This window comes from Aegilops tauschii, chromosome 1 (genome assembly GCF_002575655.3).
Source record: "Aegilops tauschii subsp. strangulata cultivar AL8/78 chromosome 1, Aet v6.0, whole genome shotgun sequence".
Classification (NCBI taxonomy): Eukaryota; Viridiplantae; Streptophyta; class Magnoliopsida; order Poales; family Poaceae; genus Aegilops; species Aegilops tauschii.
In genome coordinates, this window is record NC_053035.3 from 501,177,132 (window position 1) to 501,249,220 (window position 72,089).

Consider the following 72,089-nt stretch of genomic DNA (forward strand, 5'->3'; position numbering starts at 1 on the left):
GCGTACCAAGCAGCACCTCCAAGAAGGGATGCGATGCCGACGACGCTGCTGCCCGGACGAGTCCTCAGGTTTCCCCAGGCACGCGGAGGGAGGCGGGAGGTGGATACCACCGACACCCTCCAGGGAGGAATGGTGGCACCCGCAGGTGTCACCGCGTCGGGGCCGAAGCCGGCAGGGATTTCTCCCGCATTCCAACCCCAACCGCCCAACCGAACGGAACCGACCCGCCAAAACCGTCGCCCATCACCATGCGCCAACGCAGTAGCGCCGCCACCCACGCTGCCTTGCTACGAACACCACCACGAGGCCAAGAGGACCGGAGAGAAGCTCACCATGACGGGAGCAGCAACATCGACGCCGAGCGAGAGGGAACCACCTCCACCGCCGTCATGCGGGGGGCCCTTGCCTCCGGCACCGTCGCGGTAGCCGTCCGGACGCGGCAGCGGGGCATGTCGGGCCACCCCTGGCCCAGCCAGGCCCAAAGCGGGCCCGTTAAGCCCCGCCGGCCGCGATGCAGCAGGCCGGCGTCGTCGCCGCCGGCATCCAGTCACGCGTCGCATCTCCCCCGCCTCCCAGAAGCCACACCGGAGCCATCCCCGCTGCCAGCCCACCCAGGCCCAGATGGGGCCCGAAGGGCCCAGATCTGGGCCGAGCGGACGACGCCAAATCCCGCCGCCGCCCAGTTGCTCGCCTGCATGCGCCACGGAGCCCCGCCGCCTAGATGCACCCCCCGGAGCCGCTCCGCCCGCGCCGGAGAGCGACCGGAAGGGGAAGGGCCAGGAGGCCGCCGCCACCAGCAGCCCCAGGGCCAAGCCGGCGACGGCGGCGAGGAGGAAGAAGGGAGGAGGAAGCCTGGAGGGAGGGGGCCCGACGCGCGGCCGGTCGCCCGCGGGGGGGCGACGCGGTCGCGAGAGAGAAAGAAGGGGGGTGGCGTTTCATGCGGTTCTTTACAAGGGCTAACGCTTTATTGGATGCAGCTGCCCACGTGACAATATTCGTTTTGGTTACTGCTGTTGTGGTTAGAGCCAGGTGCGGCATTGGGGTAAAAGCCCAAACTGTTAATGAGGAAAACCAGGGAAGTCAAGATTGAAAATTTAGAACCAAAGATGGCTCCAGTTTGTTTTCAGTTAAATTATGATGACTTACAGTTTGGCTAGCTAGCACTACGATATGGTTGTGATATTGTGTGACATGATATGTTATCGTATCTCTATCTATCCGAGTAGATTGCATTTATGAATGAAAGCCATAGGTTATTTTTGTTCTGCTGTTTCAAGATGACCCAGAAGCATATTTGCTAGTGACAAATGCGTCCCGAGGCCTTCCCCTGTCGGGCCATTGAATTGTACTAGTAGATAGCAATGAGCAGGTAGTGCTGAGAAACGATCACATAGTTTAGGTACAAAGCCATACTCTTGTGTAAAGATGGATGTTCAAGTTAAAACAGGTAGGTTTAGGGTTTTGCGTGGGGTTACATCCACCTCACGTCTCAATATATAGATGATCAGATTACAATTACATACGTATCCGTATACGTGTACAAATACAATATATGCAAACTAGACCCTATTTTACATGCCCCCTCAATCTGAACTACCTACAAGGTTCAGATTGGTTCTGAAGCGGTCTAGCATCTGACTGGTAGCGGGTTTAGTAAATACATCCGTTAGCTGATCATCTGTTGAAATGAACCTGACTTCCAATGCACCTACAGCTACTCGTTCCCTCACAAAATGGAAATCAATCTCAATGTGTTTGGTCCGAGCATGAAACACTGGATTCGCCGTCAGGTAAGTTGCCCCTAAATTATCACACCACAATATGGGTGTGCACTGCTGTGTAACTCCAAGTTCTGTGAGAACTGAGTCTATCCAAATGGCTTCAGCCGCGCCATTGGCCAATGCTTTATACTCTGTCTCGGTGCTAGATCTCGAGACTGTAGGCTGCTTCTTTGAACTCCAAGATATAAGATTGGGTCCAACAAACGCAGCAAAGCCACCAATGGAACGCCTGTCATCAACACAGCCTGCCCAGTCTGCATCGGTGAATATACTGACTCCAGTAAATCGGGACTTACGAATCCGTAGTCCTGTGTCAAGCGTACCTTTGACATACCTCAGAATATGCTTGACTGCTTCCCAATGAATCTCCGTAGGCTGAGACACAAACTGACACACTTTGTTCACAGCAAAGGAGATATCGGGACGAGTGAGTGTCAAATACTGAAGTGCTCCAACTACACTGCGATACCTGAAAGAGTCATCAGTACCCAGTAGTGCACCACCGTGACGTGAGAGGCGCTCGGATGTAGCAAGTGGAGTGGAAGTGGACTTGCAGTTCTCCATGTTGACGCGGTGAAGAAGATCAAGCGCATACTTTTTATGTGTCAATGCTATGCCCCCTGAATGAAAGGACGCTTCCAATCCAAGGAAGTACTCCAGCCGACCCAAGTCTTTGATGGGAAAACTAGCAGACAAGGACTGCACAAGGCGATCAACCACAACGGGTGTAGAGCCAGCAATCACAATATCATCAACATACACCAACATGTATATCTGAATAGCACCGTGTGAAAAGATGAACAAGGACGTGTATGCTTTGGAGGCAACAAAACCAAGCTGTGAGAGGCGCTTACTCAACCGAGCATACCAGGCACGAGGCGACTGCTTGAGCCCGTAGATGGACCTCTAAAGTTTGCAGACATGAAAGAGATAAAGAGCATCCTCAAATCCGGGGGGCTGCTGCATGTAGACATCTTCGGCCAAGTAACCGTGTAGAAAAGCATTACTCACATCAATCTGTCGAAGGCTCCACCCACGAGACACAGCAAGAGAGAGAACCAGGCGAACCGTGGCAGGCTTCACCACTGGGCTGAAAGTACCTCCATAGTCTATCCCTTGCTGTTGAGTAAAACCGCGAGCAACAAGGCGAGCTTTGTGCTTGTCGACAGAACCATCCGGACGATGCTTGGTTTTGAAAATCCACTTGCAACACACAACATTAACACCGGGAGGCCGAGGCACCAACACCCAGGTGTTCATGTGACGAAGAGCAGCAAATTCCTCAGACATGGCGGCACGCCACGCGGATTCACCAAGAGCATCATGATGAGAAACCGGCGCGGCGAAAAATGCACGTCGACGGGAGTCATACCGAACCGTGCCATCGGTGTAAGTCTTGTCCTTGCGCGTATGATCACGGTGATGCGTGACCATGGCATGCCCTGGAGCTACATCGCCGGTAGAAGGTGGCGGCTGCGACGGAGACCCGGCCAGTGGTGTCACGACTGAGGACTCAGCGACAGGTGACACGGGCCGGGGCCAAACGGTGGGCTGGGCCGGTCCAGGCGACGCGGGGAGCCGGGCGAGGATGACAGCCCGGGAGACGCGACCGGCGACCCAGACGAGGCCGAAACGGTGGGCTGGGCCGGTCCAGGCGATGCGGGGGAACCGGGCGAGCGTGGCAGCCCGGGAGACGTAGCCGGCAACCGACCCGAGGCCGCGGACTCACCAACTGGCGAGGCGGGTGGATCAGCATCGGCAGGCGTGGCATGCACGTCCGATGCATGCACGTCGATCACAACGTCGGGCGCAGGAGCAGCGACGGTTTCCTGGGAAGAAAACAAAGCAACATCGCCTGCAGGTAACAAGTTAGATGATAAATAGGACATGTCATATTTGCGCACATGGACATCCGAAATTGGTTCATTAGATGGAAAGGTGATGGCATGTTCAAGAGAAGCAATGTCAACCGAAACACCTGGGTTGGAATAAGGAAAAACAGTCTCGTCGAAAACAATGTCACGAGAAATATATATCCTCCCCGAGGTGCGATCAAGACACTTATAGCCCTTATGCAGAGGGCTATAGCCAAGGAATATGCACATCTTGGAACGGAACTCAAGCTTGTGAGCATTGTATTTGCGAAGACTAGGCCAGCCAAGGAATAGTTGGGCTGAACATGAATCAAACGGAACAAAGGTGTGTCCTTGTTGAGAACCGGAGTGGGCATACGGTTGATGAGGTAACATGCCGTAAGAAAAGCCTCATCCCAAAACCGGAGTGGGAGAGACGAGTGCGCAAGTAAAGCAAGGCCGGTCTCTATCAAATGACGGTGTTTGTGCTCGGCAATACCGTTCTGCTGAGATGTATGTGGACAGGACACACGATGAGAGATGCCCGTGCGTTGAAAGTAGCAATGGAGTTTGTGGTATTCACCACCCTAATCGGACTGAACGGCCTTGATTTTACAATCCAAAAGGTGTTCGACATGAGCCTGAAAATTATAGAGAACTTGCTCAACATCAAACTTGTGTTTAAGCAAATAAATCTAAGTGAAAGGCATGTAGTCATCAACAAAGCTAACATAATACTTGTCTGAATGTAACACCAAGAAGCAATAGCTGGACCCCAAACGTTTGAATGTATTAATTCAAGAGGTACCGTAGTGACATGATAAGACGTAGAATAAGGTAGTTGGTGGCTCTTAGCACGCTGACAGGCATCACACACTAACGGTGAATTATTTGAACTAGAACAAGTGAGATCTGTAGGAGATATGCCCTAGAGGCAATAATAAATGATATTATTTATCTCCGAGTTCATAATTATGTTTATGTTCCATGCTATAACTGCTATGGTTCTCGAGTCTGCAATAACCACGAGGCTCGGAGGAAGACTCATATGCACGTGTGGAATAATAAACGGTAAAATGTATTCCTAGTCTGGCCTCTAAGACTAGCTCAAGTGTTGCATGATGGTTATGTTTTCCTGATCATGGGCATGTCTATGTCAGCAACCTTGAGGGCACAATGTTAAGAGAACATTTGTGTTGAATCGACCCGGATTGATGTTATGCTATGAGATTCATTCGTCACAAGTTTATTGGTACATAACACAGAGATGGTTAACGTTTGCATGATTCCTTAGACCATGAGAGTATCGAGTTTCTTCATGCTTGCTTCATGAACTTTGGGGTTTGTTAAACGTCATCCGTAAATGGGTGGCTATTACGGCGGCTTACGGGTTCATGGAAAAGTGTGTCAAGTAACTTGATAGCTCAAGATTGGGATTTGCTCCTCCGACGATGGAGAGATATCTCTGGGCCCTCTCGGTGTTACGGTATCCATCATCGTCTGGCCAGACACTTTGTGATTTGATCACGGGGATGCCGGAACACGATAACGAGAAAAGAGAACAATACCGGTAACGAGGTAACTAGCATAGTGGACAAGTTGTTGATCCACGGGAATGCCAATATGTCTCACCTCGGGTATTTGTAACATATCGCGAAGCAACAGGAATAGCACACGGCAACTGGAGGTTCACTCGAATATTTATTCGTGTGGGTATAGGGGGTCAATGTGGGTGTCCACGGCTCCGATGTTGATCATTGATCGGAAGGGGTTCCGGGTCATGTCTATACTTCACCGAACCTATAGGGTCACACGCTTAAGGGTCATCTATCTGCTGAATACTAGACAGGGAGTCTGAGAGAAAATCACCGGAAAAGTTTCGGACATCGAAAAGTTTCGGACAGCGGAATCGTACCGCAGAGAGAGGTCATCGGATAAGTTTCGATGATACCGAAAAGTTGTTTCGGGATACACCATTAAGTCAAATTGGTTTCGGCACATGCCTGATAATTCTTGGAGGATGCCAGAATCATTCTGGAAGCTTTTTGGAATTTTCTGAGATAAAAACCGGAAATGTTCCGGAGCTGCCGGAGCCACTTCAGATGCGTTTCGCAGATGAAAATCACTAAAACCGGAATTGTTTCGGAACGCGTTGAAAATCATTTTAGTGGGTACTGGAAATGTTCTTAGCCCACATAAATATTTTCAGTTCGATCAGACGCTGAAAAATGTCGTCGTGAATAGTGAAAATCAGCTTTATGGTTACTTTATGGAAAGCCACCTTTTGGGGCTTTGCTCCAAAAGATCTTGGGGATGACATGGATGGATAGGAGCCATTTTTTGGGCCCCTCATGGGGGTGTGGCCGGCCACATGGGGTATCCCCCCTTGGGGACCCTCTTGTTCCTTGGTTTCACTCCTAGGTCCTTGTGGAAGGACTTCATTCATGTGCATTTTGGGTTTTTTGTGAAACTACCCTACCCCCTTGGGATTTCCTATAAATAGAGGTGGAGGGGCAGCCCTCCACACTCATCCCTTGCTCTCATACACATGCCATGCATTATCTGGCTTCTTCTCTCCCTCCCACGAAAAGAGTTCCGTAGAGCCGTAAGGCTGTCTGGGTTCCGGCAGGAACTAGTTCTGGACGGCGAAGCCCTGCCGGATAGATGACACCGTATGTGTGCAACTCTGTAGAGAGATCGTAGTTTCGGTCTTAGTTCGTGAGTGCCTCCCGAAGGGCTGTCCATGTGACCGTCCGAGTTTCGAAGGTCCTCCCGAAGGGCTGTCCGAGTGACCGTTCGAGTTTCGAAGGTCCTCTCGAAGGGCTGTCCGCGACACCGTCCGGGGGGCTGTTCGACCGCCTCCCGGAGGGCTGTCTGAGGAGCAGATAAGGGTATACATCCTCGCGGTTGGGAGGTTGTAAATCCTAGCTGCGGGGATCTGCACCGCCGATCGTCATCGACTCTACTTCCCGCTGCGCTACGAGTCGGTGACGAAAAAGATCAAACCATGTATGTAGTCTCCATAGTGGTCCTGGGCTGGTGCGTAGGTCGAAAATTTTTTGTTTTCTGTTGCGTTCCCCTACAGTGGCATCAAGAGCCGTGCTATGCGTAGATGCAGGTTTCGATCTAGAATACATGGAGATGTATGGGTATTGCATAATATAATTAGGTAGTAGATGAGATCTATTGCTGAAAATTATTTATGCGGGTGACAGATGAAATCTGTTACCCGAGGTTCTTGTTGCTTCCCTAGAATTTGCGTTTTCTCAATCTCAAGACAGCATGGTGGAATTTGACAAAGTTCTGGCAATCCGTGATCCTGATTGATCATGGAAGTGCTATCAGTTCTTTGGGTTCTGCCGTAGTCAAAAGAAAGATGAAATTCGCAGATGAAAGGGCATTGCAGATATGATCTGCACGGGGGTCATGCGTATGACGAAGTTTAGTATGGGGCTCGAGATTTAATTATCCCGTGTTTCATACACCCCGAGATGTTAATGTAGCAACTTGAATAATCATACTTGATGATAAAACGTTGGTAGCTGCGGTTTAAGTCAAAACCTTAGAAGCCACGTAAAATAAAATTTTGCATAAACCTATTAGAGGCGTCTAACTTGGTTTTGCAGGATGTGCATGTGATGTGGTATAGCAGTGCTCATACTAATTCGATTATGTATGAGATGACTATATGATGTAATTTGATTAACATGACCTGCGTGTCATGATTCGGCATGATGGCTGGAGCCATATGATTGCACTTTAATGACCTGCGTGTCAACCTTGTTGTAATGCATTATTTTGTTAGCTATAGAGATAGCAATATTATCTGGTGCATCGACAAGGTGGTGGCAATCTTCGCGAAGGTGAACACCGACGCGAATGCCGAAGACGAAGAAATAAAATACTTCTCCGTCAGAAAGGGCTATACCATATCATGCTATTATGAATTGCCTGAGATGTTTATCCCTTATGATGCACCCTTCTTGATTGCGCGGTAGTCGCTTTTATTAGGGTGATCTCTCACTTAAAATATCAAGTAGTTAGTGTTCTCCCAAGTGTAGCACCGTCACGGCACCTATCTTTTCGGGGTGCGCCATGGATGCATGGGTACGAACGATTAGAGAAGTGTGAGGCGGGTGAGGTCAGACCTCGCAGCAAGATCACTTGGTTGTCTTGACGTTCATGGCAGGATCGTCCTGAGCTCGGAACACACGCATCGAAAGATGAGCAAGAGTCACATAGAGATGTGATCGGCAAGTTGGCCTACCGATTAAAATTCCCGTTATGAGATGATGATTCTATGGCGATGAATTGAAGTCTGGATCTTGTATCACTCAAAATTAATTGTGAGAGATATTGATTTGAGTGGGAGCGCACTGTTGAATTAACATGTTTAATTCTAAGTGCAATTAATTATGAACACTGTCTAAGTGTTTCTTGCATAATAGTTGTAGAATAATGGCTCGCATTTCCACCTTCCCTATTAAAATTGAATAGCTGTTAAATATCTGGTTAAAACTTTACGATTGGTAACGTAATATGAGGATTGTCCTCAAAAGTGCCGAGAAGGACATTGTCCTATCGCATGCTTTCCGTATCCTCCCGCTAATGCTATGGATCATGTGACTCTCGTCCTTCGATCCAAAAGCTAGGATTCTGTTACAGTCAAGTAGAATATGTTTGCTTCCATGAAACCCAAACTTCGAAAGTTGGGATAGTTATATGATATTCATGAAACTGAAAATTATTTTCAGATACAAACAAAGCAATGTTTGTTTGCAAGTATTAGTAAAAGTGTTTACTATGCATTTGACTGTTGGGAAAGGGATCCAGAAGAACGCCTGTCATATAATGAAAGGTGAATAAAACAACAACTTAAAGAGAAAGGAAGTGTCCAAAGGGTGTTAGTATGACTTACACGCCTAGGAAGTCCGGGGCTAATGCCACTCTTAAGTTGGGTGCTTCTTCTGAGAGTAGGAGAAATACTAAAAGTTAAACTGTTAGAAGTATAAAGGCAAAAGGAAAGAAGACTGGAATATCCAGCTCATGTATGAATGTCATACAAGTTTTTGATGTATAGAAGGCTGGTCAAAGATATAGTTCTTGCGAATTATGGTTAAACATGTTAATCACTAATTCTTGGGTATTGTGAGTTCATCACAAAATTGCCCGCTCGATTGCATTCTGTTGCAACTCGATGTAAGAACTACTATGGCCTGAAAGACTAGCTAGAAATGAGGTTAAGGTATACACAGGGAACATAGTAAATGTTACTATACCTTCCATCGGTGTATTGCCGTCTGTATTTATTTTCATAATTCATTTAGAGTTTTACAAACTCTATCCCATTGCATAAGGTATCTTGCAAGAAGGTTGTTCATAAGAGAACTTTTTATGTTCGATGTTATGAATAACACAAGGGCAATACTTTCATTATGAATGAGATGTATGTTATGAATATTGATAATAATACAATACCTCTGGGTTTACTTTCATAATTCATTTTAGAGTTTCATACACTCTAGCCCATTGCACAATGTTTGTTGCAAAAGAGTTGTTCATAAAAACAACAATTGTTGTTAAGTATTATGAATAACATGAAGGGCCATGCTTCCATCCAAGATGGCATGTATGTTATGAATATTGATGGTAATATGATACATCCATAACACTGACGCTAAATGTCGCAAGACTAAAAAAATACCACACAAGTGTGGCACTACATTTGGTCACATTGGAGAAACCGCATGGAAAATTCCATTATGATGGATTTTGAAGTCTTCTTGATTTTGAATCATCTGACACTTGCAACTTTCCTCCGAAAAGTGAAGTGACTAAAATACCGTTCACAGGCCATAAGGAACGAACAACAAACTTATTAGTGATCATACATTTGATGTGTGTAGTCCGATAAGTGTTGTTAGTGGTGGATTTATTTATCTTCAGAAATGACTCAAGTAGATATATGGATATTTACTTGATGAGACGTAAGTCTGGATCTTTTGAAATCATTCGAAAGGTTCTCAAAAATGAAGTAGAAGTTATTGTAACAAGAAAATTATGTTTCTGCAATTTGATTGCACAAAGGAATATTTGAGTTACATGTTTAGCGAATGTCTGATGAGTTGTGAAAGGGGTTTCATAACTTGCACCTCCCGGAACACCACTGCAAGTGGAAAGTCTGTGGAGATGTAATCAAACCATTTATGACATGGTAAGGTGAAAGATGACATAAATAAATTTGCCATTATCCCTTTTAAAGTGATGCTTTAGAGACTGCGGCTTTTACACTGAAAAGAGCTACATCGGGTCTGTTGAAATGAAGCCATGGTATGGTACGCCCAACCATGTTATATCTTTTCTTAACATTTGGAATATGGGGCTTGTGTAAAAGGTTACAAACCTATTCCAAATCAGACAAGTGCTACTTTGTAGGTTATACCAAAATGTTGGGTATTCCTCCCTCACTATACCGAGGCAAATAGTTTTGCCGCGAAACGGTGTGCTTTTAAAGAGAATGGTTCTTTCAAAAAGGTGAGTGGGAGAATAGTGCAACTCGACGAGATAAATAGTATCTACGTCATCAGATCAAAGGAAAGAGACCTTGGAAGTAATTCCAGAGTTTCCTACCGCGACTGATACGGAAGTCTCTACAATAAAATGTATGAACTTCGGTCGAACTTGCAGCTGAACCACGTAGGCAAGGCTCGTGCAAACCTCTCAGGTGCGCAAACGAGATATTGTTGTTAGACAACATTATACCTACGATACACAAGGAAGCGTTGATGGGCCCTGACTCCGGAATTGGCTAAATGCCAATACAACCCGAGTTAGTTTCCATATAAGTGATTCAAGATTAAAACCTTGATACACCTTTCGGAAGACTTAGAGTCTAAAGAATATTTATGGAACTTAAAACTGATACGGATAAAACCATAAAGCTCGACTTGTTGAAATAACAAGTTCAAGAGTTGACTACGATGAGGTTGTTTTCATCGTAGCGATGCTTAAAGTCGGTTCGGGTTGAACTAGCAATTAATACATATTTCAATCATGAGATATGAAACATGGATGATAAAAGGATTTCCATCTGATGGAAATGAAAGCTAGGACTTGTATATGATACAGTCCAAAGTAATTTGTCGATCCAGAGGATGCTAGTAGGTATGCAAACTTCAGAGTTCCAGCAATGGACAGAAGAGAGCAAAATGGAGTTGGAATCTTCGGGTTTTGATGAAATGGTCAAAGGGGTTTTGACTTCATCAATGGGTAACGAAGATGCTTGTAATTCAAGAAAGTAAGTGGGAGCGTAATAATATTTCTAAAAACCTTATGTGTTTGGCACATTGGTAATTGGAAATAAATTTCTTGACACAAATTAGGACTTCATTTGAAAATAGTTTTTCGATGAAGTGCTTAGGCTAAATAGCCTCAATATTAGGCATGATGATCTATGGAGATAGATTTACCTAATGGGGCTAAGCAATGAATACATATTGACAAGATGCTAAAACCTTTTAGCATTTAAAACGCCAAGGAGTGATTCTTGCCAAAGTCACATGGAAAGAGTTTTTGCAAGACTCGGTGTCCCAAAACACTGATGAGTAAAATACATGATGCAGATTCCACACACTTTTGTGTTTGGATTAATCATGTATTCCATGGTATGTAAAACAACCAGATATGTCCGATACTCCCATGGTGTTGCGAGTATGGATACTAAAGTGATCAAAGTACTGATCGTGGGACAACAGTGAAAGATGTCATTGAGTACTAGAGTAAGTACTGATGATATGTTTTCTTGCAAGCGGAGATCATGAAGAGTTCGTTGTAAAATGTTACATCGATAGTCTTCATCTTTTCACCCTGCGATTTTCGATTTAAGTTAAGGGTTTTGTGTAACACACAATGTGGTGGCACAGTTAGTTGGAATTTGTTCAAACTAGTTACTGTGGCGAGTGGGAGTCTGTAGGAGATATGCCCTAGAGGCAATAATAAATGATATTATTTATCTCCGAGTTCATAATTTTGTTTATGTTCCATGCTATAACTGCTATGGTTCTCGAGTCTGCAATAACCACGAGGCTCGGAGGAAGACTCATATGCACGTGTGGAATAATAAACGGTAAAATGTATTCCTAGTCTGGCCTCTAAGACTAGCTCAAGTGTTGCATGATGGTTATGTTTTCCTGATCATGGGCATGTCTATGTCAGCAACCTTGAGGGCACAATGTTAAGAGAACATTTGTGTTGAATCGACCCGGATTGATGTTATGCTATGAGATTCATTCGTCACAAGTTTATTGGTACATAACACAGAGATGGTTAACGTTTGCATGATTCCTTAGACCATGAGAGTATCGAGTTTCTTCATGCTTGCTTCATGAACTTTGGGGTTTGTTAAACGTCATCCGTAAATGGGTGGCTATTACGGCGGCTTACGGGTTCATGGAAAAGTGTGTCAAGTAACTTGATAGCTCAAGATTGGGATTTGCTCCTCCGACGATGGAGAGATATCTCTGGGCCCTTTCGGTGTTACGGTATCCATCATCGTCTGGCCAGACACTTTGTGATTTGATCACGGGGATGCCAGAACACGATAACGAGAAAAGAGAACAATACCGGTAACGAGGTAACGAAGCAACATGCCCGGACCAGCCGGGGCGCACCGGCCACCGCTGCACGCCGAAGAAGGCGGGGCGCACCGGCCACCGCTGCACGCCGAAGAAGGGGAAGGGGAACCAGATCGGCCGTCGCCGCGCCCAAGGGAAGCCGGCAGGGGGGTCTCCCCGTGCTGAGCGCCGCCGTCCCGCCGCAAAGGGCCCGGCTGAATGGGGACGCTCACCGCCATCGCTGCTGCGCCGGCCCCCCTCCCCCACCCGAGCCATAGAGAGAGGGCCGCCCGCGACCCGGTCGAACTCGACCCGCAGCGCCAGAGTCGACGCCGGGGCGCTGCAGGGGAGCAGCCGCCGCCGACACCACCCACCGACCTTGCCGCCTGTCACGCCGCCGCCACGCAACCATCGCAGGCCCACGCCGGAGCGCAGCTGCGCCGCCGCGCCCGGAACGAGCACCGCGTCCCGGCCCGAGAGATCCGGCCCGCGCCGTCCCCCCCCCCCCCCCCCCCCCCCCCCCCGCTAGGAGACAAGAGGACCTCGCCGCCGCCGGCGACGATCCGGCTTCGCCCGCTCGCGCCCCCTGGCGGCGGCGAGGGAGGGGGAGAGGAGGAGGGGTGGGTGGGCGGCGGCGCTAGGTTTAGCCTCCCGAACGCTCGCGGGAGCGTCGCGGGAGGAGGGGAAAAGCTCGCGCGAACCAGACTCGGAAGTCCACACTCCTGATCTTCATTCCCTCTAAAGATTAATGGTACATGAAACTGTACTGCTAAGTCACAAAAATGGAATTATCTTGACACACTGGGGCAGTTAGAGATCAATCATGTCTTACTGTTACAGAACACAGCAGAGTAACCAAATAGTCATCATAGGTTACATTGAAAGGATGCTAAACCCTTTCCACACAAGCACGTTTTCAGCTCTGCATAAGACAAATGAAATACAGTGTGAGCAAATAGCTCCCACATCCTTACACAAATAAACTACTTGCCAAGAGACACCCAAATGACATCAACATAGTACTATACCACTTGAGCCAACATTCTCACTGATAACTCAGTCTTAACATATAAGATAGAACTTTTCACCAAGCATCACAGTTAGTTCAGCCTTACCATAACATTCTCACTGATAACTCAGTCTTAACATATAATTTAGTCTAACAAAGCCGCAGTGTCCAAACAGAGCAATGGCAACTACATAAAGTGCTGGGGTTAGTCGCTATGCAACTAGCTGTCCTCAAAGTTCTACATTGGGCATCAACGCGGCCATCCTCTTGTTAAAATCATCCTTCTCAGCTGGCGTCATCTCCTTCTTGCCATCAGGCACATCACACATAGACATGTAGCCATAAAGGAATGCTGGGCTATACATCATGACTAAATGGTACCACTTTGCCCTGCGATAGAAGCGCCTGCAGGGCAGTACAAGAGATATTAGAGCCGTTGTAAACCAAGACCGTAACAGGCATATAGAACTATACCGGGCTCAAGATCATACCAGACAGGGTCCTCGGGTTTAGGCTCCACATGGGATGAGAGGTGCTTGATCAGGCCCTTCTGGTTTCCTATCTTGTCCCTGTTTTCGGACATCATGTGGTAGAGCTCCTCTTTGACCTGCTGGATCTCAGCTGAATGAGTTGTGGCCGCCTTCTGCATTGTTATTGACAGAGCAAGACAGGGAGAAACCGCATTAACCCAAATCAGGAACAGATCAATATCGAAGTTTATCTCAGAAGTAGAGCAGGTATATATGCTTTATGACAGCAGTAGCACTCAAAAAGATTCCAAGAGGCGTGCAATCAATCAATTGGCAAACAATGTAACGATAATGTCATTCAGCACTTGAGTCTGACAGCATGCACTAGCACACAGCTAAATTCAGCCAAGCATGCAAGTAAATGAAGACCAGCAGCATATCAAGCAAATTCTGAACCCAGGATTATTATGCCCTTCTTTCAGATTCATATTGTAGCATTTGGTAAATGAGAAGGAAGCGCTAGGTTGCTAATTAAACATGCAGAGTACAATGGAATTTACAGAAGAGGTTAGGAAGTCAGGTAGATCAGGGGAGACCCTGAACTTAAGTTGATTTAAATCCTCCTTAATCATAGCAGCCCGACCTCCAATGTAGGAGTCACACCATCAAAGTATTTCTAGTTTCTTTGCTTCCAGATATTCCAGGTACACAATTTCTTTGAACAATTTATGCGGCCAGGCAGTAGCAGCATTGCTCATCATCTCAGGTAGATCCCTTGTGGTATCCCAGGTAATACGAATATGAATGGTATTCCAACAAGAAGCACTGAATGTGCAAGCAAAGAATAGGTGTATGGTGGTTTCTTCCACGTTATCATCACACAAGCAGGCAAGAAAGATCCTCTCCAATATCAAAGCACCTCCTCTTAAGCATATTCCTAGTGTTCAGTCTATCCATGAGCCATAACCAAGTAAAAACCTTGGGCGTGTTTGGTTCCCTGGGTGCATCCAACCTGCATTGCATGAAGGAGCTTGGCTGGGGTTGGCCTGGTTGAGCTGATGCAAGAAGGAGTTGAGATGTATGTTTGGTGTACTTGCATGATATGGACCAGGCTCATCTCAGATGTTGTTTGGTAGGATGCATGAGGCTGAACAATATGATAGATGTGGAATTTGATTCTAGGTGTTTGTACAAGTATGTAAAATAATTAAAAGATTGTTTTGGTGACATACACTCCAACTTAGATATCTTTGCTGAGTGAAGTAAAAGAACATTCTGAATCAAACACAGATAAGAAATCATAATATTCTGAATCTTGCAAACTTCGTATGAAGATCATGTGAATCAAAGAGTCAGCTAAACAGGGAATGAAACCAAATATGTGTATTCCAGTATCAGCATTCATGAGGTCCTATATTTAACATACATGCACGGAACAGCCAGCCCTCCTAAGGCACCTTTTTTACCGTGTATTGCTGATCTCTTGATCCCCACAACACAAATACAAAACAAAACTAGCTTCTCTCTCTCTTGTTCTTCTTCCTCCAGATCAAATCAAAAGAAAATTATGCACAAATTATTCTTAACAGAGAAATATGCAAAATCATCTCAAATCCATAGGCAGCTCTCACAACCAGATCGGACCTCTACAAGGCCAGCGGCCGAACCAAGCAATAGATGATAAATTGTAGACAACCTGAACTAAGAACTTGGCTCTGAACTGTAGCCTGTGAAAACAACAAATAAGACATACTCGTAGTTAGTACTTGGAAGTTTTCGACAGTTTATCTGTACCTCAAAGCAACTAAATAGCAGCAAGTTAAATTATCTCATTATGAAGAGCACTAGTCTGAAACTTCAATGACGGGAACCTGTCATGTTAGATATTTGGAAGGTAGGCTTCGCAAGGAGTCGGGGATTAGCAGCATAACACTGGGCACACTGGTACAGCAGCTCAAGCACAAGGTCCGGCAGATCTACCACGGCCAGGCTTTCCCCGTCAACAAGGGCACAGCACGCGGGTCCGTGCTTGCTCACACGCGGGATCGTGCGGGCGGCCGCGAACGCCCAGCCGGTGCGCGCGCGCAGGTGGTGTACGTGCCGCCGGAGTCCCCTGCTTGCTATCACGGCCAGATCGGGCGGGCGGCCGCGAGCGACGGCGAGCAAGTCGCCAATAGCTGGGAACGGGAGGGAGGGGCCAGAGCTCGGGAAGAAAGGGAGGGGAAAGGGAGAAGGAGAGCTTTGCCTCGGCACCGACGAGGAGATGCAGCGTGGCACCAGAGAAGAGAGCGGCAGGGGAAACGGGGGAAAATGCGAGCTGAGACGACCGGAAGAGGAGACCTAGCTCGCGACTCTGCACGCGCGGGTGCAGGTGCGGGCCTGGCTCGCGGAAACGGCCGATCCCTGCGTTTCCCCTCAGCCTGGCTGGGAGCCTGATTTTGCATCCGCCGGGCCTGGCCCAGTGAGACGTGCAGCCTACCAAACGCAGGGAAAATTGCATGGTGGGTGCGACGCAGGTGCGACCCAAGGAACCAAACACGCCCCTTATGTTTCATGATGCACTTGGATTTCCATATGATGGTCAGAACAGGGGAGGGTTGTATTTGCCTGAATCAGATTCTATAGTACTTATTTGGCATGTACCGTACATCCCCCCAACATAAGATCAGATAATCAGGACTCCAAGGCTCGAGCCGCACACTGTTCAGTTTGATTTGGAGGTCCTGAAGATCTTCACGAGCCTCCAAGGATAGAGGCAGGTGAAAGTTGTGCAGATGGTCTTGAGGTACTATGAATTGCTGGACTGAGAGATCCTCCTAAAGAGCAAAAGCGAAGAGGTGCTCGCATTGGTCCATCAGCAAGCCATTTTGTTCCCAAGCATCCGTCCAGAATAGAACAGTGTCACCGGCATTCACCATACAGGAGGTGATCCCTCTGCATACATCCATGTTTGAGAAAAAAAAAACCTCTTTCCAGCAGAAAGATCCACAGGGTTGCATGGCATGAGGAGGGGTGTTGTCATAGTATTTTTGCCAAACCAACATCACCCAAGGCACATCCGTCATTGTGAATAAATTTGTCTATGTATTGTAACGCTTGGTTCTAAATTTTCAAATTTATAACGCCCAGCACCCCTTTGTGTTTGGGAAGGCAACCCAAATTCCAGGGAGCAAGAGAGTATTAGCTAGGGATCTGGCATCCCTATCAACCACCTTACAGAGTATTCAGGTTAACCACATGACAAACAAATTGCAAAAATAGTGACCACCTGAACGTAACCTCGACGGTCACGACTAATTTAGTACCCGCATCCCGTGATGGGGATGAAGAATCCGCATTAGCTTAGGGTTGGGGTTCCGACTCCACCGATGCGTGAAGGGGGCGGGGGGGCTTACCGTTGAGTGCAGGAACCGAGAGGGCGTGGGCTGGGGATGCTGCGCCACCGCCGCGGTCAGCGACGGGCGGAGGCCGCGGCCGCCGAGCCGCTTGCACACCGAGCGGACCGCCATCGCCATGAGGGCTTCGTCGAGGTTGCGCCGACTGCAGATCGAGAAAGAAGAGGAAAAGGATACGCTCCGCCCGGTCGCTCGTTTGCTTTCTTTTTTTCTTTTTTTTTCTTTTTTGAGGGGCGGTCGCTCGTTTTCTTTACCGGGCCGGCCCATGTTCGCTCGCACGCTGTCTCAGAAACATACGCTTCGCCCAGTCGCTTTTTTCTTCCGTTTTATTTGTTTCTTTCATGGTTTTTATCCTTTTTATTTTCTTCATTTTTCTCGTTTTTTTATTTTCAGTTTTTCATTTGGTTTCCTTTGTTTCTTTCGTCAGTTTTACCGATTTTCTTTGGTTTCTTTCGGGTTTTTTCTTCCCTCCCCCACCCCCCCCCATTTTTCTTTTTATTTTTTCAACGCATGTATACATTTTCATATGCATAATTTTTAGACACGTTTACCATTTTTCAAATACATGATTAACAATTTTCTAATATATGTTTGGTACACGTTGTACATTTTTCGTATACATCTAATACATTTTTTGATACATGTCTACTTCTTTTCATACCCGCTATACATTTTCATATACATATAATATTAATTTTTTTATAAACTAGGTAATTGCCCATGCGTTGCAACGGGAGGATTGAAGGAAATATGCCCTAGAGGCAATAATAAAGTTATTATTTATTTCCTTATATCATGATAAATGTTTATTATTTATGCTAGAATTGTATTAACCGGAAACATAATACATGTGTGAATACATAGACAAACAGAGTGTCACTAGTATGCCTCTACTTGACTAGCTCGTTAATTAAAGATGGTTATGTTTCCTAACCATAGACATGAGTTGTCATTTGATTAACGGGATCACATCATTAGAAAAATGATGTGATTGACTTGACCCATTCCGTTAGCTTAGCACTTGATCGTTTAGTTTGTTGCTATTGCTTTCTTCATGACTTATACATGTTCCTATGACTATGAGATTATGCAACTCCCGTTTACCGGAGGAACACTTTATGTGCTACCAAACGTCACAACGTAACTGGGTGATTATAAAGGTGCTCTACAGGTGTCTCCGAAACTACTTGTTGGGTTGGCGTATTTCAAGATTAGGATTTGTCACTCCGATTGTCGGAGAGGTATCTCTGGGCCCACTCGGTAATGCACATCACTATAAGCCTTGCAAGCATTGCAACTAATGAGTTAGTTGCAGGATGATGTATTACGGAATGAGTAAAGAGACTTGCCGGTAACGAGATTGAACTAGGTATTGAGATACCGACGATCGAATCTTGGGTAAGTAACATACCGATGACAAAGGGAACAACGTATGTTGTTATGCGGTTTGACCGATAAAGATCTTCGAAGAATATGTGGGAGCCAATATGAGCATCTAGGTTCCGCTATTGGTTATTGACCGGAGACGTGTCTCGGTCATGTATACATTGTTCTCGAACCCGTAGGGTCCGCACGCTTAAAGTTCGATGACGGTTATATTATGAGTTTATGTGTTTTGATGTACCGAAGGTAGTTCGGAGTCCCGGATGAGATCGGGGACATGATGAGGAGTCTCGAAATGGTCAAGACGTAAATATCAATATATTGGACGAATATATTCAGACATCGGAAAGGTTCCGAATGATTCGGGTATTTTTCGGAGTACCGGAGAGTTACGGGAATTCGCGGGGAGTATATGGGCCTTATTGGGCTTTAGGGGAAAGAGAGAGGAGAGGCTGTGCCCCCCCCCCCAAGGCCTAGTCCGAATTGGACTAGGGGGAGGGGCTGCGCCCCCTCCTTCCTTCTCTTCTCTTTCCCCTTTCCTTCCTACTCCTACTACTTGGAAGGGGGGAATCCTACTCCCGGTGGGAGTAGGACTCCTCCAAGGGCGCGCCATAGAGAGGGCCGGCCCTCCCCCTCCTCCACTCCTTTATATACGGGGAGGGGGGCACCCCTTGGAGACACAAAAATTGATCCCATGGATCTCTTAGCCGTGTGCGGTGCCCCCCTCCACCATAATCCACCTCGGTCATATCATAGCGGTGCTTAGGCGAAGCCCTGCGTCGGTAGAACATCATCATCGTCACCACGCCATCGTGCTGACGGAAGTCTTCCTCAAAGCTCGGCTGGATCGGAGTTCGAGGGACGTCATAGAGTTGAACGTGTGCTGAACTCGGAGGTGCCGTGCGTTCGGTACTTGATCGGTCGGATCATGAAGACGTGCGACTACATTAACCGCGTTGTGCTAACGCTTCCGCTTTCGGTCTACGAGGGTACGTAGACACACTCTCCCCTCTCGTTGCTATGCATCACCATGATCTTGCGTGTGCGTAAGAATTTTTTTAAATTACTACGTTCCCCAACAGTGGTATTAGAGCCAGGTTTTATGCGTCGATGTTATATGCACGAGTAGAACACAAGTGAGTTGTGGGCGATACAAGTCATACTGCTTACCAGCATGTCATACTTTGGTTCGGCGGTATTGTTGGAGGAAGCGGCCCGGACCGACATTACGCGTACGCTTACGCGAAACTGATTTTATCGCCGTGCTTTGCACACAGGTGACTAGCGGGTGTCAGTTTCTCCAACTTTAGTTGAACCGAGTGTGGCTACGCCTGGTCCTTGTGAAGGTTAAAACAGCACTAACTTGACGAACTATCGTTGTGGTTTTGATGCGTATGTAAGAACGGTTCTTGCTCAGCCCGTAGCAGCCACGTAAAACTTGCAACAACAAAGTAGAGGACGTCTAACTTGTTTTTGCAGGGCATGTTGTGATGTGATATGGTCAAGACGTGATGAGATATAAGTTGTTGTATAAGATGATCATGTTTTGTTGAAGTTATCGGCAACTGGTAGAAGCACTACAGGAATGAGCTACTTTGCCGTCTGCCACGGCAGACGGCAAAGGCAAGGATGGCGGACGGCAAAGGCCTTTGCCGTCTGCCGCGGACGGCAAAAGGCTCCGGCAAAGTAGGCTACGGTAAAGAGCTTCTTTGCCGTCTGCTTTTTGAAGCGGACGGCAAAGGGGCCTTTGCCATCAGCAGCGGACGGCAAAGGTCATGGCTCTTTGCCATCTGCTGGCAGACGGCAATGACTGGCTCTTTGCCATCTGCTGGCAGACGGCAAAGACTGGCTCTTTGACGTCTGCCAGCTGATGGCAAAGAGCCTATATTGCCCCATTTATTTCTGTTTTTTCTTATATCAATTCATTTTCACAGAAAATCAAACACACACACACACAGATATATATATGACCAATAGTCATGAACACATAGTAGCAAGTTTCATCCATACATATACATAGTTTCATCAATATTACACAGTTTCATCCATAGGTAGCAAGTTTCACAAAGTCAAAACAAAAACTATAGACAAGCACTCCATATCTGAAATTACAAGAAATGACCTAAAACTAAATATCTATTTTCCTAAAAACTGTCTTATTACTAAGATCTTCTCTGGATCTTCTTCTTTTCTTCCAACCTGCATAACAAAAACACTAAGAAAGAGAGAATGGGTTAGGAGTAGAAATGTAGCATTTCACTTGGTGAAATGCAATGTTCAGTTTTTATGTAAGTTTAACACACGGAAAGCTGGAGAGCATGCTGAGAGTTTTCTTGCCTGAGGACCAGGGTAGCCACCAACGGGCCAGCCAAGGGGCCAGTTCACATCCTTCTGGAGGAGAGTGTACTCCTGCTCAATTCCATACCTGTTTGGGTTCAGAGATAGGCCTAATCAGTGCTAATCTATATTGTACAACTTATTATGTTCTCACGTGTGTATGTGTGTTAAGACACAAGAGCGCTACTACAACTTTTATATGAAACACAGCAACAACAAAAAACTTGAAATATCGACGGAGGTATTCGTACCATCTCTCCTCAGCTGCAACCTTCGAGGTGTTGAAGATCTTGGCAGCATTGTGCCTCTTGTTGGTGGGGATTGGAACACCTTGTGGTGTGTAGCAGTCGCACATAACCTACAAGGAGTAATAAATAGGAAAAGATCAACAGACCAACGACTTTGCGCCAAATACAGTAGAAACTTGGCCTCTGATTTAGCTGAAGCTTTTTTTTCTCAGTTCAAGTATTTAAGATTTGTGTTAGCCAAGTAGGTCAACTAGTGGAATTTTAGGGTGTTTACACAACAGGCCGCAAACACCTGGTTATTTTGTCCACCAGATCACACATATGTCCAAGCACATCAAACAGCCACAAAATTCAGTTTTCATTTTTAAAGTTAAGCCACAAAATTCAGTTTTTTAGTTTTAAAATTTAGCGGTGCCCAGAAACAATGTTTTCCTATGATTTTTTTTCAAAGACCCATCTGCATCTTACTTTTCCTACTTTATGGCATCCAGCATCTTTGGTGCATAAAAAGTTTGAAAGAAGCATGGAAGATAAAAAGTAGCGAGGACTTACAAGGAGGTTGTCACCCCTCCTGAACGGGTTCTTAAAAATGGCCTGGGGGATTCATCAGAGTCAAAAAGAAAAAACAGCTTGTAAGCAAACAAGGAAAGTAGAAATACTGTAAGTAAAACGCTACACCAAAGCTTCAGTCAATTATGTTCGAGAGAGGGCACAAAAGGTGCAGTGTTTCCGCATGAGATAAAAATAGATGATGTGGACTTAGGTGTAGAAAATTACCACCCTCCAAAACAAATGATGGACCTTTTATATGCAACAAAGTAAAGAAGTTTACAAATTAACAGCTTGTCTGAATCTATTTCTAATGTGAGAAAGTAGGTTACTGAAATAACTTACATGTAGTTTATCAATAGGAACATACATAAACAAGGTGATACATCCGTATTAAACTTGGATAGTAGCAACTTGGTTTCAGGGGCAACGTTATATATATTTTTTATTGGTGAATGGTTAAGAAAATAATACCACTCTTACCCACCACTCAAGGGAAGATTAATTATCACATTCACCATTGTCAGTCACAACTGCTAATGAGCACAAAAATGCAACTAAAGCCTAATAAAGAACATTCACATTTCTGTACTGAATGATCATGCTGCATATGAGCCAAGCACATAAGAATCATTATGTGAACTGCATATGCCATGTCTAAAAAAAGAATTGCTCTTTGCGTAGTAGAAATTAAATCAATAGTCTGGAGAGAACTATACAGAAATAACAAAAATATTAAGGAGATGTTGCTGCTAGTTGCGTGCAGCTGCATGCTTTGCCTCATGCAAAGAAAGTAGAACATTTTGTTTACCAACTGCAAATATTTGTGGTTGTTCTTCCATTAGCACTGGTATCTACTTGGCAATGGCAAAAGGATGAAATTTAGCTACATAAATATTTGGTGTTTCTCCAAATTCTAAAGATGAAATAACTGAACATTGAAAGAACAGTAAAAAATATACAAAGCAAGGATACACAAGCACACACAGCACACGCGCATGTAGGCAGAACTGGCCCAGCCATGGCCGCCGCGACATGGATTCCTCATTGCCGTCGCCGTGACATACATGGATCAGAGGTAGATGCATATGAGAGGAGTGCATAGGGAGAGGAGTTGAGGGTTGGTACCATGGGCGTACGTGCGGGCCTGCAGCCGTCAAGGCGGGAGGCAAGTTGAAGGGCTCGGGGGTGGAGTGGGGGCGTCTCTCTCTCTATGCTCGGCCCTGGTAGCTGCACGGCGCCGGAGATCTCGTGTATGGGCTGCAGCATGACCCTGGTGGCCGATGGGCTTGGCCGGCGCTGCTCCGGCGAGGGGCGTCACTCCGGCGAGGAGGAAGCCCGTGCGGCGAGGGGGAGGCCGGATCCGGAGTGGCCGGACCTCCCGAGGCCAGATCCGGGCGCGAGGCAGCATGGGGCGGCGGCGGCGACGCGGGGACGCGGGCGGGGCGCAGAGGAACTCGGTGCTCGGCTCCCATGGCGGCAGCGGATCTCGAGGTTGGGGCGACGGGCGACGAGGCTTCCGCGGCGGGGCCGCGAGCTTGTGGGGAGGTGGCGGCGCGAGGCGGCGGGGCTCCTAGGTTCTGGTGAGGTGGCGGCGCGCACCGACGGGCGGAGGCAAGGTGGCGCAGCGGCACGGGGTCGAGGGAGGCGGGGTCGGGTGGCGCTCGGCTGTGGGGCAGGGGCGGAGAGAGAGGGGATAGAGATAGAGGAGGTGGGGGCAACGGTTTTCTTTTTACCCAAAAAAAAGATAGCCACCCTCTTTGCCGTCCGCCAGCAGATGGCAAAGAATCTTTGCCATCTGCCAGCAGACGGCAAAGAAATGGCAGATGGCAAAGACCTTCTTTGTCGTCTGCCTGTTCTTTGCCGTCTGTTGTTTGGTAGCTGATGGCAAAGACATTCTTTGCCGTCCGCAAGCAGACGGCAAAGAACTGGCAGACGGCAAAATCCCTGATTCCAGTAGTGAAGCCTTATGGTTGTCTCTTTATTGCATAAGATGCAAGCGCCAAATAATTGCTTTACTTTATCGCTATGCGATAGCAATAGTTGCAAGAGCAATAGTTGGCGAGACGACCATGTGACAACACATTGATATAGATCAAGATGATGAAGATCATGGTGTCATGCCGGTGACGATGGAAATCATGACGATGCTTTGAAGATGGAGATCAAAGGCACAAGATGATGATGGCCATATCATGTCACATATTTTGATTGCATATGATGTTTATGTTTTATAAATCTTATTTGCTTAGTTCGACGGTAGCTTTATAAGATGATCTCTCACTAATTATCAAGGTACAAGTGTTCTCCCTGAGTATGCACCGTTGCGAAAGTTCTTCGTGCTGAGACACCACGTGATGATCGGGTGTGATAGGCTCTACGTTCAAATACAACGGGTGCAAACAGTTACACACGCGGAATACTCAGGTTAAACTTGACGAGCCTAGCATATAACAGATATGGCCTCGGAACACTGAGACCGAAAGGTCGAGCGTGAATCATATAGTAGATATGATCAACATAGTGATGTTCACCATTGAAACTACTCCATCTCACGTGATGATCAGACATGGTTTAGTTGATATGGATCACGTGATCACTTAGAGGATTAGAGGGATGTCTATCTAAGTGGGAGTTCTTAAGTAATATGATTAATTGAACTTAAATTTATCATGAACTTAGTCCTGGTAGTATTAGCATATCTATGTTGTAGATCAATAGCTCGCCTTTAGCTCCCCTGTCTTATTTTTGATATGTTCCTAGAGAAAACTAAGTTGAAAGATGTTAGTAGCAATGATGCGGATTGGATCCGTGATCTGAGGTTTATCCTCATTGCTGCACAGAAGAATTATGTCCTTGATGCACCGCTAGGTGACAAACCTATTGCAGGAGCAGATGCAGATGTTATGAACGTTTGGCTAGCTCAATATGATGACTACTTGATAGTTTAGTGCACCATGCTTAAACGGCTTAGAATCGGGACTTCAAAGACGTTTTGAACGCCATGGACCATATGAGATGTTCCAGGAGTTGAAGTTAATATTTCAAGCAAATACCCGAGTTGAGAGATATGAAGTCTCCAACAAGTTCAATAGCTAAAAGATGGAGGAGAATAGCTCAAGCAGTGAGCATGTGCTCAGATTGTCTGGGTACTACAATCGCTTGAATCAAGTGGGAGTTAATCTTTCAAATAAAATAGTGATTGACAGAATTCTCTAGTCACCATCACCAAGTTAGTAGAACTTCGTGATGAACTATAATATGCAAGGGATAACGGAAACGATTCCCAAGCTCTTCGTGATGCTGAAAACGACGAAGGTAGAAATCAAGAAAAGCATCAAGTGTTGATGGTAAACAAAACCACTAGTTTCAAGTAAAGGGACAAAGGGAAGAAAGGGGAACTTCAAGAAGAACGGCAAGCAAGTTGCTGCTCAAGTGAAAAACCCAAGTCTGGACCTAAGCCTGAAACTGAGTGCTTCTACTGCAAAGGGACTGGTCACTGGAAGCGGAACTACCCCAAGTAATTGGCGGATAAGAAGGATGGCAAAGTGAACATAGGTATATTTGATATACATGTTATTTATGTGTACTTTACTAGTGTTTATAGCAACCCCTCAGTATTTGATACTAGTTCAGTTGCTAAGAATAGTAACTCGAAACGGGAGTTGCAGAATGAACAGAGACTAGTTAAGGGTGAAGTGATCACTACAAGAAACCTGTTAATACATGACGGATTTCTGGTGACGTTCCTAGAAATCGTCATGGATGATGACGGTTTTCTCTTATCCGTCATGGAAAGCGTCATCGATCAACAGGATGTGACTGCCCTCCGGAAAAGGTAGCCCTTTATGATGGACATCGATGGGCCGTCACGGAAACTGTCACATATCAACTTGCAAGTCTTGTCTTTTTCTTTCTTTATTATCCGTCATCTGGACCGTCACCGATGGCTCCCGCTGATGTGTCGTGTGTGGTTTCTTGGTTGGCCCATATGTCAGTTGAATGTGTAATATAATCTCTACTATCTCTACTATCTAAAAGAAATGTAACGTTCCCTCTCCCCTCTTACGTTCGTCAAGCCTCCCGTCCCGACCCACCTCTGATTTTCTTTCCCCGCTCCCGGTTTTCTCCCTCACGGTTTTCCCCCCTCCCGGTTCACATTTGTACTAGCAGGCAATCAATCACATAAGGTAACCAGAGGCAATCATTCCAAACAGAATCATTTCACATAAGGTAACCAGAGGCAATTAATCCTAACGCAATCAATTCATTCAATCACCTTCCTTCTTTCAAACAAACGGTGATCAATCTCTCCTCCTTCTTTCATTGATACTGTGGTCAATATTTTTCCTTCTTTGACTATCACCATGGTTTAGCTGGCGCCAATTGATATTGAAAAAGTCGTATCAGCCAAATTATGTCTTTTTAGTTGGCGCCAATACAAAATGAGGAGCGCTTCTCTTCCCGCCATATCTCTAATGCCATGCTATAAAAGTCATGCAGCGTTCTGACCATGAGTCGTGTAGAGCAGAAATCGGGTCTTGGCAAAGATGGGCCGTCCTGGCTCAAAGAGGATCATGGCACCACCACCTGTGAACTTCGTTCCCGCTCCCGTTGGCTCTCCCCCTCCGATCAACAGGCAACATTAGTTCCATTCCTGCTGTTAGCTGTTTGCATAAGTATAATCTACATTATTGTTCTCTTTCTCAATGCTGACCAATTGCAGGCATGTAAGGTTCAACGAAATAGAGAACCTACACATATACAGTAGAGGTTGGGACGCAACGGCAAAGGTTTTGTGTGCTCGCATCAAACATACTCGGAGTGGAACTGCCGTCTTTCACGCCATCCTCATCGTCCAGACTGTAAGAATTCAAAATGTATACAGTAAATTTCATTGGGGGGTCAAAATGGAAGCAACATGCTGCTAATGTATGCAATAAATTTCACAGGGGGTCAAAATGGATGCAATTGCATTCGATCCGTTTCAACCTATCGCATATCGCTTCATGGACAACCTACGTGCCGGCTCAGTATACTTTTTCAGTAAAGTTGGTTTCGAACCAGCAGGTGTGCATCTGCCAGTTGCTTTGTGGCTGCCATGTGACTTTTACATCGCCCTCCACTCGCGCACTGAAATACGTCTTGCAAGGGCCAGCATTAACATCACTACGTTGCCGCCACTATTCAGAGATTTTATAAATGTCTTCAGCCTCAGAGACAGGATGCTTGCAGGTGCTTTGTATCATTTCACGATTAATTATGCTGACATGTGGTTGAGACAGGCTTTGTTAATAAATTCTAAACATTTTTTGCCCAGATGTCATTGGTATAGTGATGCATGTCAGCCGCATAATGTTACACAGGTCATCCGACCGTACCACGCCATACCGACATGTGGTGCTAATGGACAGTCGGTAAGTACTTCATCCAAGTGGTTCATGTATAATACATTTTACTGTGTCACAGGGCTAACATTTCATTGCTCAAACAGGAGGGAGTTTATCTACCTACGCGTCTGGGACCAGCATGTGTCACGCCACTTGACACGGTGGGGACTAGCGAAACAGGGGCTCTGGACTTTAGGTGCCACACTGCTTGAGGTCAACAGAGCAAAACGTGAGTCCTTGCGTTAACAAAGAAAGTTTAACATTGATTTATATTGTTTGATTAAACCTACTTTGTAGGGTTTCTGAAAACGACATACATGAGCCAGCTTGTCTTCGAACCAGACAACCAGCAATCCTACGAGCTGGCGGCCTGCCGTGCCGCACTAGGAGATGCGGTTGGGTCCTTGCAGAACCGGGCCAGCTTGATCGTCCAACGAATGAGCCATGTTCACGTTCAACGAATGAGGAGGGTTCAAGTGTGATGCAAACTACACTGAAATGCTCTATAATGATCTGCCACATAGTGATTCGTCGCCTCTAAAACAGCTTCATATATAATCCAGCTTTTATACGTGCTGTCGTGGTTGTAAATCCAGCTGGTATTGAAATAAAACAAATAAATAAAGACGAGAATCTGTCCGGGATCAACTGCTATATCTATGTTCTTTCCAGGTCATTGCCTTCCCTATTAATTCCTTCCTATCCCCTGCGTAGAATCTGCGCATTAACTTTAATTAATTAATACGGGATCACCTTCCTATCCCGTGCGTTGCATATAAGCCTAAATTCCACGCACAGTGTTATAAGCATACAAACCTCATGCACACTCCGTGCCATTGGTTTCAAAAAATTGTTCCCCTGTTCTTCCTTGCAAGCTGATTTCCTGGGTGCCACGCCGCTAAGATAAACGCACACAGACTCCAGTATAATTTGCTTCGGTAAGTCCTATGATTTAATCATGTTTATAGTTTGTAATTAGCCCCATGTTTGTGAGCATCGACTCTGAGCAAAATGCGTCCTGTTTACTATTTGGGCTTCGAGCAGAATACAATAGTATGATTCAAACTAATACGTGAGGTTGCAGAAGGACACATACCCACATAAAATCAGCAGCTGGATGGACCGGGAGAGGGGGGCCTCCATCCCCTTGCGATGTGCGGGCTGCAGCTCCTCTCCATGCCGTGGGAGCAAGCTCCAGCACACGGAGGCAGCTCAGCCTCCGTCTTACGCGCAGACGCCGTCTCCCGACCCGCCGTCACCGTATCACGCTCACCCACCATTTCCCCACCACCGCGCCTGCCATCACGGCCGACAGCACACGCAGCCCCCATCACCGTGGCCAGAACGCCTGCCTTCAAGGACGGCGGCCCGCACATCCTCAACGAGCAGAGCAAGGTAGAGCGCCGCCGGACGCGACATCGCCGACGAGCGTCCCAAATTGCCCGCTGCAGCGGCATGGATTTCGGCGCCGTCAGCCGCCGCTATCTCCTTCCTTTCCGTGATTGTCGGCGATAATTGGGGGATATTTTGCGTAGGGTTTCGACCGGATCTGGTTTTGTGATTCGGGGGTTGATCTGTGCCGTCCAGAGGATCGGGCGGTACGGTGCGCATCGTGGCACAGCTGTGGTGGCAGGCCCAAGTTGGGCCAATTCAGAACGGCCCATCTTAGTTGTCATAATAAATTAGATCTCGCACGCGGGCCAAATGTCATAATAAGCTTCGTGTTCTCTCTTGTGCAACTGGGCCGAAATTAATTATATTTTCGCATGTTTACAATACATGGTCACATGTAAACAATCCTTATGTGATTGTCTGATGAAATGTAAACTGCAAGATGTGAACAATATGTTTGTATATATTCCCAGTTGCTATTAGTGTTACGGAAATAAAATATGTATCACCATGTAAAATCAGTTTTCATGGCAATAAATTATAATTTATCATGTTCAGGTATACTAGTATCAACTGCATTTCACTACTGTTGAATACTTTTGGCAAATAGCGGCAAGCATGAATAACTTTAAAGTCATTCATCATGTACAGTAAGCGTGAAATTTATATGAAGTTTGATGTAGAATAAGCGTGCACTATACAAGCTAACTATAAAGAAAAATGGACGGTGGCAACGTAATTATAACTTTTTTTTACACCGTCTTGCTTGCAGATGAAGTCTCCGGCACGATCAAGTGATCGTACTCCCTCTAAAGACATGACGATATCTATGAACCAAAGTAATATTTATCATGTCGAACTCTATTAGCAAAAGTACTATTTAATGATCTAATGGTGTGTAAGTGTACATAACCTCATGAAATATTACTGTTATTGTTTTGTTGTTTAGGTGTCGTCGATATTAGTAATGGAGCGGAACCTATGGATGCGAAAGAGCGCAAGCGGCAACGTGCTAGGGAACGATACGCACAGATGGGTGAAGAGAAAAAAATGAACTACTTAAGAAGCGTCGTGAAGCCTATCAAGATAAGAAAGCTCGACTATTGGTTAATTCCCAAGAGACACGATCAGGTCCACACATGTCAGATGTTAAAGGTGCTAAATAGTAGGCATATCATTACTTGCAAATATATCAATTTCATTTTTCCATGTTTCTAAGCAACTAAACCTGACGTGCCGTCGTTAGAACAAGAAGACACTTCTTGCAACAAGGAAAATATGGTTCCTCGTGAAGATAATGACTGGCTAAGAAGAAATGACACGTACAGGAGGCAATTGATTGAATTGCCGGTTCAAAACAAAGAAAACCATATGACTGGTATAAATACAACCAATAAATCTTACTATATATGCTGATAATTCATTACTCATTGTTCTACGTATGTAATGATTCATTATTCTGTAGATATTATGGACTTCAACAGTTGCAGTACTGTTAGTCCCACATCATCCCATATTCAGCCACAACCCATAGATCCCAAAGAGCGAAGGAGGCAACGAGATAGGGAACGATATGCGAACATGGAGAGCAATAAAAAAGAAGCACTGTTGAAAAGACAACGTGAAGCCTATCAAAAAACAAAATCATCGACAGGTAAAATTTGCGCCAGACCAGTCAAAATTGTACATTCGTTGCATGTAACAAACCAGCACTCTGAAAATGTTGCCGCTTTCATGTGATTCAACAGAGAAAGTCAACGATACACGTGCTAATGATAGGGAACGGTATGCTCACATGGATAACAACAAGAAAGATGCACTGCTAGAAAGTAAGCGTGAAGCCTATCAGCAGACAAAATCTTCGACAGGTAATAATTGCACAACACAAATCATAATTGTTCCCTAATAGCCGACATCACACAAACAGTACTCTTATGGTGTTATACTTATCATTTGATTTCAACAGAGAAAATGGAAAGTAGACGTGCTAATGATAGGGAGAGGTATGCCAATATGACTCATGAGAAAAAACATGCAAAGAGCGCTCGCCGCACGTCTTTGCGCAACACTCTCAACCAAGATTCCTTGGCCATGGAGAACCCATGTTACATCCCCAAGATAGTTTGCAAAAATGAAAGTTCATTTGGTCCCGATGGCTCCGTAGTCAGACGTGATTGGTCTATTCCCGAGCTCACTGGTTCCCCTATTTATATCCAGTCCGCTTCTGAGGATATATCGTGTGTGGAGACACCAGATATGGATGTCAGTATGGAGCCACGGAGAAAACATGTGACACCCGGGGAAAGGCAAGCTTTGATGGATCGTAGAAACCAAGCTTTTCATGCAAGTGGTAGGAAGAATAGACACACATCGATCGATGAAAACACGTCGATTGCGCTAGACGACGTAAATGTGTTTGAACATCCAACACAATCGGGAGTCATTAACAATGGTAATGTTCTTAACTTCGGTATTCTCATTCTCTAGAATTATTCACTGAAATTTTTATATTCTATTAATAGAAAGTACATCGCCATTGTGTGAGCCTAGCGAAATACATCTAGCACCCAACAATGATGTGAATGCATCGTTAGATCAACATCCAACAATGACGGTGGAAGGTGTCAATGGTTTTGAACTTCCTGCACAATCTGTCCTTGTCAATAATGGTAATGCTTTCTCTTAATTGTTTGAACATTATAAGATAAGTCGTTCATAATCATATTGATTACACTTTTATGTTGTATTCATAGAGAATACATCTCCAATTACTTGTGCGTTGCAAGAACATACAACACACTCACGAGCCAATGACGATGGTAAGCTTTTTTTATTAAATTCATGCACGATGATTTATTGGAGACATTAGCCTCATAAATAATTTTGGGATAGGTGATGGAGATGGTGTCATATTGGAGGACAACTCGGAAGACGAGGAAGGCTACATGTTCGCTGGGATGGGTATTTTAATCATGTTTCATGATGTCTCGTGTATATCATATGCATGTTTTTGTACTCATATTGTCAGTGCATTGCACAATTTCAGAGGAGGACAACGACGAAGATGTTGAAATGGAGGATGTTGACGATGACGACGACACTACTTCCATTTCAAACGTTCCAGATCCCTACGATATGGTTTATAGCAAACTCCCAACCAACACACACAAGCTGAAGTCGGTGGAGGACTGCAAACACTGCTATGCAAAGAAGTTCGAGCGTGAGTCCATGGGTTTTTGCTGCCGGAAGGGGAAGATCAAACTGGCCAACCCAAATACGCCACCCGAGCTCATGAGGCTATGGACAAGTGCAGATTCTGATTCCAGGCATTTTCGTGACAATATCAGGTTTTTCAACGGCCACTTCTCATTCACCTCACTATATTGTCACCTTGATAGTGATACCACCAACATATCAAAGCACCCTATCTATACATTTCGTGCCCATGGCCAAATGTACCACAACATACGGTCATTCGGCAAACAAGATGGTTTGGATCGTAGTCACTTGGAGCTCTACTTCTATGATGATGACCCCAGTTTAGAACACAGGTATCGCAGTTGCCGTAAAGAGCAGTGCCAGAAAGACAAAGAAGTAATCACACAATTGGTCAACATACTTCATGGCAACCCATACTCTGAACACCTCCGGAGTATGGGCCATGTTGATGATGTTGATGACTATCACATAACACTTAACCTTGACCAACGGATGGATCAAAGAAGATATAACACGCCGACCACTTCAGAGGTAGCTGCTGTGTGGGTGGAGGGTAGTGAACGTCGAAGACAATTCGAAAATAGCGTCATCCTGCAAGGTAAGAATAGAGATATATATGGCATCAAGTCCTACCATGGATGCTATGATGCGTTGTCGTACCCTCTTTTCTTCCCTAGAGGTGAACTTGGGTGGCATACTGATATCCCGAAGGAAGGTGTGCCCTATGAAACTGTGATGGCAGCTCGTGCAGCTCGTCTAGCTCATGGCCACAACAATAGGTCCTCCAATCCCTCAATCAGTGACAACGCCAATGATGATGAAGGTTAGTGTTGCAATAAGTTGTTACATCACCGTCCATTTGAGGTGTGCTCTCAATCAACATCACCATCGATTTTCAATTTTGTATGCAGCTTTTGGAGGCAGGCTATGTGTATCTGTGAGGGACTACTACTGCTACAAATTGCAGATGCGTCCAGGGATATTCAACCCGATCCTCTTTGGCAAGCGTCTTTTTCAGCAGTTCGCGGTCGACACATACATCAAGATTGAGAACTCCCGGTTGGACTATATATGGGGTCATCAAGATAAAATAAGGGCGGACCTATACCAAGGCTTGGTGGATAGCTTACATGCTGGTGAGGGTAGGGCAGATTCTGTTGGAAAACGCACAGTTCTAGCTACGTCATTTATCGGTGGTCCACGAGACATGAGGCGTCGCTACATGGATGCTATGGCCTTAGTTAGGAGGTATGGAAAGCCAGACATCTTCCTCACAATGACATGCAACCCAAACTGGGATGAGATTAGGCAGGAGCTCTACCCTGGCCAGACACCTCAAGATCGTCCAGATCTCGTCGTTCGTGTTTTCAGGGCTAAGTTGGAAGAACTCAAAAATAAGCTACTTAAAAAGGATATCTTGGGCAAGGTGAGGGCTTATGTGTATGTGGTGGAGTTCCAAAAGAGGGGCCTGCCTCATGCGCACTTCCTGCTCATCATGGAGGGCCGATACAAGCTCACATGCCCCGAGCAGTATGATCGCCTTATCTCAGCCGAACTCCCCAACAAGAAGAAGTACCTAGAACTGTACAAGTTGGTCGTGAAACATATGATGCATGGACCTTGTGGTGCTTTGAATCCCGAATGCTCTTGCACAAAGGGTCGTCCTTCTTGCAAGAATCACTATCCGCGGCCTTTCAACGCGGCTACCTTACAAGGCAAGGACTCCTACCCGCTATACAGACGACGTGAAGACGGATGTAAAGCAATGGTTCGAAAGGAATGGCTAGATAATAGGTGGGTCGTCCCATACAACCCACACCTCTTGCGCTACTTCAACTGTCACATCAATGTTGAGGCATGCGGCAGCATAAAAGCCGTCAAATACATGTTCAAATACATCTAATAGATATCAGGAATATGCTACAATCAATGGGCAAGGAGATAGAGTCATTCCCTCTTCCCGATATCCAGGAAGAATATGACACTTCCATCGGTGTGACAAGGGAGATCTTCGAGGAATCCACCATAGAGCTCAATGTTGAGGACACATATCTATCAGATTCACTTAATTCAGATCAGAGGGCCGCATACGATGAAATTATGTCTGCTATTGATCGTGATGAGGGTGGTGTCTTCTTTGTGGATGGGCCTGGAGGCACCGGAAAGACTTTTTTGTACAGAGCACTACTCGCAATGGTACGTGGGCAGAAAAAAATTGCTATAGCGACAGCTACGTCCGGTGTTGCTGCTTCCATAATGCCAGGAGGGAGAACAGCTCATTCACGGTTCAAGATACCGTTAGGCATTGATGATGGTGGGTTTTGTAGCTTTACAAAACAGAGCGGGACTGCAAAGCTCCTACAGTCAGCTTCTCTCATTATTTGGGATGAGGCTTCCATGACAAAGAGGCAGGCAGTGAAGGCGTTGGACAACAGTATGCGCGACGTGATGAGCCGACCAGACCTGCCGTTCGGAGGAAAGACAGTTGTGTTCGGTGGAGATTTCAGACAAGTCCTCCCTGTTGTCCGTAAGGGGTCTAGGGCTCAGATAATTAATTCATCGCTGCGTAGGTCTTACCTTTGGGATTCCATGCGTCACCTTAAGTTGGTACGCAATATGAGGGCACATAGTGACCCATGGTTTGCAGAATATCTATTGCGCATTGGTGATAGTAAGGAGGAGACAAATCGAGATGGCGAGGTCCGCCTTCCAGACGAGATATGTGTGTCAAGAACTGGGAAGGACACTGACCTTGATACACTGATAGACAATACTTTTCCTAGCCTCGATGCTAACACGTCAGACCCAGACTACATCACCTCCAGAGCAATCTTGTCGACGCGGAATGATTGCGTGGATAGGATTAATTTGAAGATGATCAGTCGATTCCAAGGAGATGAGATGGTGTACCATAGTTTTGATTGTGCGGTTGACGACCCTCATAACTACTATCCTCCTGAATTCCTTAACACATTGACCCCTAATGGGCTGCCCCCGCATGTGTTGAAGCTCAAGATTAACTGCCCTGTCATATTGCTCAGGAACATTGACCCCGCGAACGGACTTTGCAATGGCACGAGGCTGGTGGTTCGAGGATTCCAAAGGAATGTCATCGATGCAGAAATTGTCCTTGGCCAACATGCTGGAAAAAGGATCTTCTTGCCAAGGATTCCCCTTTGCCCCTCTGATGATGAGATGTTTCCTTTTCAGTTCAAGAGGAAGCAATTTCCAATAAGGCTCAGCTTCGCCATGACGGTTAACAAGGCACAGGGGCAAACTATCCCGAATGTCGGTATTTACTTGCCCGAGCCAGTGTTCTCTCACGGGCAGTTGTATGTTGCACTATCTAGATCCACCGCTAGAAAGAATGTCAAGATTCTTGCCGTCCCTGATGCTGGTAATAAGAAAAGAAACTCCGATGACAGCAAAAAGAAGAGTTCAACTAGCAGCAAAAACGAGAGCTGCGATTATCCTGTTGGTACGTACACGAAGAACATCGTCTATAAAGAGATCCTTACATCATAGGTGAGAAATTTGGCAGTTATATTTCCACTCTATCATTTTATTACATATGGCAATATTTTTATTTCACAATAAAATTAGATAATGAAATAGTTTTTAATTTATCTGAGATTTATTTTGTGCAGGTCACCTCTGTCCTGGAGTCATTTGTGTTAATAACTTGCATCTTGTTATCATGTGTTACTGAGAGAAACCGGACCAGTGTACCTAAGTATAAATTCTTGAGTGCATGAATACCAGAGCTGAAGTGAAAATTCTGCTTGTCTTTTGATATGTTTTATCTCGAGTAGAGGAAGATGGTTCATGTCCAAGCAAATCACCTACCTGCAAGCTTCTTGACATCTCACTAATTCGATATTTTATTTCTCTTCACTCTTTTCTGATATGTAAAATCATGCATAATATTTTCAATGTAGTTGATGTATATAGTTTCCAAGGTAGCTTGCTGAAATGATGATGAAGTATTTGTACATCGTATTTGAGGCCTAGATGCGACTTGTAAATTAGGGCTATAATTTTTGAAATATGCTTTACATTACAAATTATTATGTGCATTAGGTTTTTTGAAAATTCGAAAATGTAAGGTGTATCTGGCTTTAACTTTTTTTAGTAAAAAAAATGTGCGCTTCATTCAACCAAAGATAATGTTCTTACTATCAGCTTTACATTTATTTTTTTAAAGAGGGACGGCCTCTCTGAATTTCATTTAACTGAAACCATAATATGTTATCAGCTCATAGACTATGTAGAATAAAATGAGGGCTATGATCCAGCCAACGTGCTTCTGCGCCACTCACGCACAGTCATGAGTATCAACATTTGCTCTCCTGGTAGCAAAACGAATATCATCAGAAGACTTAAAAAATGGACTGCTTTGTGTTTCCATCTTATCCGCCATAGACTAGCCAAATTTGTCGCTGGATGGGATGTTTCCACTCAGAGTAAGAGTATACGAGACAATAAAACGGAGCGATATCTCTGGCGATTTTCTTGCTCCCTATCGGTAAACAAATCAGATGGAAGCAATCATGTTTATGTAGGGAAGATAATCGCGGAGATTGCCCTATGTAGGGAAGATAATCGTGGAGATTGCCCTATGTAGGGAAGATAATCGCCGAGATTGCAAGGCAGTTAAGGCCGCTCGTCACATGCATGAAGAAATTCCCGAGTTCAGCGGAAGGGAAGTATAAATAATAAAGCAAGGCTGCTCGCACTACCCCATTGACGCCCTGCATAGGTCTCTTTCTTCTCTCTCTGGCCGATCCTTTGTGGGCACGTTCATCAGTCGTGGAAGAGAACCTGTATACGTTGGGGAAACGACGGCAGCCGGGACGGGCTCACCGGTGTAAAGCACCTCAAGGCCGTCCTCTCGGCGACGCTGCGCTATGGCCGCCGTTGCCTCTGCGCTCCACTCGCCATGTCCGTCGCACCCGCCGAGGTGAGCTCCTTGCATTCACGTATTAGCAACCACCACATTTTTTATTCAATTAAGCTTTACTTATGTCTATGTTGTTTCAGATGGATCTGAATGAGATAAAAGAAAATGCATGTGCTATTAATTTTACTGAAATGAAGGAATACATCATGTCCTTCCCTAGCAAAACCAAGTTAGTGAATATCCATGACACAACCTTGACACGTCGAGATTTGGAATGTCTTTTAGAAGATGAGATATGGGTGGAGAGCGAGGTTAGCTAAAATATATTCCGATGATCATACTTACACACTTCAAGAATGTCTAATTTATTTGTTACTTTTTCTACTATAGGTCATAAATGCATATATTTACTGTCTAAGGGTCCAGGATAAATTTTGTACAGCGGGTGCACGTGTATTCTTGGAAACTACATATGATTCAGGAATACTTAAGCGAGATGGTGAAATTCCTATAAGCCTTGAGAGTCATCACCACATCGTTGAAAAGGTGCTTAAGTATCTACAGCATGACATGGTTAGACTAATTTTCCTACCTATGGTTCTATCATTTGTTATCAATTGGTTTACCTAGCCGGGGCAACGACTTATATATTATGTGTCAGTTGTTCATTCCAATCAATATGAACCAAACGCATTGGTATCTATCTGTTGTCAATATCGAACAACGCGAGATACAAGTACTCGATTCTTTTGGTTCTCGAATGAGCCGAGCTGATCTACAACTTACGGTATGATTTTACTATATCTGTACTTGGAATTCATGCATTTAGTTTCACCTATAGTATTATACTCTTTTTTCTATTTAACAGCTTCAGGGGCTTGAGGCGCATCTAAAGATTGCTTCTAAGATGAATGGGTTTAACCTAGGTACTTGGCCAGATATTGATGTAACTAGATGGACTATAAAAGAGTATATTCAAGATCGAATTCAATCTGATGGGTATGTTTGAAATCATCACATGAGAAAATGCGAAATGAGAGCAGCAGTAACAATTATTGATTATTATTCAACAATTCCTTATGTTTGCTTATTACTAATGTGCCCAATATTTTTAACCAATAGATCATCTTGCGGCTTGTTCATGCTACAATTCATTGAATACTGGACAGGACACAAACTGTCACATCCTGTTACACAGGTAATTCGTGAAGGATGACAAAAGTGTATTGCAAATCTAATTCAATGTTGTAATATATTGATTCTAATTATTTTTTTGCAGGAAGATGTCAAACCCTTCAGGCAAAAAGTAGCAATCATTCTCCATGAATCAGATCTGAACAATATAAAAGGAACTCCTGAGTACCATAATCCAGCAGACGATATAATAGATACTGACGGTGTTGAAATATTGGACCCGCCACCTGCCATGGTTGTTCTGAGAATGCCACTTAATAAAAATGAGCTACTTTGCAAACTTCGAGGTCATATCATGTCCATTCATAATGCAGATTCCCGAGAGTAAGTCAACTTTCAAAATAACAATATCTGCATTTATGTATATTATTTTTTCACTATATCGTTGATGCTATGGTTTATTTGATAGGAAAGAATGGATCCGTAGCTCCAAGCCCTACCCACTAAGTATAAGTCTTAGACAACTACAAGACTTACTAAAGAATACACGGGCTATTGATGTCGACAGTTTTAACATGGTTGTTCGAGTAAATGCTACAGACGACATTCAATGGGCTAAAGACACTCCATATCACTATATGGATCTCAGATTTTCTGTAAGTTATTAAAATCTCATAATACTTATTTTTTACGGCGACGAGCACATATAATTGCAACCATAAACGCATAGAATGTTAATAATCCTTTACTTTCCTCTCAGATGATACTAAATGACTCTACACAAGATCCAAAACTCCGTTTACCATTTGATGCCCAACGCTACATTATTGCAAAACTATTTCATTGTTGGCCTGATATGTGCTTTGACGTCTCGGTGTGCAAGTTGGTAATCATACTTCCCATCTCTGTGTGTGCTTTTCACCCCCGTATTTTATTTCTAAAGCCTACTTCACACAGATTTTGTTGCCGTTTTGTACAACCGGTTGCTTCATCCTCTTCCTGTTCGACCTATTGGATAGAACAATCACTATACTCGACCCTCTTCCCCTATCGGATGCATGGAAAAAGAATCCTTCACAGAAGGACATATTTAAGATTCAATGTATTTCATTCCATCTAAACATAGCATTACAAGATGCAATTCCTGGCTGGAATGATGATGTTTTTAGATGGCGTCGCATCATACCAATTGGAGTTCCAAAAAACCCAAACAGGTTATAACCTTAACATTCCAATTATTTGACCATATTTTCATCTATCATATTGCTAATAACATTTACTCCTATGCAGCAATATGTCTGGGTTTTTAGTTTTAAAGATTATGCGCACGTGGCATGATCATGAACATGGATTACCAGTTGTCCCGGTGAGTACTCTACATTCACCATTCATGTGTCCTTTTAGATGTGAGCCTTGCATGGTAGCATAATTCACGTGCAGGACGATTATGACCTACGGAATCAGGTGTTGGTACACTTGCTGTCGTACAAGGACAATGAATGCGTAGAAAATATTCCACAAGTCGTGCGTGATTTGGTGAAGAGAATTGGGATAAACTTTTTTTAGTCGGAGAATCATATGTGTTATTTTATTACAAGTCCTAGATCAATTCTTCTCTGACTATGATTTTCCTTGCAATTTACGCAAGATCAGGCTACTACTTATCACGAGATGTAAGCAACTAAACAAAATAAGGCTACTACTTAGTAAATGGGGAATTTGGCGGAAGATGTTAGTTTACCTGTGTGCCGTTTGTGATGTGGTTGGCCTCAACAAAATTCTGTCCGGCAACCCGGCAGGCAGGGGGTCAGCGAAGGGGTGTTGGAGCCTTAGATTTTCAATACAGTCGCTTATGTAGCCTGCCATTAGATTTTCAATATAGTTAGATGATTTCAAAATTGGAGGTTTAACTTAAATTTTGTTGTTACTGCAGAAAATTGATGGCATCACTAAATTGACCATTGCAGACGATTTTGATAACTATGATAACCGCCCTTCAGAAAAAGCAAACATGATAATTTACCATGTTATACCCCGAATTTATGAAAGTATAGGTTCATCATCAAATTATGGCACCACAATAAAATAACACACCATAACAATATAATAGTGTGCTTTGCCCTAAAAAGTCCCTTAGCTAACATGGTAATATTCAATCAGGTGAAGACAAAAAGTGCACCTAAACCTATATGTTAATGCTTTCTTTAAGTGGTGAAGCACAGGAGAAAATAACACTTTAGTTTTCTAGATAATAAAACATCAGGCAAACCAACCAAATTGATCGAAGGCATGAGGATCACTTGCAAGTTGAGTCTTTGATTGACAAAATTAACCTCTGTTATGAAATTATCTGCATGGAACAGCATAAACTGGGAAATTACAGCAGAGGAGCAAGCTAGAAAAGGTGAATTTGCAAACCTGTAGCTGGGGAAAGGCGCTCAACAATGTTTCCAATGTCTGTAGATGGTATTCGTCTGGAAAGACTTGGACTATGCAGTACATCAGGTAGAACTGTGCAAGATCGCCCTACAATTAACTACCTGCCAAAATATTCCAGCTTCAGTTTTCAGTCCATCATAGATAGAAAACTGTGTGGAATGAGTGTTCACTAACACATTCAGGCAAAAAATCCTAATGATACTACCATGCCAACCCAATATTATTAGTATCAGGTACAAAAGTAAAAAAATGTCACATAACACAATGAAGATTAGGAGCTATCTAAATGGATCTGGATCTAAATGAAGTGTATATGTTTCTAAGATTAACTGCTCAAAAGTGAATTCTACTCACATGCCGCAAGAGACCTGAGCGGAAACAAGACTAGCCAGTCAAAAATTGTAGCCGAGGCCGCAGTGCGCGCCTAATCCCAGCACCAGCCGGCCCGCCACAGGCGCAGACGAGGGAGCACCACATCACCCAAAGGGCAATGGCTCGCCGGTGTCGGGACTTGCTGGCGCGGAGGCGGCGTTACAGAAGCAGAGCGAGGTGGAAGGCAGCCAGGCGTGGGAGAGAATGGAGAGGCCAGCGGTGGCTGTCGGGAGGCTCTCCGGGACGGCAGCAAGGTGGCGGCGCTGACGTGTGAAGCGGCGGGCGGCGCACACGCGGGGTCATCCAGGAGGAGGCGCTCTGCAGAGATCTGGGAGGAGAGCGAGCGGCGTTGTGGTGGTCTTGCCACTAAGCGACGGCAGGAGGACGGCGAGCTGAGGTAGAGGAGAGCAAGTCGGCCACGTGCAGGTGCCTCCCAGGCGGATCGGGGACACAGTGCGAGGAGCGAGTGACCAGAAGCGTGCCACCGCTGTTCTTCATCCACAAGGAGAACAGAGCAATGGAAGAGGCTGGCATTTTTTATATTTTTTTTTTGCGAAAAGAGGCTGGCTTTGGGGTGTGCCGGCTACTTAGTGGGCTTAAAGAAAGATGGGTCGGGGCTGGCTCTTGAGTGTATTTCTTTTTTTTCCCCTATTTTATGGTTACTCAAACAAAACAGTTTCATTTTCAGCAAATAGAGATTTTTGGCCGGGATTTAACAGAGGTTCAAATATTTTTAAGTTTTTACAAGCTTCCATGAAAACAGAGTTGGAATTATTACATATTAATATTCTCATCATCTCAAGTCGTTATTAAATCTTATTATTCTCATTTTTTTTAGAAATATTCACATCTTTTTCTGAGAGTGTGTGTGTCATGTATACCAAGTCCTTATGTCTGGTCCAAGGCAAAACAGTGCAAAAAAATTAAAAATGAAATTGTTAGTCATAAAATTACAAAAAAAAGTCCCTAAAAAATTACAAAAAGTATTAGTGTTATTCTAAACAATTAAAAATACAATTGAAAGACCATTCCAGGCACCACTGCTTTGTCATCAGATGAAACGTGCGGAGCTGAAATACATCATGGTGAACAATGTTAGGGAGGGTTTTTACTGAAAAGTGATACTCAAGGATATATGTTTACCGTCGTTCGTCAAAATTGAAATAAATGTTGCGGAATGACACAAGGACACGAGCTCTACTAATTTAGTCGCCCGTTGCAACGCACGGGCATTTATACTCTGTATCAACTCAGTACAGATGTACGCTACTTCATCTCAACATTGAGTTACATAATCCTCAACTAAACTTTGTCATTCAATTAGATGGACACGTCTAAAATTTGTACATGTATTATTGCCCGTGGCAACGCACGGGCATTTTACTAGTAGAAGTTAAAAATAAAAGGAGGACGCGCCAGAAATTTCGAGCGCGCGCGTGGACATGCGAAATTTTAAGTCGCCGACGCGGCCCGTGGCAAATATTTGGAGCCAGCCTATTTAACCCACGATCCATCCCCATCTAACCCTAATCCCCATTCTCTCCTCCGTTCCCTCAGCCGCCACAACTGCCCACTCCTGATTCCGGCGATTCTGGCAGCTATCGCCGGCGCGGTGCACGCCGCCTCTACCGCTCGCCGAAATCCCACACCCGTGCTAGGGTTTCGGCCTCTCTCATCGCCTTCGTTATTGGCGCATGTCCGACGGCCTCTGGCGGCTCTTCTCCACCGTCTTTAGCGCCCCCACGTGCGCCCTCGCCTTCTGATGTTCCACCTCGAGCAGGGCGGCGCGGAGGATCTCCTCCCGCAGGATCCACAGACGTGGCGCACCCTGCAGCCGCCTGTCCGGGAGGAGGGCGGACACTGTGTCCTTGTCCTGCTCGATGACGGTCGCGGCGAACGTCGGTGCTGCTCCTCATTCTCGACCTTCAAGGAGGAGCACTGGTACAGCAGAAGCACGCCCTTCCCCTGAACAATCGCCATGGCGTCAGGTAAGGTTGTGCTGCCGTGCCTATATTGCGTGGAGTAAACAATTTGATGGGACAGATTGCTTGTGCTAGATGTGGTTAGTCTGTAGTGGTCATCTTGTTTTTAATTTTGGGGACACATTGCTGCTTGTGCTGTCAAATATGCAATTTAATCTTTTACCAGAAGCGGGCTGCCTGCTTCGCTGCGCCGCTCTTTTTCCAGGTTAACAATCCGTTTGTTTAGTTGTTCGTGGGTCTGTTGCGCCTTTTTGCTGGGTGTTGGGCGTTGCCCTGCTAGATGCATATAATATTTGCATCTATACACACCTGTGTTGAGCATTGGTAATCATGATTTTCAGTATCCCTGAATTACAAGCTCAGGCAAGAGCATACCAATTCTGGTGTTGTCACTACAAAATATGTACAGCAAAGGGCGAAACAATAATCAAATACTGTGAGCGTGTTCAATCTATATTATCATATACAAATCATTCTTTCTTAAAAAATCTATATTGTTAGAAGAGTGTTCAAAGATTTACTTATTCAAATAACTCTATCGATTGTATAAATAAGGGATCAAACTGTCAAATAGAATGGATCCTGAAGAAATGCTAATGCCAATTATATTTAGAGAAAAACTTACCAATTAATTGGCAATAAAATCATAGCTGCAGCCTGCAGTACGGAGTTGTTGATATTTATCCGAGGTTACAGCTGTAGCCTACACAATCTTAATACACACATAGGAGAAGAGAACTTGAAGGTGGGAATTCTGAACCATATATAGTTGTAGCTGGATATAAAGATAAAAAATAACATATATGATATAGACACAGGACCTGTTCTACAACCAGCACTCAGCAATTACAAGTAACACAAACATGCACAAGACTTCGCTGAATAATTTGAAGCACTGGAGATAACATACGAAGCAACAAAATGATGCCTTTTGGTTACTTGGTGTACTTGGCTGTACTATTTATTAGGGTTGATTTCTGTCCTACTAATGACTACTGCCTTCTCCACCCATCCAATGGTGTACATGACGTCCTCCTCCTTGACGCGGCTGTCCCCAACGAGCTCTCTCCTCCGGAGGAGGTGAAGCAGCTTGTCCAGCACCCCCTTGGCCTCCTATCCTGCACCACATGAACGAGCTCACCGACGGTTGCGTTCTGCCCTCCTAGCGTGGTGAGCTTATCCCATCTCCCCCCTTTACGCCCAAATCTGGATGATACCTGCAATCTAAATACGAATCATGTTTTTGTTCAGTTTAGTGGTGGATTCAATTGCTTAGATGAACATGTGAGCTTGGTTAGTTGCTGATGCTTTTGTGGATCTGGTTCTCTTGCACTGTTACACATAATTTAATCAGTGCAAGCTAATGCTAATCCATAGTATGATATAGCTAAAAAAAATCTAAGATGCACCGGTCTTCATGTTGCTTTGGTACAGATCTTTTGGGAGTTAATTTGGTAACTTCAACCTGTTAGATATAAATTCAGCTGTGACTCTGTATCTTGCCAGAATCGACTTGTTTTGCAGATGCGTGTATGTAGTACTTGAGAAAGAACCTAATTATTTACCTGAAACACTGTCTAATTATTAACTGGAAATAACTATAAATTTGGATGTCATAAATAGTATTTTCTTATTGAAAATGGAAAAAATGTACTATGTGATAAGTAGGCTAGAACTAAAAAATTGCTAGTCGTTGTGTATTGCATATATCTTTTTGCTTGGATGCCAAAAATTATCTTCTTTGTGGCTTGATTAACTTCCTTTTTCTGTTCAATCCATTTTGAATGAGATTACTACCAATAACAGATAGTATGGAGGGGGAAACAATGTTTTACTGTAATTACATTGTCTTCACTTAGAGTTATCTTTTAATGTCACCAGCAACTGTTTCTATGTTACCTCACAGATTCACTCAATAGAAGACACTTGAAATATTGTGCAAATAACTAGCTAGCATTGTGAAGTGTGCATTATTTAGTTGAGATATGACATATCATCCTAATTGTGTAGTTCCTAGAATTCATGTGTCACTGTATTGAATCCCTAGATGATCTCCTTGGACTAACATGCCAAAGTTAATCTTAGATATGGTGAACTATAAATTTATAATGATCAAAACTGTTTGTATTAATGTTAATTAATGAGTGTACCAAGCATTTGATGGTTTGGGAACGAAGTATGAATATTGAATGTTATACAATCAGAATGTGTTATACTAACTTTTTATGCCTTTTTAGCTAAATATGTAAGGGCAGGTAATGTCCGTAATATATTGAAGTGTGATACTACATAATATTTGTTGTATCTATAGTTACTATTTTTATATGTGTAATAATACATACAAAAACTGACTTCTACTTGATCCAATCCTTTATGTCTTCTACACAATATCTGTTGTATCTGTAGTCGGACTATTTTTATCTATAGGAGTATCTTACAAATGTATTTTCATCTAGATTAATCGTAAGCCACATATGCCAGATCTTTTTCTTGTGGAATATCATATCAGATAGGACACATATTCCATCAAGACATAATCATCATGGAATTGTTTCATTCTTTTTTACCTTTTGAGAAACAATGGCTAGGAATTTTCATTAATGCGCATTATTCAGCTGGGCTGCATTTCTTATCAAGTTTACTGTAGTGATTTTTTTAAAATAAGCAAAACGGAGTTTACTTCCAACTCTATTGATCTATGTATGCTCATCATTTCTTTTCGTTGCCACCAGTTGTTTCTTCTCACACCTTTGTTAATTTGTTGCACTACTTTGCATCCTGGGAGTGAAAAAATATAGAACTTGATAATGTGTAGTAAGCTACTTGTAGTTTAACCTACTGGCTGTAATTTTTTATAACGCAACATATTTTTCATCATGTGGCAGATATTGGTTATGGCAGCATTTTCAACAAGAAAGACATGCGTTTTGACAACTTTGGCATGGACGGGTGGATCTGCTGCTTGGAAGACCCCTAGTTGGTGTGTGGCCGCCTGATAAGAGTGGCCATCGCTTGGTGGGCGTGGTGCTGGTTGTAGAGTAGGATAGTGTTCTTCGTGACATGCTTGTAAAATTAAGGTTTTTTGGGTCTTTTTTTCCGCTCCTGTACAAGTGTATTTTTGGATCTGTTGTTGTAATTTTCTTTTTCTAATGACATGAGCATATACTTTCTGTCAAATTCTTATTGGCGTAAATTTTCCATGGAAAATGAGAGATGCGTGAATTTTAGTGGGCCTTGAAATTATTGGCTTAAATTATAATTGGGTCGATTGCTATATGGGCCGCCACTCTTGGACAGGGCTGAAATTTATGAAATTTAGTGGGCCAAAACTTAGATGGGCTGATTACTACATAGGCTGCCATGTCAGATCCATGTCAGATGGTGATGTGGCATAGAAGTTAACGCCGTTATGAGCACCATAGTCATGACGGTCAAGATCCGTCATGGTCGGTGACGTTATGGAGTGTACGGTGGTCAAATTATGACGCGATATACATGATGGATTTTAAATCCGTCACACATACCTTTGCATGACAATTTTACATAGGTCTGTGACGGACTGAAACTGTCATGTATTAACAGGATTCTTGTAGTTGATGATGTGTATTGGAAATGGTTCCAAGATTGATATGATCATCATCGCACACTCCCTATACTTTCGGGATTAGTGTTAAACCTAAAATAAATGTTATTTAGTGTTTGCGTTGAGCATGAATATGATTCGATCATGTTTATTGCAATACGGTTATTCATGTAAGTTAGAGAATAATTGTTGTTCTGTTTACATGAATAAAACCTTCTATGGTCATACACCCAATGAAAATGGTTTGTTAGATCTCGATCGTGGTGATATACATTTTCATAATATTGAAGCCAAAAGATGCAAAGTAAATAATGATAGTGCAACTTATTTGTGGCACTGCCGTTTAGGTCATATTGGTGTAAAGCGCATGAAGAAAATCCATGCTGATGGGCTTTTGGAATCACTTGATTATGAATCAGTTGATGCTTGCGAACCATGCCTCATGGGCAAGATGACTAAGACTCCGTTCTCCGGAATAATGGAGCGAGCAACAGATTTGTTGGAAATCATACATACTGATGTATGTGGTCCGATGAATATTGAGGCTCGTGGCAGGTATCGTTATTTTCTGACCTTCACAGATGATTTAAGCAGATATGGGTATATCTACTTAATGAAACATAAGTCTGAGACATTTGAAACGTTCAAAGAATTTCAGAGTGAAGTGGAAAATCATTGTAACAAGAAAATAAAGTTTCTACGATCTGATCGTGGAGGAGAATATTTGAGTTACGAGTTTGGTCTTCATTTGAAACAATGGGGAATAGTTTCGCAACTCATGCCACCCGGAACACCACAGCGTAATGGTGTGTTCGAACATTGTAACCGTACTTTATTAGATATGGTGCAATCTATGATGTCTCTTACCGATTTACCACTATCGTTTTGGGGTTATGCATTAGAGACAGCTGCATTCACGTTAAATAGGGCACCATCTAAATCCGTTGAGACGACGCCTTATGAACTATGGTTTGGCAAGAAACCAAAGTTGTCGTTTCTTAAAGTTTGGGGTTGCGATGCTTATGTGAAAAAGCTTCAACCTGATAAGCTCGAACTCAAATCGGAGAAATGTGTCTTCATAGGATACCCAAAGGAGACTGTTGGGTACACCTTCTATCATAGATCCGAAGGCAAGACTTTTGTTGCTAAATTTGGATCCTTTCTAGAGAAGGAGTTTCTCTCGAAAGAAGTGAGTGGGAGGAAAGTAGAACTTGATGAGGTAACTGTACCTGCTCCCTAATTGGAAAGTAGTTCATCATAGAAATCTGTTCCTGTGACTCCTACACCAATTAGTGAGGAAGATAATGATGATGATCATGTAACTTCAGATCAAGTTACTACCGAACCTCGTAGGTCAACCAGAGTGAGATCCGCACCAGAGTGGTACGGTAATCCTGTTCTGGAGGTCATGTTACTTGACCATGACGAACCTACGAACTATGAGGAAGCGATGATGAGCCCAGATTCCGCGAAATGGCTTGAGGCCATGAAATCTGAGATGGGATCCATGTATGAGAACAAAGTATGGACTTTGATTGACTTGCCCAATGATCGGCGAGCCTTGTGCCTTGGCCCTATTGCAGAAAAAATTGTGGACCACGCCCAAACTACTTTCCTAAAGGGAAGATTTATCCTGGAAGGGGTTCTTTGCCTTAACGAAGTTATCCATGAGCTCAAAAAGAAAAAAATACCGGCCGTTATCCTTAAGCTCGACTTCGAAAAATCCTATGATAGGGTGAGCTAGTCATTCCCACGGGAAGTGTTACATCGCAAAGGCTTCGAATCGGGTTTCATTAGTCATATTTGTCAGTTGGTTGAAGGAGGGCTGACGGCCATTATGATCAATGGGGAGGTAGGAGGTTTCTTCCGTAACCACAGAGGACTACGTCAGGGTGACTATATATCCCCGCTGCTCTTCAACATGGTGGTTGATTCCCTTTAGGATATGTTACACAAGGCGAAAACGGCTGGGCACCTGAGAGGGGTGGTGCCTCATCTCCTTCCTGGTGGGATCTCTCATCTCCAATACGCGGACGACATGGTCCTTTTATTCCAGCCAAACCTGCAGAGCATAACCACCATCAAAATCATCCTCTTATGCTTTGAAGCTATGTCCGGACTTAAAATCAATTTGGCTAAAATCAATGTTTACACATTGGGCCTAGAGGAAGACGAAAGTGCCAACATGGCTAACCTCTTAAACTGTAAGCTGCAGCATTACCTTTCTTGCAGCATTACCTTTCTCATACCTAGGCCTTCCCTGTGCGCGGCTAGGGAAAGGAGGAAAGGAAGAAAAGGGAGTCTGTGGTAGGGGCGGTTGGCGGCACGGGAGAAGCGGTCGACCGGTATGATGGCTATAGCGGCGGCCTTGGCGATGTGCATACGCGTCTGCGAGAGGTGGAGATAGTTTTTTTACCTAGTGGAGATAGGTTTTGATGGGACGTATAAAAAAGTTTGGGGGTCAAGTTTTTTCGTATGGGTGGCAGGCGAACGAAGCGAAACGGGAGGAGGCGAATGAAGCGTGGGAGCGGCTGGAAATGGGGTGTTAGTTTTTTCGTCGCGAGAGAAAAACTTAATGGCATCAGGCTATAGCTACCTCAAAAGAATACCTCAAATATGGCTCAATTGCACCCAAAATTTGGAATTTAAACTCAATGCTTAAAGGTACAACAAAATAAATAAAAAGATGACATACACTACTAATGGTACCTGATAAAAAAGAGTACCAAATCAATGGCTTGCTTCATCAGGCTCTTCCATAACAGGCGGTGGTCCCATTTCTGCATATGGTTCATTTTCTAGAGTTGCGTCGGTCCTCTCAGCCCCTTGATTCCCTCGAGTTAAAACACCGGTGTGGACACTTACGTTGCAGCGACGGATGAAAAATATCTCTTCATCTCTTATTTCTACAAAATAAAATGAAATTGATATTAGCAACGGCAATATCAACATTCATTTTCAAATACAATTGCTAGCACACTACCACTGTCCTATCTTTCCATTACCAATTCTGCAGCCGGCACACCAGTTCGGCAGTTCCTGTAGTGGGGCTAGCTTGGGCAGACGGCGTGGCGGACCAGGGGAGGCCGGAGCAGAGCTGGCGTGCAGAGCGAGCAGAGCCAGCGAGCGGGCGCCAGGCGGAGCAGGCAAGCGACGGAGGGGCCGGGGCGGTGGGAAGTCACCGGCAGGTGGCGGGCGGCGGCTACGCACTGGAACTCGCGAGCAGCTCCTGCCCCGCATGCGTGTGCCTCGCTGGCTTGCTAGGTCTGGGTGCGAGTTTTTTTGAGATTTTTTTTGAGAAATAGGTCTGGGTGCGAGTGCGATGGTGGAGGCTGGCTTGGGCCCTGCCTGTGTGTTGGTCTAAGCCCCGGGCCCATTCAAAAATGTAGCTGGGTTACAACCAAAAAAATAGCCACGCCCTGGGCCTGGGCCCTGGGGGCCCGGGGCCCAGATCCGCCCCAGGTCTGAATCAAAATCAAGAAATCAAATTTAGATGGGGAAAAAGAACAGAAGAGGCGCATTGTGAGGTGTTTTGGCCAAACCTACATGGCCGTCGTGTGTCACGCGTCGTCAGCCTCCGTACAGCACCAGCGGCTTCCACGCTGCTCGCCGGCATCCGCCTGTTGGGGAACGTAGTAATTTTAAAAAAATTCCTACGAACACGCAAGATCATGGTGATGCATAGCAACGAGAGGGAAGAGTGTTGTCCACGTACCCTCGTAGACCGATAGCGGAAGCGTTAACACAACGCGGTTGATGTAGTCGTACGTCTTCACGATCCGACCGATCAAGTACCGAACGTACGACACCTCCGAGTTCAGCACACGTTCAGCTCGATGACGTCCCTCGAACTCCGATCCAGCCGAGTGTTGAGGGAGAGTTTCGTCAGTACGACGGCGTGGTGACGATGATGATGTTCTACCGACGCAGGGCTTCGCCTAAGCTCCGCTACGATATTATCGAGGTGTAATATGGTGGAGGGGGGCACCGCACACGGATAAAAGATCTCAAGGATCAATTGTTGTGTCTATGGGGTGCCCCCCTGCCCCCGTATATAAAGGATGGAGGAGGGGAGGCCGGCCAGCCCCTGGGGCGCGCCAGAAGGGTGGAGTCCTACTAGGACTCCCTAGTCCTAGTAGGATTCCTCCTCCCACATGAAATAGGAAAAGGGGAAGGGAAAAGGAGAAGAAAAGAAGGGGGCGCCCCCCTTCCCTAGTCCAATTCGGACCAGACCATGGGGAGGGGCGCAGCCACCTTTTGAGGCCTTTCTCTCCTTTCCCGTATGGCCCATTAAGGCCCAATACGAATTCCCGTAACTCTCCGGTACTCCGAAAAATACACGAATCACTCGGAACCTTTTCGAAGTCCGAATATAGTCGTCCAATATATCGATCTTTACGTCTTGACCATTTCGAGACTCTTCGTCATGTCCCCGATCTCATCCGGGACTCCGAACTACCTTCGGTACATCAAAACACATAAACTCATAATATAACCGTCATCGAACTTTAAGCGTGCGGACCCTACGGGTTCGAGAACAATGTAGACATGACCGAGACACGTCTCCGGTGAATAACCAATAGCGGAACCTGGATGCTCATATTGGCTCCCACATATTCTACGAAGATCTTTATCGGTCAGACCGCATAACAACATACATTGTTCCCTTTGTCATCGGTATGTTACTTGCCCGAGATTCGATCGTCGGTATCTCGATACCTAGTTCAATATCGTTACCGGCAAGTCTCTTTACTCGTTCCGTAATACATCATCCCGCAACTAACTCATTAGTTGCCATGCTTGCAAGGCTTAAGTGATGTGCATTACCGAGAGGGCCCAGAGATACCTCTCCGACAATCGGAGTGACAAATCCTAATCTCGAAATACGCCAACCCAACAAGTACCTTTGAAGACACCTGTAGAGCACCTTTATAATCACCCATTTACGTTGTGACGTTTGGTAGCACACAAAGTGTTCCTCCGGTAAACGGGAGTTGCATAATCTCATAGTCATAGGAACATGTATAAGTCATGAAGAAAGCAATAGCAACATACTAAACGATCGAGTGCTAAGCTAACGGAATGGGTCAAGTCAATCACGTCATTCTCCTAATGAGGTGATCAATCTAGGAATGTGGGTGCGTCTTCTGTTGCCGTTAGCAATTTCGTGGAATAAACTCGTGTTCGAATCCCCTTTGATGATGCTGAGGAATCTACCCCTTTGGTTCAAGTAAATTTCATGGTGCAGTATTTTTAGGCTAACTTATTTGTTCTTGTAGAAACTAGAAAGATATGGCTAGAGGATATATGTAAATGTAAGTTTGTTGCATGTACATTTCACTTTCAGTTATATGTAGGTTTCTAGCATGTATTTATTCGAGCTGAACACGCCTGATGTTTTTGGGGGTTCATTAGTAAAATAGTGTGAGTGGAAATGTGTAATAAAGTTTGGTTACTGTACATAGTTGCAAGTGTTGAAAATGATTATTATGTTTATAATAATTGGATATTGAATTAATTAATGCATGGAAACGGATAGTTGATCAAGCAAGGAACAAAAGAAGTAGCGAGGGCATATGCGCCGACACACAAAATGGTGGAAATTCACAATGTTGTCCAGATCAGTGTTTGAACCATTAGAGTATGTATCCTTGTTGGGGAACGTAGTAATTTCAAAAAAATTCCTACGCACACGCAAGATCACGGTGATGCATAGCAACGAGAGGGGAGAGTGTGTCTACGTACCCTCGTAGACCGAAAGCGGAAGCATTAGCACAACGTGGTTGATGTAGTCGTACGTCTTTACGATCCGACCGATCAAGTACCGAACGCACGGCACCTCCGAGTTCAGCACACGTTCAACTCGATGATGTCCCTCGAACTCCGATCCAGCCGAGCTTTGAGGGAGAGTTCCTCAGCACGACGGCGTGGTGACGATGATGATGTTCTACCGACGCAGGGCTTCGCCTAAGCACCGCTACGATATGACCGAGGTGGATTATGGTGAAGGGGGCCACCGCACACGGCTAAGAGATCCAAGGGATCAATTGTTGTGTCTCCAAGGGGTGCCCCCCTCCCTGTATATAAAGGAGTGGAGGAGGGGGAGGGCTGGCCCTCTCTATGGCGCGCCCTTGGAGGAGTCCTACTCCCACCGGGAGTAGGATTCCTCCCCTTCCAAGTAGTAGGAGTAGGAGTCAAGGAAAGGGGAAAGAGAAGAGAAGGAAGGAGGGGGCGCAGCCCCTCCCCCTAGTCCAATTCGGACTAGGCCTTGGGGGGGGGGGCGCAGCCTCTCCTCCCTCTTTCCCCTAAAGCCCAATAAGGCCCATATACTCCCCGGCGAATTCCCGTAACTTTCCGGTACTCCGAAAAATACCCGAATCATTCGGAACCTTTCCGATGTCCGAATATATTCGTCCAATATATCGATCTTTACGTCTTGACCATTTCGAGACTCCTCGTCATGTCCCCGATCTCATCCGGGACTCCGAACTACCTTCGGTACATCAAAACACATAAACTCATAATATAACCGTCATCGAACTTTAAGCGTGCGGACCCTACGGGTTCGAGAACAATGTAGACATGACCGAGACACGTCTCCGGTCAGTAACCAATAGCGAAACCTGGATGCTCATATTGGCTCCCACATATTCTACGAAGATCTTTATCAGTCAAACCGCATAACAACATACGTTGTTACCTTTGTCATCGGTATGTTACTTACCCAAGATTCGATCGTCGGTATCTCAATAACTAGTTCAATCTCGTTACCGGCAAGTCTCTTTACTCATTCCGTAATACATCATCCTGCAACTAACTCATTAGTTGCAATGCTTGCAAGGCTTATAGTGATGTGCATTACCGAGTGGGCCCAGAGATACCTCTCCGACAATCGGAGTGACAAATCCTAATCTCGAAATACGCCAACCCAACAAGTACCTTCGGAGACACCTGTTGAGCACCTTTATAATCACCCCGTTACGTTGTGACGTTTGGTAGCACATAAAGTGTTCCTCCGGTAAACGGGAGTTGCATAATCTCATAGTCATAGGAACATGTATAAGTCATGAAGAAAGCAATAGCAACAAACTAAACGATCAAGTGCTAAGCTAACGGAATGGGTCAAGTCAATCACATCATTCTTCTAATGATGTGATCCCGTTAATCAAATGACAACTCATGTCTATGGTTAGGAAACATAACCATCTTTAATTAACGAGCTAGTCAAGTAGAGGCATACTAGTGACACTCTGTTTGTCTATGTATTCACACATGTATTATGTTTCCGGTTAATACAATTCTAGCATAAATAATAAACATTTATCATGATATAAGGAAATAAATAATAACTTTATTATTGCCTCTAGGGCATATTTCCTTCAATCTCCCACTTGCACTAGAGTCAATAATCTAGTTGACATCGCCATGTGATTTAACATCAATAGTTCACATCACCATGTGATTAACACCCATAGTTCACATCGTCATGTGACCATCACCCAAAGGGTTTACTAGAGTCAGTAATCTAGTTCACATCGCTATGTGATTAACATCCAAAGAGTACTAAGGTGTGATCATGTTTTGCTTGTGAGATAATTTTAGTCAATGGGTCTGTCACATTCAGATCCGTAAGTATTTTGCAAATTTCTATGTCTACAATGCTCTGCATGGAGCTACTCTAGCTAATTGCTCCCACTTTCAATATGTATCTAGACCGAGACTTAGAGTCATCTAGATTAGTGTCAAAACTTGCATCGATGTAACCCTTTACGACGAACCTTTTGTCACTTCCATAATAGAGAAACATATCCTTATTCACTAAGGATAATTTTGACCGTTGTCCAGTGATCTACTCCTAGATCACTATTGTACTCCCTTGCCAAAATCAGTGTAGGGTATACAATAGATCTGGTACACAACATGGCATACTTTATAGAACCTATGGCCGAGGCATAGGGAATGACTTTCATTCTTTTTCTATCTTCTGTCATGGGGGGGGGCTTTGAGTCTTACTCAATTTCACACCTTGTAACACAGGCAAGAAACTTTTTCTTTGACTGTTCCATTTTGAACTACTTCAAAATCTTGTTAAGGTATGTACTCATTGAAAAAACTTATCAAGCGTCTTGATCTATCTCTATAGATCTTGATGCTCAATATGTAAGCAGCTTCACCGAGGTCTTTCTTTGAAAAACTCCTTTCAAACACTCCTTTATGCTTTGCAGAATAATTCTACATTATTTCCGATCAACAATATGTCATTCACATATACTTATCAGAAATGCTGTAGTGCTCCCACTCACTTTCTTGTAAATACAGGCTTCACCGCAAGTCTGTATAAAACTATATGCTTTGATCAACTTATCAAAACGTATATTCCAACTCCGAGATGCTTGCACCAGTCCATAGATGGATCGCTGGAGCTTGCATATTTTGTTAGCACCTTTAGGATTGACAAAACCTTCTGGTTGCATCATATACAACTCTTCTTTAATAAATCCATTAAGGAATATAGTTTTGTTTATCCATTTGCCAGATTTCATAAAATGCGGCAATCGCTAACATGATTCGGACAGACTTAAGCATAGATACGAGTGAGAAAATCTCATCGTATTCAACACTTTGAACTTTGTCAAAAACCTTTTTCCGACAAGTCTAGCTTTGTAGATAGTAATACTACTATCAGCGTCCGTCTTCCTCATGAAGATCCATTTATTTTTATGGCTCGCCGATCATTGGGCAAGTCAATCAAAGTCCATACTTTGTTCTCATACATGGATCCCATCTCAGATTTCATGGCCTTAAGCCATTTTGCGGAATCTGGGCTCATCATCGCTTCTTCATAGTTCGTAGGTTCGTCATGGTCAAGTAACATGACCTCCAGAACTGAATTACCGTACCACTCTAGTGCGGATCTCACTCTGGTTGACCTACGAGGTTCGGTAGTAAATTGATCCGAAGCTTCATGATCATCATCATTAACTTCCTCACTAATTGGTATAGGCGTCACAGAAACTGGTTTCTGTGATGAACTACTTTCCAATAAGGGAGCAGGTACAATTACCTCATCAAGTTCTACTTTCCTCCCACTCACTTCTTTCGAGAGAAACTCCTTCTCTAGAAAGGATCCATACTTAGCAACGAATGTCTTGCCTTCGGATCTGTGATAGAAGATGTACCCAACTGTCTCCTTTGGGTATCCTATGAAGACACATTTCTCCGATTTGGGTTTGAGCTTATCAGGATGAAACTTTTTCACATAAGCATCGCAACCCCACATTTTAAGAAACGACAACTTTGGTTTCTTGCCAAACCACAGTTCATAAGATGTCGTCTCAACGGATTTAGATGGTACCCTATTTAACGTGAATGCAGCTGTCTCTAATGCATAACCCCAAAACGATAGTGGTAGATCGGTAAGAGACATCATATATTGCACCATATCTAATAAAGTACGGTTAGGATGTTCGGACACACCATTACACTGTGGTGTTCCAGGTGGCGTGAGTAGTGAAACAATTTCACATTGATTTTACTGAAGGCCAAACTCGTAACTCAAATACTCTTCTCCATGATCAGATCGTAGAAACTTTATTTTCTTGTTACGATTATTTTCCACTTCACTCTGAAATTATATGAACTGTTCAAATGTTTCAGACTTCTATTTCATTAAGTAGATATACCCATATCTGCTCAAATCATCTGTGAAGGTCAGAAAATAATGATACCCGCTACGAGCCTCAACACTCATCGGATCGCATACATCAGTATGTATGATTTCCAACAAATCTGTTGCTCTCTCCATAATTCCGGAGAACGGCGTTTTTAGTCGTCTTGCCCATGAGGCATGGTTCGCAAGCATCAAGTGATTCCAAAATCCCATCAGTATGGAGTTTCTTCATGCGCTTTACACCAATATGACCTAAACGGTAGTGCCACAAATAAGTTGCACTATCATTATTAACTTTACATCTTTTGGCTTCATTATTATGAATATGTGTATCACTACGATCGAGATCCAACAAACCATTTTATTGGATGTATGACCATAGAAGGTTTTATTCATGTAAACAGAACAACAATTATTCTCTAATTTAAATGAATAACCGTATTTTAACAAATATGATCAAATCATATTCATGCTCAACGCAAACACCAAATAACACTTATTTAGTTTCAACACTAATCCCGAAAGTATAGGGAGTGTGCGATGATGATCATATCAATCTTGGAACTACTTCCAACACACATCATCACCTCGCCTTTTACTAGTCTCTGTTTATTCTGCCACTCCTGTTTCGAGTTACTACTCTTAGCAACTGAACCAGTATCAAATACCGAGGGGTTGCTATAAACACTAGTAAAGTACACATCAATAACATGTATATCCAATATACCTTTGTTCACTTTGCCATCCTTCTTATCCACCAAATAGTTGGGGTAGTTCCGCTTCCAGTGACCAGTCCCTTTGCAGTAGAAGCACTTAGTCTCAGGCTTAGGACCAGACTTAGGCTTCTTCACTTGAGCAGCAACTTGCTTGCCGTTCTTCTTGAAGTTCCCCTTCTTCCCTTTGCCCTTTTCTTGAAACTAGTGGTCTCGTCAACCATCAACACTTGATGTTTTTCTTGATTTCTACCTTCGTCGATTTCAGCATCATGAAGAGCTCGGGAATTACTTTCGTCATCCCTTGCATACTATAGTTCATCACGAAGTTCTACTAACTTGGTGATGGTGACTAGAGAATTCTGTCAATCACTATTTTATCTGGAAGATTAACTCCCACTTGATTCAAGCGATTGTAGTACCCAGACAATCTGAGCACATGCTCACTGCTTGAGCTATTCTCCTCCATCTTTTAGCTATAGAACTTGTTGGAGACTTCATATCTCTCAACTCGGGTATTTTCTTGAAATACTAACTTCAACTCCTGGAACATCTCATATGGTCCATGACGTTCAAAACGTCTTTGAAGTCCCGATTCTAAGCCGTTTAAGCATGGTGCACTAAACTATCAAGTAGTCATCATATTGAGCTAGCCAAACGTTCATAACGTCTGCATCTGCTCCTGTAATAGGTCTGTCACCTAGCGGTGCATCAAGGACATAATCCTTCTGTGCAGCAATGAGGATAATCCTCAGATGACGGATCCAATCCGCATCATTGCTACTAACATCTTTCAACATAATTTTTCTCTAGGAACATATCAAAATAAACATAGGGATGCAACAACGCGAGCTATTGATCTACAACATAATTTGCAAAATACTATCAGGACTAAGTTCATGATAAATTTAAGTTCAATTAATCATATTACTTAAGAACTCCCACTTAGATAGACATCCCTCTAATCCTCTAAGTGATCACGTGATCCATATCAACTAAACCATGTCCGATCATCACGTGAGATGGAGTAGTTTCAACGGTGAACATCACTATGTTGATCATATCCACTATATGATTCACGCTCGACCTTTCGATCTCCGTGTTCCGAGGCTATATCTGCATATGCTAGGCTCGTCAAGTTTAACCTGAGTATTCCGCGTGTGCAACTGTTTTGCACCCGTTGTATTTGAACATAGAGCCTATCACACCCGGTCATCACGTGGTGTCTCAGCACGAAGAACTTTCGCAACGGTGCATACTCAGGGAGAACACTTTTATCTTGAAATTTAGTGAGAGATCATCTTATAATGCTACCGTCAATCAAAGCAAGATAAGATGCATAAAATATAAACATCACATGCAATCAATATAAGTGATATGATATGGCCATCATCATCTTGTGCTTGTGATCTCCATCTCCGAAGCACCGTCATGATCACCATCGTCACCGGCGCGACACCTTGATCTCCATCGTAGTATCGTTGTCGTCTCGCCAACTATTGCTTTTACGACTATCGCTACCGCTTAGTGATAAAGTAAAACAATTACATGGCGATTGCATTTCATACAATAAAGCGACAACCATATGGCTTCTGCCAGTTGCCGATAACTCGGTTACAAAACATGATCATCTCATACAATAAAATATAGCATCATGTCTTGACCATATCACATCACAACATGCCCTGCAAAAACAAGTTAGACGTCCTCTACTTTGTTGTTGCAAGTTTTACGTGGCTGCTACGGGCTTAGCAAGAACCGTTCTTACCTACGCATCAAAACCACAACGATAGTTTGTCAAGTTGGTGCTGTTTTAACCTTCGCAAGGACCGGGCGTAGCCACACTCGGTTCAACTAAAGTGAGAGAGACAGACACCCGCCAGTCACCTTTAAGCAACGAGTGCTCGCAACGGTGAAACCGGTCTTGCGTAAGCGTACGCGTAATGTTGGTCCGGGCCGCTTCATCTCACAATACCGTTGAACCAAAGTATGACATGCTGGTAAGCAGTATGACTTATATCGCCCACAACTCACTTGTGTTCTACTCGTGCATAACATCAACGCATAAAACCAGGCTCTGATACCACTGTTGGGGAACGTAGTAATTTCAAAAAATTTCCTACGAACACGCAAGATCATGGTGATGCATAGCAACGAGAGGGAAGAGTGTTGTCCACGTACCCTCGTAGACCGATAGCGGAAGCGTTAACACAACGCGGTTGATGTAGTCGTACGTCTTCACGATCCTACCGATCAAGTACCGAACGTACGACACCTCCGAGTTCAGCACACGTTCAGCTCGATGACGTCCCTCGAATTCCGATCCAGCCGAGTGTTGAGGGAGAGTTTCGTCAGCACGACGACGTGGTGACGATGATGATGTTCTACCGACGCAGGGCTTCGCCTAAGCTCCGCTACGATATTATCGAGGTGTAATATGGTGGAGGGGGGCACCGCACACGCCTAAAAGATCTCAAGGATCAATTGTTGTGTCTATGGGGTGCCCCCCTGCCCCCGTATATAAAGGATGGAGGAGGGGAGGCCGGCCAGCCCCTGGGGCGCGCCAGAAGGGTGGAGTCCTACTAGGACTCCCTAGTCCTAGTAGGATTCCTCCTCCCACATGGAATAGGAAAAGGGGAAGGGAAAAGGAGAAGAAAAGAAGTGGGCGCCCCCCTTCCCTAGTCCAATTCGGACCAGACCATGGGGAGGGGCGCAGCCACCTTTTGAGGCCTTTCTCTCCTTTCCCGTATGGCCCATTAAGGCCCAATACGAATTCCCGTAACTCTCCGGTACTCCGAAAAATACACGAATCACTCGGAACCTTTCCGAAGTTCGAATATAGTCGTCCAATATATTGATCTTTACGTCTCGGCCATTTCGAGACTCCTCGTCATGTCCCCGATCTCATCCGGGACTCCGAACTCCTTCGGTACATCAAAATACATAAACTCATAATATAACCGTCATCGTAACGTTAAGCGTGCGGACCCTACGGGTTCGAGAACTATGTAGACATGACCGAGACACTTGTCCGGTCAATAACCAATAGCGGAACCTGGATGCTCATATTGGTTCCCACATATTCTACGAAGATCTTTATCGGTCAGACCGCATAACAACATACGTTGTTCCCTTTGTCATCGGTATGTTACTTGCCCGAGATTCGATCGTCGGTATCTCGATACCTAGTTCAATCTCGTTACCGGCAAGTCTCTTTACTCGTTCCGTAATACATCATCCCTCAACTAACTCATTAGTTGCCATGCTTGCAAGGCTTAAGTGATGTGCATTACCGAGAGGGCCCAGAGATACCTCTCCGACAATCAGAGTGACAAATCCTAATCTCGAAATACGCCAACCCAACAAGTACCTTTGGAGACACCTGTAGAGCACCTTTATAATCACCCATTTACGTTGTGACGTTTGGTAGCACACAAAGTGTTCCTCCGGTAAACGGGAGTTGCATAATCTCATAGTCATAGGAACATGTATAAGTCATGAAGAAAGCAATAGTAACATACTAAACGATCGAGTGCTAAGCTAACGGAATGGGTCAAGTCAATCACGTCATTCTCCTAATGAGGTGATCAATCTAGGAATGTGGGTGCGTCTTCTGTTGCCGTTAGCAATTTCGTGGAATAAACTCGTGTTCGAATCCCCTTTGATGATGCTGAGGAATCTACCCCTTTGGTTCAAGTAAATTTCATGGTGCAGTATTTTTAGGCTAACTTATTTGTTCTTGTAGAAACTAGAAAGATATGGCTAGAGGATATATGTAAATGTAAGTTTGTTGCATGTACTAAACGATCGAGTGCTAAGCTAACGGAATGGGTCAAGTTAATCACGTCATTCTCCTAATGAGGTGATCCCATTAATCAAATGACAAGTCATGTCTATGGCTAGGAAACACAACCATCTTTGGTCAACGAGCTAGTCAAGTAGAGGCATACTAGTGACACTCTGTTTGTCTATGTATTCACACATGTATTATGTTTCCGGTTAATACAATTCTAGCATGAATAATAAATATTTATCATGATATAAGGAAATAGATAATAACTTTATTATTGCCTCTAGGGCATATTTCCTTCACCGCCATCGTTGGAGACAGTGGTGGCTAGGGTTTGTGAGGGAGTTGCTTCAGGCGACCGTGTAGGAGATCAAGGCGATGTACCCCATCTAAGGGGAGGATGAAAGGGATGACAGGGGATAGGGGAAGATGGGGGTGGAGAGGAGAGGAGACGCTGCAGATGGGATGGAGCCACTGATGATCGAATCAAACCGCGGCCATGGGAGGTGCGTCGATGACGGCCCGTGGAGGATGGCGGCGATGGACGACGGCGGGGCGGCGAGGGATCGGCCGGTGGAGGCGGTGAACGAAGGAAAAAGGAGGTTGAGCGCTGGATAGCGGGCCTGGCGTCCGAAAAAGCAATGCAGAGAACGAGCTCCACATAGCTCTTTATTTTTTTAAGCAAAAATACTATTTCCACATATTGAAAAAATCTGAAAAATATTATATACATACATGTGTATTAGTATTATACGCGTATAAAATTTCATGAACATATCTGTTCTCATGTAGTGTATACAAATAAGATAAATACACAGATTAAAATTGGCTTTATATTTGTTTTTTTAGGCCAGATATTTCTCTTTTTTATGTAGCATGCAAATAATTGAATTACATGATGAAACTTTTTACCTACTTGACGAACATGCATATGTATTTGTATTAAAAAATTGATATTTTCAGAAACTTTTAAGTATTAAATATTTTTTGGCAAAACTGGCTCAATGGAGCCCGGCCTCTGCAACGCCGCACTCGCCTGGCGTCCAGGTATTCCATGGCTTCGGGCCTTCAGCGGTAAATACCGGGAGCCCCTATAAAAAAATCAGAAAAAGATATCTCCAGGTTTCAAACACACAACCTTCCAGTTCAGGTACGAGTCCACTAGCCACTAGACCTATCATGCAGGTGGTGATTACTAACAGCGGCAACGGCGTAATAAATAATGTCGCCGTGCTATTCTATTTCATAGATTTTTTTGGAAAAAAATCGTGACATTGAAATAGTTCATGGATTTTGAAAATTGTTCTTCATTTTGGAAGAAAATTACACAAACCTGGAAAAAGTTCACTGGTTTTCAAAAAAGGTTCATCAAATTTGAAAAAACTTTTGTTGGTTTTGAAAAACATTCATCAAAATTGAAAAAAAGTTAATGGATTTTCATTTAATGTTCATCAAACTTAAAAATAGTTCATCGAATTTGAAAACCGTTCATCGAAATTGAAAAAAGTTCATAAACTTTCAAGAAAAGTTAATCGGATTTGGAAAAAGTTCATCGAATTTGAAAAAAGTTCATCGAATTTGAAAAAAGTTCATCGAATTTGAAAAAAGTTCATCGGATTTTTAAAAATTTCATCGAATTTGAAAAAAATTCGTCGATTTTTAAGAAAAAAGTTCACAAATTTGAAGCAAAAACATCAAACTAGGAAGAACAAAAAAAAGGAAAAACAAAAAACGAAAAGGAAAAAAGGAAAAAAAATAAAAAGGAAAAGAGGAAAGAATAGATAAGAAATAGAGGAAAAAGATGGTAGTTCACAGATCAGCAAGTTGCTCGACGGGGAGGTCGCTGGTTCGATCCTTTGCCGGGACACCTTTTTTTAGGAGGGAGCTCCTATGCAGCACTTGTCGAGGAAGATCTCCATGCCGCCGGACCAGACGCCGTGTCCAGCAAGTCGTCCAGCCACGAGCAACAGGGCTTCCGGTTCCGGAGCGTGCTCTCGATCGGGCTGAAAATAATCGGTTGGTTGGTTAAGCATCTCTCTAAGCAACCACATAATGTTTGGTTGGTTAAGCATCTCACCATTGTGTTTTTAATACCGAAAGCTTACACATCATTTCGTTGATAGAAAAAGTAACGAGTACAAGATGTGGTACAAACACATGACACGGATGCAAGAGGCGTGAATATGGTGCCTAGAGCAGAGAGTCATGGGATGCTAGGCCTAAATAAAGAAAACCACAGCTAAACTCGTCATCATGATAAGTAGCCTAGACCAACAACAAGATGACCAACATCATGAAAAACACAGCTAAATCCAGACCCGGGTACGCCGTGAGCAAACAAGACAGTGCCTTCACGAAGAAGAATGAACCTCTCCCGTTTTTTTCCCATATCCGATCATAAAGCAAGTTTTGATCGTCCGAGATCGCGAGCTTCTTGTTAGAGTAGTCATTATGGTATACGACTTCTAGTCCAAGTCAGTTTTGTACCCCTACCCCAAGTCGGTTTGTACCCTCTTATATACTCTTGTATGCCGCACCAAATCATCAATAAGCAACAGTTTTATTCAGCTTTCATGGTATCAGATACCGGTCCCAGGGTTTAGGGCATGGCTCCGCCAACGCCACCGCCGCCGCCGCCGCCCGGCTACTTCGAGCGCCGGGCCGCACTCATCGCCAAGGCTGCCAACGCCGCGGCCGCTTCTCTCTCGGCCCTCACCATAGCTCCAAAAAACTACCCTGCACCGATCCTCGCCGCACCAATATCTCTTGCTGACACAATCTCCGACGTCAGCCCCTACATCCCCATAGTTCGTGATCTCGCCGCCCACAACTACTACCATTGGAGACATCTCTTGGATCTCCACCTCGGCCGCTGCAACCTGCGCTCGCATGTCGCCGCCAACTGTCTTCCCCGCCCCGAAGATCCGCAATGGTTGAAAGACGATCTCGCGATCGTCCAGTGGTTCTACACCCGCATCACCACCGAGATCTTCAACATGCTCGATCACGACGGCGCCACCGCTGCCAACATCTGGCACTCCCTCCGTCAGCTCTTCCAAAGCAACACCGACGCTCGGAAAAATGCTCTCCACACTGAGCTTCACAATATGGCGCAAGGAGACGCCCCGGTGAACCTGTTCTGCCAGCGCGTTAAGACCATTGGTGATGAGCTCCGCGAACTCGACGATACAGTTAGCGACTCATAGCTAATCAATATCGTCGTCGTCGGCCTCAGCGAAGACTTTGACAAGCAAGCCTCGTTCATACCGATGATACGGCCCCCTCCTACCTTCGCTGAAGTTCGTTCCTTGCTACAACTCGCGGCGGAAACACAAGCTCGCAAGGACTCTCGCCCCAAGGTATTTCATGCTGCGGCTCGTCCTCCTCTGTCGTCTACACCAGCGCCGCCTTCCAGGCCGGCTCCTGCCGCCGGGCCGTCCGCATCGTCATCTGTTGAACCGCCCCCAGGCTGGAGTCCTAGTCCGAACTACCGCGGCAAAAACCCTATCTATAGGCCGCCGTCGACTCGTTCGGTTCCGCCTACGACATCCCCAGCACCGAGTCCTGCACCACCCACCAGTGCTCCATCTGCGGTTGCATGGCGGCCTCCTCATAATCCTTGGACGGGGCTTGTTCAAGCATGGCCCATGCCCTGGTCCGCTCCGTCCACCCTCGGTGCTCCGCCAGCATACTCAGGTGCCTGGCAACCCGGCCTTCGGCCGCCTACTGGTGCTCCCGGGGTTCTCAACCCCCGACAGCCGGCCAATGCCTATCACGCCGCCCCGACGTATGCTCCTTATGGTCATTACAGCACCGACGGCGGCGCTTACTACACACCTCAGCCGGTCCTGCTCCCGACGCCACCCCCACCACAGCCGGCCAATGCCTACTACACTCCCCAGCCGGCCCTACTGCCTTCACCATCGTATCCGCCGGCACCGCTTCCGACGCCACCCTCACCTGCGACGCCGAGCTGGGATCAAGCTTCCTTTCTCCAGGCCATGAATAACTTTGCTGCACAAGGAAACTCAGGTACGGATTGGATCTTTGATTCAGGGGCCTCTAGTCATATGTCTGCATCTAGTAATTGGTTATCTTCTTGCACTAAATCTCCTTTCCCTTCCATTATCCTTGGAGATGGATCATCTATTCCTATATATTGTGTTGGTCAGGCTCAACTTCCCTCTTCCACCAAACCTCTTTTACTTCGCGATGTTCTAGTTGCACCCGCCCTCATTAAAAATCTTATCTCTGCTCACCAATTTACTTGCGACAATCTAGTTTCGGCTGAATTTGACCCTTTTGGTTTATCCGTGAAGGATTACCTGACCAAGGCCGAGATCGCTCGCTTCAATAGCTCCGGTGATCTTTATTCTCTTAATGGAGTTCCTGCCGCCACCCCTCCAACATCCATGCTGGCCTCCATCGATCTCTGGCATCGTCGCTTGGGCCATCCCAACCCCGCTGTCTTAGCTTCTATGCTTAGTGAATTTACCATACCATGTCATAGGGACTCTCATAATTCTGTGTTTTGCGAGTCTTGTCAATTAGGCAAACATGTGCGTCTTCCCTTTAGTTCCTCTAGTTCTTGTAGCACTTATCCCTTTGAATTAATACATTGTGATTTATGGACCTCTCCCATTGCAAGTATTTCAGGTTTTAAATACTACCTTGTTATCCTAGATGATTTCACCCACTTTGTCTGGACTTTTCCTCTACGCAACAAATCCGAGGTCCATTCTCTTTTCCTTAATTTTGAACGCTATGTGTCTGTTCACTTCTTCCTCCCAATTCGCTTTATCCAATGTGACAATGGTCGCGAGTTTGATAACATTAAAAATCGTACTTTCTTCTTACAACATGGCATCCTGCTTAGGTTCTCATGTCCCTACACCTCCCCTCAAAATGGTAAAGCAGAACGCTCTCTTCGCACCCTCAATGATATAGTTCGCACTCTCCTCATTCAATCATCTATGCCTCCCAAGTTTTGGGCTGAAGCCCTACACATGGCCACCTTCCTTCTAAATATTCGACCTTCTAAAACTAAACCCAACACTACTCCCTATTATTCCCTCTTTCTTTCCCACCCTGACTACTCCGCAGTTCGTGTTTTCGGTTGTCTCTGTTTTCCCAATGCCTACGCCACTTCTGCAAATAAATTGTCACCACGCTCTATCCCATGTGCTTTTCTCGGCTTCTCTGACGAGCACAAAGGCTATCGCTGTCTCAACCTTCACACCGGACACGTTCATGTCTCTCGTCATGTCACGTTTGCTGAGCACATTTTTCCTTTCTCACAACGCACTACTACACCATCCAACACCCCTAGCTCCGCAAACACCCCCTCTCCCCGTCCTTTCCAACTATATACTCCCCTACCTGCCGAACACAACTTATCACCACCACCATTAACACCCACCATAGCCAATCCCAACCATACACTCACCCCACCCGAGACGTCTCCAACTCCCCCGACCCCTGCTTCCTCCCCAACACCCCCGGCCCCTACTCCCACTCCACCACCCAGCCCTGCTCCCACTCCACCACCCAGCCCTACTCCTTCGTCCGACTCTTCCGCTGCGCCGGACTCACCAGTACCCACCTTACCCCCTCGTGCTATTCCTACAGCAGCCCCAATTAATGATCATCGCATGCGTACTAGGGCCAAATCAAGATTTCATCAACCCCAAGACCGCCTAAACCTTCATACCTCCATATCTCTCACTTCTCTTCCAAAGAATTACAAAACTGCTCTACTTGATCCCAATTGGGCCGCTGCCATGCAAGAAGAATATAATGCTTTACTTCAAAACAACACCTGGCAACTTGTTCCTCGTCCTCCCAATACAAATATTGTTTCTAGCAAATGGATTTTTTGCCAAAAGTTCCACTCCGATGGGAGCCTCTCACGATATAAAGCCAAGTGGGTTTGTCGTGGCTTTTCTCAGCAACAAGGAATTGATTACGAAGAAACCTTCTCTCCTGTTGTTAAACCTAGCACCATTCGCACCGTTCTTAGTGTTGTTGTCTCCTCTTCATGGCCCATTCACCAACTTGATGTTAAAAATGCTTTCCTCCATGGTTCCCTTCAAGAAACTGTCTACTGCCAACAACCTCTGGGTTTTGAAAATCCATCCTTTCCAACTCATGTATGTCTTCTTCAGAAATCTCTCTACGGTCTTAAACAGGCCCCACGAGCTTGGTTTCAACGCTTCTCCTCCTTCATTCAAACAATAGGCTTCACTCCATCTCTCTCCGACACCTCTCTTTTTGTGTATCATCAAACTTCTGACACTGCCTATTTACTTCTCTATGTAGATGATATCATTCTTACCGCCTCCTCTCAAAAGTTCTTAGATCATATTGTCTCTCTTCTTAGATCTGAATTTTCTATGACTGACCTAGGACTCCTTCATCATTTCTTAGGCATTGCTGTTGTTCGAGATTCCTCCGGCCTTTTTCTTTCCCAACGCCAGTATATTCTTGATCTTCTTAATCGTGCTGGTATGCTTGACTGTCAATCATCTCGCACTCCTGTCGATACTAGTTTTAAACTTTCGGCTACCGGTGAACCCTTTTCCGATCCTACTCTCTATCGTAGCCTAACAGGTGCTCTCCAATATCTCACCATTACTCGTCCCGAAATCTCTTTTGCTGTTCAACAAGCATGTCTCTATATGCATGATCCCCGGGTTCCTCACTATAATCATGTTAAACGCATTCTTCGGTATTTAAAAGGAACTCTCAATCATGGTCTCCACCTCAATAATTCTTCTCCAAACTCGCTTACCGCATACTCTGATGCAGACTGGGCTGGTTGTCCTGACACTCGAAGGTCCACTTCCGGTTTTTGTGTTTTTCTTGGTAACAATTTGATTTCTTGGTCTTCGAAAAGACAGGTTACAGTCTCACGTTCGTCGGCCGAGGCTGAGTATCGCGCTGTGGCACATGCCATTGCAGATACCATCTGGATTCGGCAGTTACTCTCCGAGCTACACAGGCCTATTGAGCAGGCCACTATTGTCTACTGTGACAACATATCAGCAGTCTACATGACCAGCAATCCAGTTCAACACCGACGCACAAAGCATATTGAGATTGATATTCATTTTGTTCGTGAAAAGGTTGCTCTTGGTCAGGTTCGGGTGCTTCATGTTCCCTCTACGGCTCAGTTTGCTGACATTTTCACCAAGGCACTGCCTACTAAGCCGTTTCAAGATATCTGTTTCAGTCTCAACGTCGTCGAGCCTGCCGTTGATACTGCGGGGGGATGTTAGAGTAGTCATTATGGTATACGACTTCTAGTCCAAGTCAGTTTTGTACCCCTACCCCAAGTCGGTTTGTACCCTCTTATATACTCTTGTATGCCGCACCAAATCATCAATAAGCAACAGTTTTATTCAGCTTTCACTTCTGAGTCCGATCTTAACATCTCGTTCAGAATGGCCTTGTCACTTTCATCCATGGTTTGATCGAGTGTCGGGGCCAAAGGAAGTTTCCGTGAGATCCGATCTGACATGGACCCAAGTTCTTCATCGAGAGCCATACTACATGTCTGGTCGTCTGGAGTTGTGTTCGCATTCTGACTCAAGGTCGGATCTGAGGCATGGGTTTCATCATTATCGAGTGTCAGGACTGACTCCAAGGTTTGGACAAGCACATCATCATACTCCTTGATCTAGTCTGACACCTAGCAGCACCTGCCTGCTCATCTTTAGTTGATTTCTTTCTTACATGAGGATGTACGTCTTTTTTGTTATGATTGGTCTTCGGTTTGAAGATGTGGTGGTGTCTCTTATTTTGCTCAGCAGTTGCACACTCAGAGCTTAGTTGGAATGGATGCCCAAGGGGAGGGTTGAGCTTGAGCCCCAACATTTGAGAGTTGGTGCTTTTGCTGCATTCCAAAGAAGAAAGTGGCACAGGCACAACAAGCAAGGAAAGAAGTAACTGCTTTCCTGAACATATATGTTTAGAGCAAAGTCAAACGGTTGTCCTCCTGTGATTCATTTGTCATTTTTTGCAGTGATGATTCACAGACCTGGCCAAACGGGCCGGCCCGACACGGCAAGACCCGACCCGGCACGGCAAGACCCGGCCCATGCTAATCGTGCCTGGCCCGGCACGGCCCGTCGTGGCACGTTTAATAGCTCGGCCCACGGGCGCCGCTCCTTGGCCTAGGCACGACCTGATTATTAAACGGGCCGGCCCGTGGCACTGTTTAGCACGTTCGGCCACCTGTTTTTAGCCTATTGGGCTGTATTTTAGGCCTATTGGACTGTAATTTAGGTCATATATATAAAAATATGGAAAAAATAAAATTAAATAAACGGGCCGTCCATGCCGGGCCGCGTGCCCAGCCTCCAGGCCCAGGCATGGCCCATGCCGTGCCGTCTGCCGGGCCTGGCCCGTTTAGCTCGGGTTGTGCCGTGCATGGGCCATGCTCGTATTGCGTGCTACCGGGCCGGCCGAGTTAGCACGGCCCGTTTAGCCAGCTATACATTTGTCATGTTGCTAGCAGCTTTGGCTGGGGCTAACCATGTATGTATGTATCTAGAACTTGTGGGGGTTAGAGCGGTGGGTACGCCTACTACTCCCCTACCACGTGCGGACTCGGATCGGCCATCGCTGGCTGCCTGGTGGACGCCAGAGGCAACAGGCCTCTACCCAACGGTTACCAATCGTGGTAAAGATACATTCATGTACATCCAGGTAAATTACGACAGTCTGTTCTGGTAAGAGATACCACATTCATATAACATTCCCAAGAAGTTCATCCATTTGTTAACTCTACCATATTGAGAATATAAATACAATTGTGGGAACACACAATATTCCAAGCAAAACCAATAAACAAAAATGATATGTACTTTACTACGTTTGGTTCATAATTGTTGAACTCCAGAGAGAGTAGTATGGTGTATATAAGCACGTCATTATGCCAAACAACTAAAAACATAAGCACATGATACATTGAAAACCACATGGTTTATTCGTGCATACTCGTTCTATATTATCAAAGTGGACTTGTTGGAAAATAGTGTCTCTGTGTTTTCATCCAAATAAATGTACTCATGTACAATTTTGTACCTTTGAAAGTTGTAACTATCAAAAGAAATGAGGATCACAAAGCTGATACAATATTGTACAAAACTGAATTTAATTATCAAAAGCTTTCGTGCAAAATAAAAAAACTTACACAAACTTTCTAGTCGCTTGTTCACATACAACATGTCTTCCCCGAATCGACCAGCCAACTAAATTATTTCTCTAAACATAGAGATCGAGTGAATAATAATAACCCTTATTATTATTATTATTATTATTATTATTATTATTATTATTATTATTATTATTATTATTATTATTATTTTGAGAGACATCTATATTTGTGAGCATTTTGAAATCCAGGATTTTTTTTGAATCCATGATCATATTTTGCAAACATTTTTCTAAATATCCTAAACAATATTTTTTCTTGTACAATTTTAAATTCTTTAAATTTTTACAAATTTGCCCATATTTTTTCAATTCATGAGAATTTTTTAAATATATGATTTCTTAAACACTATTTTTTTTCAAAATACAGAGGTTTTTACAAAAAAGAAAACTTGATTTAAAAAAATAACGCAGCATTCGTTTTTAAGGGAAAACCCCGAATAAAACCCGACCGGTCCAGCCCAACCTATAGCCACAGTAGCCCTGCCATCCGATCAGGCAAAAAGCCGATGGGATCTAAAAAAGAGTAAACGGGTTGGCCCATGATGCATTGGGTAAATTGAAAATACTAGGCTGAAGGTAACATGCCATTGTTTAATTGAACATGATCCATAGGTGCTGGCTAAATTACTGGAAGACACATAATCATGTACAAAACCTGGTAGGTAAAAGCTGAAACATAAAAGGAAATGCAAAAATTGTTTTGGGCCAGAAATCGACAACCCAAACCAATGGCCAAGACCATATTTTAATTTATTTTTCCTTTTCCTGGGTAAGGCCAATATATATTGACTTGATACACCCCTTTTAGCCTAGTGCATAGGTTTTAGCATCTGAGATGCAGGATGCCTGTCTAAACGCACGAATAAAATCCCATCTCCAGATAGAAATGGACACCAACTCTCCACTGAGACCGTGGACAGTGGTGGAGTAGGGAAGGAAGGAGGGGAGATACGTTCTCAACGGCGCCGACGAGAGGACCAAAACCCTAGCGAGAGGGGAGAGTAAGTTTTTTATTTAGACAAGGAGGGGAGAGTGTTTTTTTTATAGGGGAAAAGAGGGGAGAGTAAAAAAATGCACGGCATTATAGTAATTCCCTATTAAATATGCTACTCCCTCCATTCCAAAAGTAAGATCATTTTTGACACTACATTTTTGGACGGGTGGAGTACTATTTAAGTATTTCCAGATATGTTGACTTCATAGCATAAATAAACACCTCTTGAAAAATCAGCATATAGTAGGCCTAAAGCAACATTCCTGCAGGTTAGAGGATATTTCTAAATTAATTATGAACTTTTGTTTCTTAATCTTCATAGCAATCGCCACAATATTTTATCGGCCCCCTCCCCACCCCCTCCCCCCCCCACACACACACAAAGAGAGAGAGAGATGTATGTACTCTATATATATTCAGAGTAATTAACACCACATGAATTGGTGTATTTGGCGGAACATTTTATAACACATTTGGAGGGAAAAGGAAGGAGAGGGAGAGGGAAAGGGAAGGGGGGCGCCGCCCCCTCGTCCTTGTCCTATTCGGACTCCCTAGGAGGGGGCGTGCGGCCACCCCCCGCGGGCTTCCCTCTCTCTCCCTTAGGCCCATGTTGGCCCAACACTTCCCCGGGGGGTTCTGGTAACCCCTCGGTACTCCGGAAATATACCCGAATCACTCGGAACCATTCCGATGTCCGAATATAACCTTCCAATATATGAATCTTTACCTCTCGACCATTTCGAGACTCCTCGTCATGTCCGTGATCTCATCCGGGACTCCGAACAAACTTCGTTCACCAAAACACATAACTCATAATACAAATCGGCATCGAACGTTAAGCGTGCGGATCCTACGGGTTCGAGAACTATGTAGACATGGCCGAGACACATATCCGGTCAATAACCAATAGCGGAACATGGATGCTCATATTGGCTCCTACATATTCTACGAAGATCTTTATCGGTCAAACAGCATAACAACATACGTCATTCCCTTTGTCATCGGTATGTTACTTGCCCGAGATTTGATCGTCGGTATCATCATACCTAGTTCCATCTCATTACCGGCAAGTCTCTTTACTCGTTCCGTAATGCATCATCCCGCAACTAACTCATTAGTCACATTGCTTGCAAGGCTTATAGTGATGTGCATTACCAAGAGGGCCCTGATGCGCTTGAAAGCTACGTCGGTATTTCCCCAAAGAGGAAGGGATGATGCAGCACAACGACGGTAGGTATTTCCCTTAGTGATGAGAACAAGGTTATCGAACCAGTAGGAGAATCAAGCAACACAACGTAAACAACACCTGTACACAAATAACAAATACTCGCAACCCGACGTGTTAAAGGGGTTGTCAATCCCTTTTGGGTAACGGTGCCAGAAATTGGCACGTGGATGGGAGAAAGTTGTAATAGATTGGATAAATAGATTGCAAATAAAATAAAGTGCAGCAAGGTATTTTTTGTATTTTTGGTTCAATAGATCTGAAAATAAAAGCAAAATAAAAGTAGATCGCAAAGGCAATTATGTGAGAAAGAAGACCCGGGGGCCGTAGGTTTCACTAGTGGCTTCTCTCGAGAAAAAAGCAAACGGTGGGAAAACAATTACTGTTGGGCAATTGATAGAACTTCAAATAATCATGACGATATCCAGGC

The 72,089-nt window shown here is 44.5% G+C and overlaps 3 protein-coding genes and 3 long non-coding RNA genes across 8 annotated transcripts; 3 read left to right on the forward strand and 3 right to left on the reverse strand.

Moving 5' to 3' along the window:
- Positions 1–13,288: 13,288 nt before the first annotated feature.
- Positions 13,289–17,337, reverse strand: LOC109764429 (uncharacterized). The gene is made up of 3 exons (XM_020323244.4): positions 17,121–17,337; positions 13,747–13,898; positions 13,289–13,660 (listed from the first exon to the last, which is right to left on the reverse strand). The coding sequence occupies exons 1-3, from the start codon at positions 17,238–17,240 to the stop codon at positions 13,486–13,488; spliced, it is 447 nt and encodes a 148-aa protein (XP_020178833.1). The 5' UTR covers positions 17,241–17,337; the 3' UTR covers positions 13,289–13,485.
- Positions 17,338–25,903: 8,566 nt separating this feature from the next.
- On the reverse strand, positions 25,904–40,944 carry LOC120966526 (uncharacterized). The gene is made up of 5 exons (XR_006665555.2): positions 40,466–40,944; positions 40,091–40,212; positions 39,414–39,531; positions 26,396–26,500; positions 25,904–26,304 (listed from the first exon to the last, which is right to left on the reverse strand). It is a non-coding gene; the product is annotated as an uncharacterized lncRNA (long non-coding RNA).
- Positions 26,512–35,414, forward strand: LOC123494369 (uncharacterized). The gene is made up of 2 exons (XM_073502903.1): positions 26,512–27,965; positions 28,112–35,414. The coding sequence occupies exon 2, from the start codon at positions 33,496–33,498 to the stop codon at positions 35,161–35,163; it is 1,668 nt and encodes a 555-aa protein (XP_073359004.1). The 5' UTR covers positions 26,512–27,965; positions 28,112–33,495; the 3' UTR covers positions 35,164–35,414.
- Positions 35,592–39,416, forward strand: LOC109764402 (ubiquitin-like-specific protease ESD4). Of its 3 annotated transcripts, XR_012188494.1 has the most exons (11): positions 35,602–36,598; positions 36,679–36,849; positions 36,929–37,111; positions 37,200–37,325; positions 37,407–37,537; positions 37,661–37,736; positions 37,818–38,056; positions 38,142–38,328; positions 38,433–38,886; positions 38,963–39,038; positions 39,113–39,416. XR_012188494.1 is itself a non-coding variant. In XM_073502907.1 (8 exons), exons 1-8 carry the CDS (start codon positions 36,578–36,580, stop codon positions 38,338–38,340), a joined length of 1,146 nt encoding a protein of 381 aa, XP_073359008.1. In that variant the 5' UTR covers positions 35,592–36,577; the 3' UTR covers positions 38,341–38,567. The 3 variants fall into 3 exon arrangements, 1 of the variants encoding a protein (XP_073359008.1); XR_012188495.1 differs by lacking the exon at positions 35,602–36,598 and having other exon boundaries at positions 36,630–36,849; XM_073502907.1 differs by lacking the exons at positions 38,963–39,038; positions 39,113–39,416 and having other exon boundaries at positions 35,592–36,598; positions 38,142–38,567.
- A 1,029-nt stretch (positions 40,945–41,973) lies between the features above and the next one.
- On the forward strand, positions 41,974–45,672 carry LOC120966525 (uncharacterized). Its single transcript, XR_005760338.3, has 2 exons — positions 41,974–43,635; positions 45,351–45,672. It is a non-coding gene; the product is annotated as an uncharacterized lncRNA (long non-coding RNA).
- A 1,028-nt stretch (positions 45,673–46,700) lies between these two features.
- Positions 46,701–49,319, reverse strand: LOC123496957 (uncharacterized). Its single transcript, XR_006669093.2, has 3 exons — positions 49,054–49,319; positions 48,758–48,954; positions 46,701–48,110 (listed from the first exon to the last, which is right to left on the reverse strand). It is a non-coding gene; the product is annotated as an uncharacterized lncRNA (long non-coding RNA).
- Between the last annotated feature and the right edge of the window lie 22,770 nt (positions 49,320–72,089).

Excerpts from the sequence above, each read along its gene's own strand:
- LOC109764429 (XM_020323244.4), bottom strand. The coding sequence starts at position 17,240 with ATGGCGATGGCGGTCCGCTCGGTGTGCAAGCGGCTCGGCGGCCGCGGC. Across the intron at positions 13,899-17,120 it reads CTCGGTTCCTGCACTCAACG|AAGGCGGCCACAACTCATTC; the intron begins GTAAGCCCCCCC and ends ATAACAATGCAG. Across the intron at positions 13,661-13,746 it reads AAACCCGAGGACCCTGTCTG|GCGCTTCTATCGCAGGGCAA; the intron begins GTATGATCTTGA and ends ACTGCCCTGCAG.
- LOC123494369 (XM_073502903.1), top strand. The coding sequence starts at position 33,496 with ATGCGGCAGCATAAAAGCCGTCAAATACATGTTCAAATACATCTAATA.
- LOC109764402 (XM_073502907.1), top strand. The coding sequence starts at position 36,578 with ATGTCCGTCGCACCCGCCGAG. Across the intron at positions 37,737-37,817 it reads TGTCACATCCTGTTACACAG|GAAGATGTCAAACCCTTCAG; the intron begins GTAATTCGTGAA and ends ATTTTTTTGCAG. Across the intron at positions 38,057-38,141 it reads CATAATGCAGATTCCCGAGA|GAAAGAATGGATCCGTAGCT; the intron begins GTAAGTCAACTT and ends TTTATTTGATAG.